The following is a 72,089-nucleotide window of genomic DNA, read 5'->3' as shown; positions in this document are numbered from 1 at the left end:
AATGTAAAGTTGCCGTGTGTGTGTGTGTGTCAAATTTAATCAAATCAAATAAACTTTTATTTGTCTCATGCTTCATAAACAAACAGGTGTAGACTAACAGTGAAATGTGTACTTACGGGTCCTTCCCAACGATGCAGAGAGAAAAATGTAGAAACAGTAGAAAAATAATAACACAATAAATAAATACACAATGAGTAATTATAACTAGGCTAAATACACGGGGTATCAGTACAGAGTCGCTGTGTGTGTGTGTGTGTGTGTGTGTGTGTGTGTGTGTGTGTGTGTGTGTGTGTATGAACTGACAAAGATCAGTCAGTGGCAGCTCGCGTCTCCGAACGTCTCTTTGACTGGAGCAGACGTCTGTCAGTGTGCATTGTGTCACTCGGGCCAGGGCCAAGGCTGTCTACAGAAAATCCATTGTAGTGAGGGACACTAGTAGGAAGTGATGGATAGTAGATGGCTTTTCCCCCTTCTTTTCGTCATTTAGGCATGGATGAATCAAGACAGCAGACGCATGCCATTAGGCTGCCAATGGGACAAACCCCAATATGTAATTGGAGCAAATGAGACTAAAAGATTCATATACAATATCGAAAAAGAAACGCCACCATCACAACTACACTGTTACACTGACTGAGAAGGGATGAGGAAGACCAATTTTAAGGATTATTTTAACCGAATCCTACAGTTTGAATCTTAAAACTCTGTGACTCCTCTATAAATAGTCAGAGCTCTGTGTCTGTCTGTCGCTCTCTATCTCTCTGAGTTTGGTTCCACAGGAGCGTTCTAATTGCCTATTGTTCTGTAGCTGTACTGTCTGGATGATGCGTACTGACAACCAGTCAACCAACATCCTCAAGTGATGTGTATCCTACTTCAGAGGTTCCACAGGGAACTCAGCCATTTTACAGTTTTCCATTTTACATTTTACTCTCTCTCTCTCTCTCTCTCTCTCTCTCTCTCTCTCTCTCTCTCTCTCTCTCTCTCTCTCTCTCTCTCTCTCTCTCTCAAGAGTATATGTCTAGATGTAATGTCCGTATGTGGCAGTGTAATTATAAAGTTCTGTAATTTGTCAATCAGTGTCCTCATCTCATCCTCTCATCCACATGAGTTGCCTCAAATCATAAGCCAGACTGAATATCAAGATATTATGTTCATAGTCAACATGGACAATGAGCAATTTAAAGAAAAAAAATCTCTCCCTACCTGCTCTTACAACATGTCCACCCCCCAGAGATATAAAGAGGGGGTCAGGATTTAACCTACTTCGCACAGGCAGCTAGCTAGTAGCGTGAGCATGCATCCCAAATTGCACCCTATTCCCTATATAGTGCACTACTTCTGACCAGAGCTGTATGGCCATTTGGGAAAGAGTCCCAGAGAGAGAGAAGAAGTATTACAACCACAATTCAGTTCCCCTGGTTCTGAGAATCAAGCAGACCGAAAAGACTACAGTGAAGCTCAGCTCATTCATTAAATTAGACTAATCAGTGAACCTCTCAGAGTGCTGTTTCTGAAAGATCTGTCATGTCCCCATCTTTTTTATTGTTTTATTGTCATAGTTTTTTAAAATGTAACCTTTATTTAACCAGGCAAGTCAGTTAAGAACAAATGTTTATTTACAATGATTGGCTACCCCGGCCAAACCCGGACGACGCTGGGACAATTGTGCCCCACCATATGGGACTCCCAATCACGGCTGAATGTGATACAGCCTGGATTCAAACCAGGGACTGTAGTGACGCCTCTTGCACTGAGATGCAGTGCCTTAGACCACTGTGCCACTCAGGAGCCCTACTCCCTGCCACTCCCACAACACAGCCCTCATCAGAGCTCTCAGTCATCCTGACTGTCCATCACCAGGGTCGTGTTCAATAGAGCAACCCGTAAAAAAAAAAAAATTAATATCTGTGTTCTTTTTGGACAAGTTGAGGTAGTAGTACCTCTCCGTTTCAAAATGTTTCAAAACATTTTCTCCTCGCTGAACATGACCCAGGTTCAACTCCTACACTGATGGAGTGTGCTTCAGTAATGTATTAAATTAGTTGAGAGGGTCCCTGCTGGAGGACTGATTAGTATTCCAATGCAGCATGTCAAGGAGACCCGCTGTCCCACAAACATCCCACAAGTGTTGCTTTAAAAGTGGCAAGCACTCTGATGCCAGACACTAAACGATATCTGTTTGATTTACTTGATCTCATCCAGCGCGCACGCACACACACTCTTTAAACAAAGCTCCCTGTGAGGGATGCAGGATTGGATTAAGACGGTGGGTGGTGTGGTGTTAATCCCACCACAGTGTCCGATTTCAAATAGTCTTTACAGCAAAAGCACCACACGATTATGTTAGGTCACCACCAACTCACAGAAAAATTCTACAATTTTTCCAGCCAAAGAGAGGCGTCACAAAAAGCACAAATAGAGATAAAATTAATCACTGACCTTTGGTGATCTTCATCAGATGACACTCATAGGACTTCATGTTACACAATATATGTATGTTTTGTTTGATAAAGTTCATATTTATATAAAAGGATCTCAGTATACATTGGCGCTTTACGTTCACTAGTTCCAAAAACATCTGGTGATATTGCAGAGAGCCACATCATTTTACAGAAATACTCATTACAAACGTCGATAAATACAATTGTTAGACATGCAAATGCAACCGCTGTGTCAGATTACAAAATAACTTTACGGAAAAAGCAAACCATGCAATAATCTGAGACGGCGCTCAGAAAATAAATAAAATTATATGCCATGTTGGGGTCAACAGAAATCAGAAATCACATTATAAATATTCCCTTAGGTACTTTGGTGCGAAAAGTGCAAATCAATCCCAGAACAACAGCAAAAGACCTTGTGAAGATGCTGGAGGAAACAGGTACAAAAGTATCTATATCCACAGAAAAACAAGTCCTATATTGACATAACCTGAAAGGCCACTCAGCAAGGGAGAAGCCACTGCTCCAAAACTGCCACAAAAAAGACAGATTATGGTTTGCAACTACACATGGGGACAAATATCGTACTTTTAGGGGAAATGTCCTCTGGTCTGATGAAACAAAAATAGAACTGTTTGGACATAATGCCCATCATTATGTTTGGAAGAAAAAGGGGGAGGCTTGCAAGCCGAAGAACACCATCCCAACCGTGAAGCACAGGGGTTGCAGCATCATGTTGTGGTGGTACTTTGCTGCAGGAGGGACTGGTGCACTTCACAAAATAGATGGCATCATGAGGACAGAAAATTATGTGGATATATTGAAGCAACATCTCAAGACATCAGTCATGAAGTTAAAACCTGGTCGCAAATGGGTCTTCCAAATGGACAATGACCCCAAGCTTACTTTCACGTTTGTGTCAAAATGGCGGTAACAATGTCAAGGTATTGGAGTGGCCATCCCAAAGCCCTGACCTAAATCCCATAGAACATTTGTGGGCAGAACTGAAAAAGTGTGTGCGAGCAAGGAGGCCTACAAACCTGACTCCGTTACACCAGGTCTGTCACGATGGGCCACTTATTGTGAGAAGTTTATGCAAGGCTACACGCAATGTTTGACCCAAGATAACTGGGAATGTGATGAAAGAAATAAAAGCTGAAATAAATCATTCTCTCTACTATTATTCTGACATTTCACATTCTTAAAATAAAGTGGTGATCCTAACTGACCTAAGACAGGGCATTTTTACTTAGACTAAATGTGGTGTATGTAAACTTCCGACTTCAACTGTAAATATATTTATCGAAAAAGTGAATCACAGTTTTATTTGGCATACCCGACGGCATTTCAGTTTCCCCAGTTTGGGAATACCTGGTGTAGATGAATAGGAGGAGACTAATTTTTAAGCCTTGAGGCAATTGAAACCTGAATTGTGTGTGTGTCATTGAGGGTGAATGGGCAAGACAAAATATTTAAGTGCCTTTGAACGGGGTATGGTAGTAGGTGCCAGGTGCACATATTTGAGTGTTTCACCCTCAACAGTTTCCTGTGTGTATCATTAATGGTCCACCACCCAAAAGACAAATTGGCACTGTGAATGCTTTCGACACCTTGTAGAGTCCAAGCCCACAATGGATTGAGGCTGTTCTGAGGGCAAAAGGGGGTGCAACTCAAAATTAGGAAAGTGTTCCTGATGTGTTGTACCCTCAGTGTATAGGACAGTGTGTGGCGTTCCGTTTTTCAGCGTTGATTCCAATATTTAATCTGTACTAAATGTTTTGTTCCTAAAATAAGTTGTTAAAATAAGTTATTTTAATTGTATTTGTTATATTTTGGCCACTTTGAATACCACTGATATACTGTAGGGGATAGGGTGCCATTTACAATGCACACTAGGGACATTCTCACAAAATGACTATGATATTACAGTTTGACAAATGTGCTTTTCAAGTGTGACTTACATGGAACTCAACATTACAGCGCAATAAGACAGATAACCATGAATGAAAATGGGTGAAATTTCTATCTATAACAGTCGTAGGCCAAATGGCACCCTATTCTTTGGGCCCTAACCAAAAGTAGTGCACTAAATATGGAATTGGCCGGTGTGAGGGCCACGAAGGAAAAAGAGGAAGAGTGAGAGATTTACAGAGAGAGAGAGAGAGATGGAAAGAGAAAAAGAGAAAGAATCCTCAGAATGCCAACTAAGCCTGCAATGGCTAGATAATTGTCACGATCTTGGACTGGGCTGGAGACTGGCATGTCAGACTATCTGACTGGAATGTCACAGTGCATGTGGTTGTTTTAATTCACCACCATCGGCACAACTAGAGCATGCGTCCTAAATGGCACCATATTCCCTATGTAGTGCACTACTTTTTACCAGGGCCCAAAGTGCAATATACAGAGAATAGGGTGCCATTTAGGATGCAAACAAGGATGGGGTTGTGTGGATGAACCTGAACACATTTGTGGTTGCTTGCATCTCAACGTTGTTGTGTTATTTTGTGGTACAGACAGGGGAGACAAAGGAAGAGAGATTGGAATAAAGAATTGCTTCAGTGCTTTCAGTTATTTGTGGAAAAATTAAGTTGATTTAACTAGATGGGTGCCACGAGTCTCTGTAGCGAAATTTGAGTGTAAAAGATGGAACTGAATTGTGAAAATTACTGCTAGCACATATAGATTTGAGTCATTTAACAGACACTCTTATCCAGAGTGACATACAGTTAGTGCATTAATCTTAAGAAAGATAGGTGGGACATTCACATATCTCAGTTATAAACCACGTTTTCATCCACAGTTTTTATGCGAGTAAAGTCATACCATATAAAAACAAATCACGATAGCCGTGATGGAAACGGGACGTTTCGGTACAATTGTATAAATGCCGACAGATAATTTGTTCGTTTGACATGGTGGGATCGTTTTGTTTTGAAAAAATGTATTACATGAGAAATGATGGTGGAAATAAATAAAGGTGCTATCAGAAAAATCTGAGCTAGTAAAGGGGGAGAAAAAGTAAAGTGCGAGTGTTAGTTCACGAAAGGCATTCACGAAACACACACACACCAGTAGTGGTCAGTGCCATTTAAGATGAGGGAGGATAATAAAAAAATGCTTTGAGCATGGCCTTATTTCTATTACAGCATATTGGATGACTTTCTTTCATATCCCATTCACCTAGGTCAATGAATTATCGATAGGTTTAATTTTCCCTGTACCCGTCATGAGGTTGCTACAACCTAGCCTATGAATGAAAGTTTACAAGAAAACATTTTTTGTAATCAAGGTGAAAGACAGTGACACATTCAATATTGCCTTGCACACTCTTGCATGAATCTAGCTGATGTAGGGTGTAATTATTAGTCCAACAGTTGCAAATGTGAGTTTCTATTGGATAAATTCAGGTATTTTTATCCAGGTTTAGTTCTGTTTGCTTGCGTTTAAGAAACTTTTTTCTACAGAATCGGTGGAATGAATACACCCCTGATCACATGCAAACAGATCACTTTCATAGCAGCCACATAAAAACAGCATGATCAAATCAAATCAAATTTATTTATATAGCCCTTCTTACATCAGCTGATATCTCAAAGTGCTGTACAGAAACCCAGCCTAAAACCCCAAACATCAAGCAATGCAGGTGTAGAAACACAGTGGCTAGGAAAAACTCCCTAGAAAGGCCAAAACCTAGGAAGAAACCTAGAGAGGAACCAGGCTATGAGGGGTGGCCAGTCCTCTTCTGGCTGTGCCGGGTGGAGATTATAACAGAACGTGGCCAAGATGTTCAAATGTTTATAAATGACCAGCATGTTCAAATAATAATAATCACAGTAGTTGTCGAGGTTGCAGCAAGTCAGCACCTCAGGAGCAAATGTGAGGAGTATCTCTACCGCTACTGCTGTCTCTAGAGAGTTGAAACCAGCAGGTCTGGAAAAGGTAGCACGTCCGGTGAACAGGTCAGGGTTCCATAGCCGCAGGCAGAACAGTTGAAACTGGAGCAGCAGCACGACCAGGTGGACTGGGGACAGCAAGGAGTCATCATGCCAGGTAGTCCTGAGGCATGGTCCTAGGGCTCAGGTCCTCCAAGAGAGAGAAAGAAAGAGAATTAGAGAGAGCATACTGAAATTCACACAGGACAAGACAGGAGAAGTACTCCAGATATACCAAACTGACCCTAGCCCCCCGAACACATAAACTACTGCAGCATAAATACTGGAGGCTGAGACAGGAGGGGTCAGGAGACACTGTGGCCCCATCCAATGATACCCCCGGACAGGGCCAAACAGGAAGGATATAACACCACCCACTTTGCCAAAGCACAGCCCCCACACCACTAGAGGGATATCTTCAACCACCAACTTACTATCCTGAGACAAGGCCGAGTATGGCCCACAAAGATCTGCGCCACGGCACAACCCAGACAGGAAAATCACGTCACGGCATGAAAGAGCACCAGTAAGTGAGGTGACTCAGCCCCTGTAATAGGGTTAGAGGCAGATAATCCCAGTGGAGAGAGGGGAACCGGCCAGGCAGAGACAGCAAGGGTGGTTCGTTGCACCAGAGCCTTTCCGTTCACCTTCACACTCCTGGGTCAGACTACACACAATCATATGACCCACTGAAGAGATGAGTCTTCAGTAAAGACTTAAAAGTTGAGACCGAGTCTGCGTCTCTCACATGGGTAGGCAGACCATTCCATAAAAATGGAGCTGTATATGAGAAAGCCCTGCCTCCAGCTGTTTGCTTAGAAATTCTAGGGACAATTAGGAGGCCTGCATATAGTGACCGTAGCGTACGTGTAGGTATGTACGGCAGGACCAAATCAGAAAGATAGGTAGGAGCAAGCCCATTTAAGGCTTTGTATGTTAGCAGTAAAACCTTGAAATCAGCCCTTGCCTTAACAGGAAGCCAGTGTAGGGAGGCTAGCACTGTAGTAATATGATCCATATATTTAGTTATAGTCAGGATTCTAGCAGCCATATTTAGCACTAACTAAAGTTTATTTAGTGCTTTATCCGGGTAGCAGGAAAGTAAATCATTGCATAGTCTAACCTAAAAGTAAGAAAAGCATGGATTAATTTTTCTGCATCATTTTTGGACAGAAAGTTTCTGATTTCTGCAATGTTACATAGATAGAAAAAAGCTGTCCTTGAAACAGTCTTGATTTGTTTGTCAAAAGAGAGAATAGGGGGCAGACTAACGCCGAGAGGTCCTTCACAGTTTTATTTGAGACGACTATACAACCATCAAGATTAATTGTCAGATTCAACTGAAGATCTCTTTGTTTCTTGGGACCTAAAACAAGCATCTCTGTTTTGATCGAGTTTAAAAGTAGAACGTTTGCAGCCATCCACTTCCTTATGTCTGAACCACAGGCTTCTAGCGAGGGCAATTTTTGTGCTTCACCATGTTTAATTGAAATGTACAGCTGTGTGTCATCCGCATACCAGTGAAAGTTAACATTATGTTTTCGAATGACATCCCCAAGAGGTAAAATATATAGTGAAAACAATAGTGGTCGTCAAACGTAACCTTGAGGAACACCGACATTTACAGTTGATTTGTCAGAGGACAAACCATTCACAGAGAAAAACTGATATCTTTCCGACAGATAAGATCTAAACCAGGCCGCGACTTGTCCGTGTAGACCAATTTGGGTTTCCAATCACTCCAAAATAATGTGGTGATCGATGGTATCAAAAGCAGCACTACGGTCTAGGAGTACGAGGACAGACGCAGAGCCTCGGTCTGACGCCATTAAAAGGTAATTTACCACCTTCACAAGTGCAGTCTCAGACTGAAGCATTTTGTATACATTGTTTGTCTTCAGGAAGGCAGTAAGTTGCTGGACAACAGCTTTTTCTAACATTTTTGAGAGGAATGAAAGATTCGATATAGTCCGATAGTTCTTTATATTTTCTGGGTCAAGGTTTGGCTTTTTCAAGAGAGGCTTTATAACTGCCTCTTTTAGTCAGTTTGGTACAGATCCGGTGGATAGAGAGCCGTTTATTATGTTCAACATAAGAGGGCCAAGCACAGGAAGCAACTCTTTCAGTAGTTGAGTTTGAATAGGGTCCAGTATGCAGCTTGAAGGTTTAGAGGCCATGATTATTTTCATCATTGTATCAAGAGATATAGTACTAAAACACTTGCGTGTCTCTCTTGATCCCAGGTCCAGGCAGAGTTGTGCAGCCTCAGGACAACTGAGCTTTGGAGGAATACGAAGATTTAAAGAGGAGTCCGTAATTTGCTTTCTAATGATCATGATCTTTTCCTCAAAGAAGTTCATGAATGTATTACTGCTGAAGTGAAAGCCATCCTCACTTAGGGAATGCTGCTTTTTAGTTAGCTTTGCGACAGTATCAAAAATAATTTCCAATTCGGTTGGAAAAATAGGATGATCGAGCAGCAGTGAGGGCTCTTCGATACTGCACGGTACTGTCTTTCCAAGCTAGTCGGAAGACTTCCAGTTTGGTGTGGCGCCATTTCCGTTCCAATTTTCTGGAAGCTTGCTTCAGAGCTCGGGTATTTTCTGTATACCAGGGAGATAGTGTCTTGTGACAAATGTTTTTCGTTTTTAGGGGTGCAACTGCATCTAGGGTATTGTGCAAGGTTAAATTGCGTTCCTCAGTAAGGTGGTTAACTGATTTTTGTCCTCTGACGTCCTTGGGCAGGCAGAGGGAGTCTGGAAGGGCATCAAGGAATCTTTGTGTTGTCTGAGAATTTATAGAACGACTTTTGATGCTCCTTGGCCAGATGACCAGATTATTTGTTGCGATTGCAAATGTAATAAAATGGTGGTCCGATAGTCCAGGATTATGAGGAAAAACATTGAGATCCACAACATTTATTCCATGGGACAAAACTAGGTCCAGAGTAGGACTGTGACAGTGAGTAGGTCCAGAGACATGTTGGACAAAACCCACTGAGTCGATGATGGCTCCGAAAGCCTTTTGGAGTGGGTCTGTGGACTTTTCCATGTGAATATTAAAATCACCAAATATTCAAATATTACCTGCTATGACTACAGGGTCAGATAGGAATTCAGGGATCTCAGTAAGGAACGCTGTATATGGCCCAGCAGGTCTGTAAACAGTAGCTATAAAAAGTTATTGAGTAGGCTGCATAGATTTCATGACTGGAAGCTCAAAAGACGAAAACGTTTTTTTTTTTTTTTTTGTAAATTGAAATTTGCTATTGTAAATGTTAGCAACACCTCCGCCTTTGCGGGATGCACGAGGGATATGGTCACTAGTGTAACCAGGAGGTGAGGCCTAATTTAACATAGTAAATTCATCAGGCTTAAGCCATGTTTCAGTCAGGCCAATCACATCAAGATTAGGATCAGTGATTAGTTCATTGTCTATAACTGCCTTTGAAGTGAGAGATCTAACATTAAGTAGCCCTATTTTGAGATGTGAGGTATCACGATCTCTTTCAATAATGGCAGGAATGGAGGAGGTCTTTATCCTAGTGAGATTGCTAAGGCGAACACCGCCATGTTTAGTTTTGCCCAACCTAGGTCGAGGCACAGACACGGTCTCAATGGGGATAGCTGAGCTGACTACACTGACTGTGCTAGTGGCAGACTCCACTAAGGTGGCAGGCTGGCTAACAGCCTGCTGCCTGGCCTGCACCCCATTTCATTGTGGAGCAAGAGGAGTTAGAGCCCTGTCTATGTTGGTAGATAAGATGAGAGCACCCCTCCAGCTAGGATGGATGATCACTTTGCTCATTGTATATGTAATTGCTTCTTGCAACTATCTACTCACTCTCCTCCTCTCACCTTTTCCCTTCGCTTGTGGACTTCAGTGCACAACACATCACCTGTCTGTGACCAGGCAAAAATCCTTTCCAAGCCAAACCTTCATATCATGACGATAACTGCTACACACAGCCTACATTGCGGACTCGTCATAGTCAACATAGCTACTAGAATTAACACGTTAGTAAACCCACTACAATCATCCAGTACAGTGTACAGTCAGAAAGCAGTTTAGCAGTTAAACCAAAAGGTTACCTTGATTTGGAAGAGTGTTAGATAGCCATAGATAGTTAGCTAACTTTGCATCCCTCTCTGTTTGACCTGGGTGTTTGAGTAGGCTAAACTAGCTAGCACATTCACTAGCTAAGTGAAAGTGAAAGTAAAAAAATATATACAACCAAATATATCTCTTCCTTTTTGAATAAATTAACTATTGCCTTTCTTTCTCTTTCAGCAAACTTCTCACCACATTTTATACACTGCAGTGCTAGCTAGCTGTAGCTTACGCTTTCAGTACTAAAATCATTCTCTGATCTTTTGATTGGGTGGACAACATGTCAGTTCATTCTGCAAAAGCTCTGACAGGCTGGAGGACGTCCTCCGAAAGTTGTCGTAATTACTTTGTACAGTGCCTTGCGAAAGTATTCGGCCCCCTTGAACTTTGCGACCTTTTGCCACATTTCAGGCTTCAAACATAAAGATATAAAACTGTATTTTTTTGTGAAGAATCAACAACAAGTGGGACACAATCATGAAGTGGAACGACATTTATTGGATATTTCAAACTTTTGCGCAGAGAGCATAAAGCGCAGAGAGCATCATGAAGAACAAGGAACACACCAGGCAGGTCCGAGATGCTGTTGTGAAGAAGTTTAAAGCCGGATTTGGATACAAAAAGATTTCCCAAGCTTTAAACATCCCAAGGAGCACTGTGCAAGCGATAATATTGAAATGGAAGGAGTATCAGACCACTGCAAATCTACCAAGACCTGGCCGTCCCTCTAAACTTTCAGCTCATACAAGGAGAAGACTGATCAGAGATGCAGCCAAGAGGCCCATGATCACTCTGGATGAACTGCAGAGATCTACAGCTGAGGTGGGAGACTCTGTCCATAGGACAACAATCAGTCGTATATTGCACAAATCTGGCCTTTATGGAAGAGTGGCAAGAAAAAAGCCATTTCTTAAAGATATCCATAAAAAGTGTCGTTTAAAGTTTGCCACAAGCCACCGGGGAGACACACCAAACATGTGGAAGAAGGTGCTCTGGTCAGATGATACCAAAATTGAACTTTTTGACAACAATGCAAAACGTTATGTTTGGCGTAAAAGCAACACAGCTGAACACACCATCCCCACTGTCAAACATGGTGGTGGCAGCATCATGGTTTGGGCCTGCTTTTCTTCAGCAGGGACAGGGAAGATGGTTAAAATTGATGGGAAGATGGATGGAGCCAAATACAGGACCATTCTGGAAGAAAACCTGATGGAGTCTGCAAAAGACCTGAGACTGGGACGGAGATTTGTCTTCCAACAAGACAATGATCCAAAACATAAAGCAAAATCTACAATGGAATGGTTCAAAAATAAACATATCCAGGTGTTAGAATGGCCAAGTCAAAGTCCAGACCTGAATCCAATCGAGAATCTGTGGAAAGAACTGAAAACTGCTGTTCACAAATGCTCTCCATCCAACCTCACTGAGCTCGAGCTGTTTTGCAAGGAGGAATGGGAAAAAATTTCAGTCTCTCGATGTGCAAAACTGATAGAGACATACCCCAAGCGACTTACAGCTGTAATCGCAGCAAAAGGTGGCGCTACAAAGTATTAACTTAAGGGGGCTGAATAATTTTGCACGCCCAATTTTTCAGTTTTTGATATGTTAAAAAAGTTTGAAATATCCAATAAATGTCGTTCCACTTCATGATTGTGTCCCACTTGTTGTTGATTCTTCACAAAAAAATACAGTTTTATATCTTTATGTTTGAAGCCTGAAATGTGGCAAAAGGTTGCAAAGTTCAAGGGGGCCGAATACTTTCGCAAGGCACTGTAAGTCTGTGGAAAGGGTTGAGAACCATGAGCCTCCTAAGTTTTGTATTAAAGTCAATGTACCCAGAGGAGAACAGAAGGTAGCTGTCCTCTGGCTACACCATTGTGCTACCCTACAGAGTGCTGCTGAAGCTACTGTAGACCTTCATTGCAAAACATTATGTTTTAATCAAACGTGAATTTTTTTGTATAGTTTTATCTAAAAATTATAACTTTTTTAATTCACTGAGGAGGATGGTCCTCCCCTTCCACAACTGAGGATCCTCCACTGACACACACACACACCTTCTCAAGCCCTATCCAAGCCAAGTATGTAATCTAGTGAACCACTGCTGCTAGGTATCCCTATGGAGCCACTAAATTTGAGTAACAAAGTCAATATTATCATTTCAGAGCACTATCCATTTTCATTCACTCAATCTTCCATAAGCGTCGCATCCCAAATGGTACCCTATTTCCTTTATAGTGCACTAATTTTAACCAGGGCCCATTGGACTGAAAATAATGTACTAAATAAGGCATAAGATACCATTTGGGACACAAGCCAACCTTCCATTATATGTCCCAAACTCCCTTAGCCCCTTCAACAACATCACTCATTTACAGGCTCCAGGGTAGATGGCCATTACATAGCCTTGATTGATGCACAATGCATTAAAATTGTATTATCCTTCATCATTTTAAGCAAATACATCAAACAACAGCTTTCCACTGCAGGGTTAAGAACAGAAAAGTCCAGAGGAAGTGATGTCATGGGTTCAGCAGTGGACCTCACAGAGATGTTTGTTGGTTAATTTCCCAGACACATCAGGCATTCATTCCCACAGCTGTAATGTTTTTTTTATTAACAATGAATACCAATTAAAACCATTTTCCCCACTCAACCCAGAGTAACAGTGTTTTACTACTAGGAATGTAATGTATGCCTATGCAGGATATATAACATAAACTCTGACTAAACCATTGTCTCACTTAGATGAAGGTCTTATTATAATTTTAAAATAAAAAAGTGAAGTCAAGAATAAAGAAATGAATTGTAAACAAGAAACTGACAAATGGCAAGAATAAAGGACCAGAGCAAAGGACCACCAACCTACCTTGTGTCACACAAGGTGGCTCTCGCTACACACCGGAAGTGCTGAACTAAAATTTTATTTTTTCACATTATCTAAGAATTAAACAGAACGGTATTGGTCATAAAGTAGATCGAGTAGCAGTAATTGGCTATCAGAGGGCGTAACAAACTTTCAGAAGATTGATCGATCGATTAAAATTGAGAATAGCGCGGTGGAAGGGTCTGCATTTGGTTTAGTAGGATGACTACGGTCACATTGTTCCCAGCTAGCATATAACGTTCTGATAACCATATGTTTCTTAGAGCTTGGTGAGAGCGTGGTTGACCTATGGTTATTTTACATCAGTGGAAGCTGGTGGGAGGTGCTACAGGAGGATGGGCTTATTGTAATTGCTGGAATGGAATTAATGGAATGTTTGACTCTGTTCCATTTATTACAGCCTGTCCTCTTATAGCTCCTCCACACCAGCAGCCACTGTTTTGCATACAACCTTCCTACTGCATTCTGGGAATGGTGCAGGATAGTTGCTTGGCTTTGGAACATTCTCAGCACATTTAAGGAATTTTAAATATTTCTTTGTATTTCATTACTTTCACATAACGTTTCCTACAAGTTCAAACAAGGATACATGTATTTTACATTTGGTAATGATCTAGGAACGTTTTGCATCTGGTTTGACATTGGGAATGGTCTCAAGTTCAGAGAACATTAGGAAACAACGTTCTTCTGTGGGAATTTCAGTAGGGTACTTTCGCATACCATTTCCCATACCTTTTCTTCATGGTTCTGTTTAAAGTCATGTTCTCAAATTGCTCCAAGAACATTAGGAAACAATGTTCTTCTGTGGGAATTTCAGTACTTTAGCAAAACGTTTCCTACATGTTCCCTCATGCTTCTATATAAAATCAAGTCCTCAACCTGTTCTGAGGAAGTTAAGAAAAGTTTCTATAAAAACCACAAGAAAAATTTAGTAATGTTCAAAGAATATTCTAAAAATGTTATTTAAAAACATACATTCTGTTCTCAGTATGAACAAAACTCTCTCTGTCATCTATTTTGTTGTGTGTTCAGGTATGTTTGCCACGCCCACTAATTGGCCACACCCGAGTGCATGTTTCCTCTGAAATGGGGTCTGTTTGAATAGACTAAACTTACATGGCATGCTAGCTCCATCCTGGTGGATCAGTGGACTAATTCCATGGCTAGAAAACAGAAGATTATAGGTTTGAATCTCACAGATACCGTGTCAAAACAAATATGTTAGGCATTATTAATGCCTAAGAAAATTAAATTGCATGTGTTCAATCTGTGCGTGAAGTTAAAAAGAGTTAACTCAAAATAAGCTAGCAGTGTTTTTCAAAGTTTTTTTGAAACATTCAATGAAAGTTTTATGGAAGTTATTTAAACAACTTCCAAATAGCTTATAATTTCCATTCTCAAACCTCCCAGCAAAACGCTCAAGGAACTACCCTGTAACCTAAAAAGAAACATTCCCAGAAAAGGTGAATTTTTCACTTCTGATCCCAGAACATAAAAAAATTACAAGTTAAAAAAAATATTAAGTTTTACCGGTCAGGAAACATATGGCTTCGTTCCCACAAACAATGTAAGACCAAAAACATACGTTCCCACAATTTCTGAAGAACCAAATATGCTAGCTGGGTAACCACATACTAAACGGTCTTTGCTGTCACCACTCCGTGAAGTCGCCTAGTCCACCTTGATCAGGGAGGAACGCGGAGCCAGAATTTCGCAATCGCTGCCAGTCCAGTCTAGTCTATGCTCGTTCGGAGGAGACAGAGCCCAGGTACAGACAGAAAAAACTATCAAACAGACACTTGAAGCCGAATGTGGATTGCTGCTGTAGGCTACTAAATGCATACATGACAAACAGCGGATATTAAAGGTGAGATTGAGATTATATTGTTGTCGTGGAAATTGTAATGTATGGTAGGCTATATTGATTCTGTAAACAATATAAATTTATTTATCGGATATGTCTACAAATGTTGCAATGCGTAGGCTGTCAACATTAGGCTAGGTGAGACAATGTTATGAAGAAATATCATACGCTCTGTCTCGAGCCTGCAGCGCTCTGTTGGCTTGGTGCGTTGTCCTTTCTCCGATAATCATGTTAAAGGAAATGTTAACCATGCGTTATCAGACCGATTGCGAAAATAAAACATTGATTGCTCTTTGATGGACAGACATCTTTATTTTTTACACACATAACTTAGCCTAGACTTCAAACTTTACGTGTTTTTGCGTAGATTTCAATTTTGTTTACAAATACATTTATAATGCAATGCATTGATAGGTGAGGTCAAAATGAAACTAAATCAATAGTTTTTTTTTAGAACGCTAACAACTAATTCGAATGTTCTACCCTGTTCATAATTTGATGTAATAATTGTGTTATGCAGTTGATTTACAGTCTTTTTGTAGTTGCGTGTAGGCTATTTGACTTCAGAGCCCACTCCGCTCTATATCCTCATTTCGCAGAAAGAGAGAAAAGAGAAAGAATGTTGTCCCTTGCAATGTGTAGGCAGGCCTATGTGTTTCTAACTTTGTAGGGCAAAGAGCTTACACTCCTTTCTTTACACACACAGACACACTAATGGTGCGCGGGTCAGCTGTTTGTTCACCCTCACCCACCCGCAATTGCTAATAACCCATCTGCAACCGCCTGACTAGGCCTATTCAGTGTATTTGAAAAGTATTCATAACCCAGTGACTTCCACATATTGTTATGTTTCAGCCTTCTTCTAAAATGTATTAAATCATTTTTTTCTCATCAATCTACACACAATACCCATAATACCAAAGCGAAAGCAGGTTTTTTAGAAATGTTGAAATGCAAACTGAAAATAAACATTTACATAAGTATACAGTTCCCTTTACTCAGTACTTCTTAAAGCACTGTTGGGAGCGATTACAGCCTTGAGTCTTCTTGAGTATGACCCTACAAGCTTGGCACACCTGTATTTGGGGAGTTTCTCCCATTCTTCTCTGCAGATCCTCTCAAGCTCTGCCAGGTTGGATGGGGAGTGTCGCTGCACAGCTATGTTCAGGTCTCTACAGAAATGTTAGATCGGGTCCAAGTCCGGGCTCTGGTTGGGCCACTCAAAGACATTCAGAGACTTGTCCCAAAGCCACTCATGCGTGTGTGGCCGTGTGCTTAGGGTCATTGTTCTGTTGGAAGGTGAACCTTCGCCCCAGTCTGAGGTCCTGAGTGCTCAGGAGCAGGTTTTCATCAAGGAACTCTCTGTACTTTGCTCTGTTCATCTGTCCCCTGATCCTAACTTGTCTCCCAATCCCTGCCACTGAAAAACATCCCCACAGCATGATGTTGCGACCACCGTGCTTCACAATAGGGATGGTGCCAGGTTTCCTCCAGATATGACGCTTGGCATTCAGGCTAAAGAGTTAAATCTTGGTTTCATCAGACCAGAGAATCTTGTTTATCATGGTCTGAGAGTCCTTTCGGTGCCTTTTGGCAAACTCCAAGCGGGCTGTCATGTGCCTTTTACTGAGGAGTGGCTTCCGTCTGCCCACTCTACTATAAAGGCCTGATTGGTGGAGTGCTGCAGAGATGGTTGTCCTTCTGGAAGGTTCTCCCATCTCCACGGATTAACTCTGGAGCTCTGTTAGAGTGACCATTGGGTTTTTGTTCCCCTCCCTGACAAAGGCCCTCCTCCCCCGATTGCTCAGTTTGGCCAGGTGGCCAGCTCTAGGAAGAGTCTTGGTGGTTCCAAACTTCTTCAATTTAAGAATTATGGAGGCCACTGTGTTCTTGGGGACCTTCAATGCTGCATAACATTTTTAGTACCCTACATTTCTAATACCCTCGACACAAGCCTGTCTCCGAGCTCTACGGACAATTCCTTTGACGTCATATGCCTTGGTTTTTGCTATGACATGCACTGTCAACTGTTAGCCCTTATATATGCATACACATGTGTGCCTTTCCAAATCATGTCCAATCAATTGAATTTAACACAGATGGACTCCATTCAAGTTGTAGAAACATCTCAAGGATGTTCAATGGAAACGGGTAACTGCGCTCAGTTTCGAGTCTCATAGCAAAGTGTTTGAATACTATTTCTGGTATTTCTGTGTTTTTTCTTTTTAATAAATGTGCTAAAATGTCTAAAAACCTGTTTTTGATTTGTCATTATGGGGTCTTGTGTGTAGATTGATTATATATATTTTTTGTTAATACATTTTAGAGTAAGGCTGCATCGTAACAAAATGTGGAAAAAGTCAAGGGGTCTGAATACTTTCTGAATGCACTGTATGTGATAAAGTGAAAATCGGAGTATTTTCCCTAATTTAGATGTTTCTGCTTATAATCTCTGACATTTTTGGAGGCTATTTGTTAGTCAACTTGTCTACAATTAGATACATACAGGTTCTCTTCTGTCATATGTTGCCATAGAAAACTAAATGAACCCTTATTCACCAGAATAATGTCATAAATTATAGAATTAATGCTTCAATTTAGTTGACATCAGTTAAGTTTTCTCTGTGGTCTGCTTATTTCGGGGAGCAAAGACGTTTAGGGATTCGAGAGAAAATGCAATAGGTTATAGACCTACAGTCAGTTTCCATTTAACCCATCTGAACAGTAGGCTACAGTTCACTTGACATGCCATAGGCCTATTTGAAGTCCTGTCTTGTGACTGTCTAATTTGCATAATGCCTCACAATCATCACACATAACATACACTCTTAGAATTTGTATGACATTTTTCAACACAATTTGTGTCAATTCCTGCAAATAATGTGTTAAAAGCTGAAAAACATACAACACACCCTAGATGTTATGTTATTGACCAATCGAATTGTGGATCCGAAGTCATCATGCATCTACGCTGTGGCCTCACACCCTGGCCTTCACACATCTTGAAAAGGGAAGTGACAACTGACAACCTGCCGTGAGCCTCAGCCAGCCAGCAGAAGGAATATGAAACAAGGTAAATGTACTCTTTATCTGAATAAGGTGTACATTTGAGGCTAATGCAGAGCGGACACGGCAACTTTTTAGCCTTGATTTATAAAAATGGCTCAGATGAGTTTTCAAGAAGTTAGGACATTTAGGCAAATTTCTACCATAACCGTTATCATTATCATATTTCCCAGCATGTTCTACTGCAGGTTGATTTAGAAAAATAGTTTTTTATATCTGTGCTTTTGCATGTACATTGTTTGCGTCATTAATCGTATGCTACACTAAGATAAATAAAATACATTTTTCTAAACTAATCCAATCAGTTAGTTTTTGCATTTGTTACTGAAATCATTGTTAGAGTCTAAATGGAATGCGTAGTCTCCTCCCAATGTTCCTAACCCTGGCAGTCATTCTGAATGCAGGTTGCAGGGGAATAAAAATCCCAACTGTTGGCTGTTCTAATGCTGGCTGGATTCCAATAGGAATTACACATCACTTTGCATAATGTGACTTGCAGGCAGGTTTTCAAAAAAGCTGGTCATGTTCCCAAAGTTCCCAGGACTTTCAGATATCCCACTTGAAAGCTTCATGGAAACTGGAGGGAATATTCAGGAAGCCTAAACTCACTCCTTTAACCACATTTCCCAGGAAAGATACTAGAATTTTCCAATGCTACTTGCAGACCAGATGTGGCCTGTAAAACCAATAGTTTCAGGCTACTATATAAACAAATCATGTTTTCAAAGTAAGGCCTTACAAGATTTGAATGAAACCACTCACCTAGAATCTCAATTGGTGATAACCACAGGCTTGATCAGAAACAAATTCAATAACCATGTCTGTATCACTAACAAATACAGTCATGGGTGGTAATACTACAATTCCCTTGAAAAGGCAAGGCACACTGGGAAATTATATTGGAGGCATGGCTTAGTGGGGGCTTGGCTTTCAGTTATCGCCTCTTGGCCACATTTGAGTACCAGTTTAACTGGTATATGGAGGTTTATTCAATTGGAGGTGTGGCTTAGTGGTGGCATGGCTTTCAGTTAGATATTTTTGGCCACCTGTCAGTGGAAGTGTTTTACCATTTTACCTGGTGTATGACAGATTTTTTATGTTTACCTCCTGACAAAGAATAAATGGCTACCTTATTGAGTCTGTTCTCCTGTATCTCCTGTATCTCATCATCATATCTGTTTTGTTATCCTTTTGGAGACAGACATTTATTCCCATTAAAAATCCTATTTACCCTAACCCTTAACCTAACCTTAACTCCAAAGCCCTAATGCTAGTTGTAACCACTTCTTTAGGACCTCTGGTACCCGCAAGGATAGTAAAACCACACCCGCACACACAGAGTTTTTATTTTCCTATCATTTATTGATGAGTGATATGTGCATTTTGAGGTAAAAGATACTTTAACATTATATTGTAAATAGCAGGAATACTGTGGTTTGGGATTGGTTGTATTCTAGCCTTCTGTATGGACCAGAGGGAATGTCCCATTCCCTATTTAGGCAGCCTTGAGCTTGGCTTTCATGGCTTTTAGTCTGAACTGCTTCAAAAAAAAATTAATTACTGAATAATTGAAAGCCTGTTTAAGCTAGAGATATCTGTATTTTTGTATGGGCTCAATCCACCCCATCCGCCTATGTCGGCCTTCCACATCTGCGGTGGAAAGTGGCAGAGCTACAGGGCTGTTAGTCAGACCAGGAGACATCCTGAAAATCTGTCTTTTAACGAAAACGTCTGTAGCGTCCGAACTAATATGACCCCTCTATGGAAAGATGAGACTCACACGAACACGATGGTGTTCTTCGTTTTGTTCTACGACTTGTCTGAAGGTACCTCAGTACAGGTTAAAAAAATGAATGGAAGTCTTTTTGTGCCCCCCCAAAAAGGGGGTTAAATATGTGTAATATCTCCTGGATATAGGACAGACACTTCAAAACCTTATTCCTTATGTGTTTCTGCCATTTATGAACGTGCTATTCAATGTGTTTCTATATTTCATCAAATAATTTTTTAATATATTTTTTTGATACCTAAAAGGGTTCTAAAATGGAGGTTAAACAGTAAAGGATACTCCTACAAACTGTATATAAGAGCCATGGAGGGAATTGACTTGTAAGCATAATCAGAAGTGACAGGGACAGCAGAACAAGAGGTGGTTTTCAAAACCAGATGTCTTAGAGACCCATACATGGCAGAGAGAGGCCACATGTTTGTGGAGAATTTCAGTTTCAACATTTATTTAGCCCCAACCCTCGGCTATTTATCAAAACAAGGGGTGTGATGACCATTTTGTTGTATTTCGAATCGCAGATTGCCCCTCTAAAGATCCACTCCAGTTAGGTATTAGGTGAAGATACAGTATATGTTTCTTTAAGTCTCTCCCTTTCATGTAAACCACAGTTTTCTGTGAATGATCACCCAGTAGCTTGGTTAAGCTTCAACAAATGTAGCTATATAGTTGTGTTTATGTTGTGTTTTATTTCATCTGATTTGTCAATGTTATACTATTTTAAGTAAGGTTTTGTGTCACTTTCGGAGAATGATTCTGGGGATAGCAGCAAAGTAAATACAGCCTTGAAGTTGAGAGAGAGAGAGAGGAAGGGAAAATAAGAAGAGAGACAGAGGACAAGAGAGGAGAGCTTTTGACCGATCTGAGGCTTTGAAAATAGTCATTTGGAGTTTAATGCTTTGTGGCAGGTTATTTTGGGGAGGCTTTCTACCTGCTTTTAAGGTGAGTGGGAGAGACATTTAAATCAGTCTGAGAGCTGTGATTGTGGCGTCAGGAAAGGTTCAAGCTTTCCTCTAGAGGTGACTGAAGCTGGATCCACCTGACAGGTGTTTGAGGATCCAGTTCTGGAGGTGTCGCTGAAAACACAAGGATGTGGAATTTTAGTTCAACCTACTTTCTTTAGGTAAACCATGAATAGGCATGCATCTTTCTTAACTGTGTTTGCAAGTATTTTCCAATTAAACATTTCAAGGCTGTGAGGCAAGAGGAATGCTGGTCTGTGTTTGTGTATGTTCACAAAAGTGGACATGGCAATTTGGTCAATGTTTTTGCCTAGTGGCTTTTCTAAAGGCAAGATGCAGCTGTACGTTTTGCGTGAAAACATGACAATACATAGTAGCTGAGGCAGTGAGAGTACTTTTTTGTATTTTTCTCCACTATAAATGATTGATCAGTGATTGACACCCACACTAATTTAATCAATGGGTTGGAAGGAGGAAATATGACAATTATAGAATACTAACTACATATGGGTTTCAAAATGAATACGCCTCTGTTGATTTTACAGTTGGATAATCTTATGAATAAATAGAGAAAGATTCAATGCCGGGAGTTATTACAATCATACATCCTTCTACATTCACACCCTTCAGGTGTGTGTTTGTCTAAGATCTCCTGGGATCCATCCATCCTCACTTTCTCTCCTCCTCTTGCTTCTCCTCTCCTGTCTTCAATACAACACTTTCACCTCTCTTTCTCATCACCCACCTCTCTCGCTCTCTCGCTCTATTTCTCTTTGTTACGTTTTCCAAAACTGCTCCTCCACCTCTGCTGTCCCCCTAATTAATTTCTACTTTCCCAAGATGGCAGGTCCTCTCTTTCCTCCTCCCTTCATCCCCTCCCCCCTCTATTAATTTGCATCCTGGCTCTACGCTCCATGTGGCTGGCTGCCCAAGTATTTCTCCTGGAGTCAGCTGGCTAATTGGGTCCCATCTGTTGGGAGAGAGAGAGAGGTCTGTGCCGAATCCAGGCTAATTTGTGTCTGGATTTTTACCATATTGACTGAGTTCTGCTGGGCCAATGGCACCATGTTCACTGTTTCGGTGGTCTTAGACTCACAGAAACACCAATTTTTTATTTTTTTGTAGTTGCTCATGGACTCTGCCATATACTGACTGGGCATAAATGTTCAGAATAATGCTCCGTCCATCTCCCATTCTGTACGCTAATATTTTGAAGGTGTAACGACGAGTGGTGTTGGTAACCTAAACCTGGGTAAGACGTTGTCAAGAGGGGGGTGATGTGTGTTTGCGAGGCAGAAGACACAAGATCAATCCCAATAGTGTGTTTGTGAAGCTATACTGTTATTTTAAACAAGCAACATGAGCCACGTTACATAAGGACTAGGCTGAGGCGCATACAGATATAGGTTTCATCACGGCTGTGTTCTTGCTAAGTTATTGTTCCTGTTCTGTTCTGACCAAGTAAAAACCAAACATACAGTACTTCCTCCCACATGCTCTCTGCACTGCCTTTAATCTCACACTGATTGCATCAAGCCTCAGCAGCTCAGAAGCAGGATGCAAACTACCCGCAGTACTGAGGAAGTGGTAAGGTCTTCAGCTTGATCTGATGATGATGATCTGCAGTTGGCGTGCTAGCACCCTTAAAAACAAGAACTTAAAGAGGAACCCAAAAGACACAACACAAAGGTGCCTGTTCACAAGAGCATGAGAGAAATGCCTGTCTCTTTTAACCGAAGAGTTAACACTTCTAACAGGTAAAATAGAGGGGATAGCCTGTGTCCAAAAGGGCCCTGGTCAAAAGTAGTGTACTATAAAGGGAATAGGGTGACATTTGGGATGCAGTAAAGTTGGTGCTACAGGCTACCTACCTACTGGTATTATATTGGTAGTTTACTCAGTGCAGAGGCAGGCTATTGGATCTTCGCCACTGTGCACAACTTATCACACTGCAACGCTTTAATGTTCAATAAGACCATGTGCTGTGTTTGGCTTTCATTTATGTTCTGTTCTTATTAATGCATATTATGACTCCCTCGGGTTCTCTTGTAAAATCAAACAAATGCAACCTGTTTGAAAATGTGTTTGTACCAGTCATCTGTGAATCTGCAAGATAGATAGTTTGTGTGTTCTGCTTTTTTCATGCTATAATTGTATTTAGCCTGGGATACTATGGACCGTTACCAGTCTAGATGTTGGAGGTGACACATAAACCCTGTCACTTTATCTTCCACATCATGCAGACCCATCTCTCTCTCATCTCTCTCTCTATCTTGCTCTCCCTCTCTTTTCATTCTCTCTCCCCCCCTCCTTCTCTCTTTCTCTCTCTATACCTGATGACTTTGATTCATCATGTTTCTCATTTCCTTCCCCTCTGTGGGAGCTGTTTGTAATAAATGTGTTTTATGCATAAAAAAAAAAAATCTGACAATTGATGGGGTGCCAGCAATGACCTTCTATAATGATGGAACGTCTTTGTATCTTCCCTCTGAAAAATGAGTGAAATGTATTTTGCCGAGGTAGGGTGAACAGGCGGAATGAAACAGGGTGTAAGATATTTGGCCCTGTTATGTTACATCTCCTTTCTCAGCACAAAATTATTAAAGAGAGAAGTGAAGATTTCAATTGTGATATCGAGATGGAGAGAATGAGGGAGAACTTTCAAAGTAAGAGACCACAAGTTTACCCGCCCGGTTTTGAGAATCGAGACACAAATTGAGGCTGAATGGCCCAGGGGACTGTACTGGTGTCGTTTGATGTTTTCCTTCGTGTACTTTTTGGCACTTATTTGAATTTAGGTGATATTGAGGAATTTAGGCACCTTTTTAGAAGTGATAGTCCAAGTCCACAACCTGTTAGTGAGCAGATATTGATGTGTATGTGTTTGATTCTTTGGGTCTCTCCCCGACATTCATTTTGTTTTCCCGCCCAATCTAAAATGAGCTTTCCATGCATACAAACACACAGGCATATTGCTATACTGGTTTGCATCCCAAATGGCACCCTATTCCCTATATAGTGCACTACTTTTAATCAGATCCCAGGCTCTAGTCACATACACCAGATAAGTGCAGTGAAATGTGTTGTAGTACGGCACACTTGGAACAAATTAGGGTTAAGTGCCTGGCTCAAGGGCACATTGATAGATTTTTTTCCCGAATCAGCAACCCTTCAGTTACTAGCATTTACCCACTGACTTGGCCATCTATCCTTAATGACAGTTTTTAATACGTTTCCGAGGCCTTCCTTGATCTCCAGTATTTAATTGCTGTTTTTCTTTCGTTCCCCTACTAGTTTTGCTGCAATGTCTTCAAATTAGATCACTCACCATCTTCCAGGTATTCTTGTTTTAGACATCTCTTCCTGTTGATAAATTATGTTATTTCTAGCTTCCTGGATGTATTCTAAATTGGGGCTGTGTTTGAAATGTATTCCCTACATGGTGCACTACTTTTGTCTAGAACCCTATGTGAACCCTATGGGACCTGATCAAATGCAGTGCACTACATTGGGAATATGGTGCAATTTGGGATGTAGACAGTGTCTAATGGCGACGGTGAATGCATCCTTTTTTGTCAGATGAAAGTGATTTACTATGCTTCAAACCAGCCATTAAAGTTACACTATGCAGAAATGGCTCCGCCATTTCCTGGTTGCTAAAACGCTAATAGTTTGCCTAATTTCAGTTTACGTGACAAAATAAGCAAGTATAGTGTAGAGAATCATTGTACCATCTAATCCGCTGTGAAATATTTTTTCCATTACCAAAAATATTGTTGTTTCAGCTGTTTGAAGCTGGTGTAACAAAAACGAAGGTAAAAGATGAAAAATCAAAACTTGAGAACGTGAAGCATAGAAATAGCGCACATAGAACAGATCTACCAATTCTTAGACTTGCTTTCAAGTAGAATGATAGATCTATAACTCACATATCTAGGAGAATTTGTTACATATTGCCACTTTAAGACAACGAGAGAAGGTAGATGTAGCATCGTCAGGGGTGGCAGTGATGATTTTAGCATTTAGCTGCAGCTAACCCATCACAACATTGAAAGGTGAAAGAACGCATAACCACACTCACGGTTGTTTTCATAGAAAAGTTTCAGCACAGAGCACAGCATGGCTTCACAGCACTGTTACATTTTGGTTTGTATTGAACAGACCTTGTTGTTTTCAGAGTGTGTATGACCCCCCAGAATCAAGCCACCTAAAAGACCTGTGAAGAAGAGATCATCTTCGACCTTGAGGGATTGCTGATGAGTGGGTAGTTAGCCAGTGTGTGTGAGAAAATGCGGTGGCAGTTGTGGCTGGTGAATGAATGGAATGGTTTGATAGCGTTCCATTAATTTCACTTCAGCCACTACTAGGGGCCATCTCCCCCTTACCAGCCTCTACTGTGTGTTTGGTAGATTAATGGTGATCCCCAAATGAGTGTGTAGAGGGTACAGAGGTGAACAGTGTGTGTGGTGAAATGAGTGGTTCCCTGGAGCTCTCCAGACTCTTTCAGGGGTGACTTATTTTCCTCCTTCGTTAGACCAGTCAGTCAGGCAGTCAGTCAGTCTGGCCACTGACACAGCTCATCGTTCTTATCAATACTAAACGCCTCAGGATGGTGTTTCCTGCTTGTTTTATCACATACTCAGAAAAGTCCCGATAACTCTCAGGGCAGACAGTGGTAGAAATCAATGCTGTCCTGTCATCCACCTCTGTATTTGGGCCATATGGGAAAATCTGTGTGTACCATCATGCCAACCCATTGTCACTTATTTTCATGCCAAACAATGGAGTTGGCAAGAGAACAAACATATCTGGGACCAGGTTAGGAAACCAGTATAAAGGACTCAAAATGGAAGGACTTTAGCGTTGATTGGGTTGCTCTAATGATCATCATCATTACCTAGAAGGAAGAGGCTTTTATTTTTATGTGGGAAACATTATTTTTCAAATGATCCAGTAATGATTGATGGATGGAGTGTATGATGTAAGGAGGACGGTTAACATACAACGGTTGGAGAAACAGACCTTGAAGCTAGTACATAGCTGTCAATGAGGAATTTGTCATATGATAATTGAATGTTCATGTTGACTGGAAAATATTTCACTTCTGAAGGGTCACTGTTGATAACAGTATATGCCAAAGAGAAACTGAAAAGTAAGAAGAGATATTTGAAGCACAGAGAGAGAGAGAGAGATGAGAGAGAGAAACGAGAAAGACAGAGAGAGGGTGATAAATGCCTGTCAGAGTAAGATTGATGGTTACAGTGTAATATATCTAGAGCATCAAACTATAGAATGATGTTGTGACAGAGAAGAGAGATATGACCCCTCAGAGTGCATAATTTATTGCTTCCCAAATGGCACCCTAATTCCATTATAGGTCACTATTTTTTACCAGGATTCATAGGGCTCTGGTCAAAACTAGTGCATTATAAAGGTAATAGGATGGCATTTGGCACTCATGCAGTGTCGTTTACTAGGTACAGTCTTTAATGTGACACTGCACATGTCGACCCATGACCTTTTTATTGACCAGATGATGAACTGCAGCCAATAGACTCATCAACCATAGTTCACAATGGCTTATTTTTTTCACCCTTGCTCTCTCTCCTTCTTTCTTTCTCTCTTTCTAGTGCACTAGGTAGGGAGTAGGGTGCCATTTTGGATGCAAGCTCAGTCTGCCTGACAGGCACTCACTCTCACATCAAATAAAATGTTATTTGTCACTTGCTTCATAGCAGTGGTGTGTTTGAGACCACCTAAACCAAGACAGATTCAAGACCAAGACAGGAACATATCGAGTCAAGACCGAGACCTGGATGGGGGACAAGGGGTCCGAGACAGAGTCAAGACCGATACCAGAAAAATGCGAGTCCAATTCAAGACATGACAAGGGCTAAGGAATTATATCAATTATGATTATATTCTTATTTCATTTTAAATGATGTTCTGATTTAATCTCTTCAGTTTTTGTTGGAAAGGGTTAACACAAAATATAAAAATAGTAACCAATCAGGATTTTTCATTGCTGGTCTCAGGGTAGATAAATCTGTCTAGCAATGTCAGCCATTGGCTAGGCCATCAGATGCCAGATAAAGGCATCTGCCATTCAACTGTATTAGGGCAACATTTTGGGAGCGACAGTGGAATCAACCAATCACATTTTGACTTAATGAGTGGGACCATTTTAACAAAATTCTGCCTTTTTGAAGGCCAACAGGTCACTGAGCAAGAGCGAGCCGTAGTTTTCCCACGGTCTAACTAGCTAGCTTTTGTTGTCGGCTAGTTTGCAGTTTGAACCTTTACACCGGGGTTCCTCAAAAGCCTTTTCTGAGGGTTTACTCAAGGATCCTTTTCAATTGGAAAGGTTATGCCGGTGTGGCAACCCAAAAGGTTATTCCAGGCACCTTTACTTCTAAGAGTGCACAGTACATTTAGCATATAATCTCCTGGAGGTTAGGGGCCCTTCCAAAAATGCACACTATTCCTTATTAAGTGCTCTGCTTTTAACCAGAGCGAGTGCACTGCTTTTGACCAAAGAAAACAAATAGGAAATAGGGTGCCAGTTGGGATGTCAACAAACTTATGCATGAAGGAGGGATTTATAAATTGGTATGTAAGTGGGGTCCTGTTTTGTTTCTCCCTCCTGCCCTCTGTTCGCTGGCCAGGTAGCTAGATATTTTATTCTCCCTCTCTTTCATCCTCTGCCTGCCTAGCCATAGGCATCTCATTTTACTTTCAGATTTGACTCGGGAATGAATCTGAAAGTTATTTCCCCTACCGAAGAATTGTCTTGCTGTGGTGGTGGCATGGTTGAGCTGGAGTCAAACAGGGTAGGGTTTCTTGCTGGGTAGGACTGACTGAGTCTGTGAGGCTAGAAACAAGGGATGGGGTTAGGGGAGTTGTGAACAGGTTGTTATCCCGAGAGGGAAGTGTGTGCCTGTGTGTGTATGCATGCATGTGTACATGTGTCCAAACTTTTGAGTGGTACTGTACACCTACTCAATCAAAGGGTTTTTCTTTATTATTTATTTTCTACATTGTAAAATAATTGTGAAGACATCAACCGTATGAAATAGCACATATGGAATCATGTAGTAACCCAACTCAGAAAGATTTTAGATTTTTCAAAGTAGCCACCCTTTGCCTTGATGACAGCTTTGCACACCCTTGGTATTCTCTGTGTCCAAACTTTTGACTGATACTGTATTTGAATTTGTCCCAATACTGGTGCTCCCCTAAAATGGGGGGATTATATATAAAAAAAGTGTTGTAATTTCTAAACGGTTAACCTGATATGGATGAAAATACCCTCATTAAAGCTGACAATCTGCTCTTAAACCTCATAGTCATTCTTGAATTTAAAATCCAAACTTTTGGAGTATAGAGTCAAAAGAAGAAAAAATGAGGGCACTGTATTTTGAGCACACAAAGGCTTCATAATTCCTAAAGGATGTTAACTGACGGATAATATCTCAAAGAATAAAACATATGAGATATCCCAAGCCTGTGTCAACCTCAGACCTTATTTTCCATATATATCTCAAAACCCAATTATTTTCCCCATTTAATTTCTCCAATAGGAATGTTTTATCATCATTTAACTAGACAAGTCAGTTAAGAACAAATTCTTATTTTCAATGTCAGTCTGGAAACCACCTGATCAGGGGCAGAACGACAGATTTGTACCTTGTCAGTTCAGGGATTTGAACTTGCAACCTTCCGGTTACTAGTCCAACGCTCTAACCGCTAGGCTACCCTGCCGCCCCATGGCCAACATAGGCAGGTAAACACGCCAAAATGAATACAGCATGTACACAGCATACATTGATTTCAAGAAATGTTGCATCATTTTTTTACGTTGTTGCGTCATATTTCTGTGCATACTTTTCGTTGAAGCTTGCTTTAAAATATTTACAAACGGAGTACGCATTCGAGAAGTGCACTCTGTGCTCAGTTTTGCAGACTTTGATCAGGACTCATACCCCGACCCTCCTGGGCTCCATTTTCGTGTCTTCGGAGTACGATAGTATGCATTTTGAGAAACACCCAGTGTTTTTCACTTCCATCAACAAAACACAAGTTATGACATTTTTGGTGGAAGAATGGTGTCAAATACTTTTAATAAAGTTCCAGACACTTGTAGAATATTTTCCAAGCTACATTGAAGCTGCTCTGGCAACTCATGGTGGCCCAACGCTCTATGAAGAGACAGGTTAGCGTTTTTCGTCATAAATCTTGTTCTGGAGGCAGCTCGGCACAGTGGTCACTCTCTGGCACGGCCACAAAGTCCTAAAATTAGATTTTTAAACCTAACCCTAACCTTAACCTTAAACTAAGCCACACTTCTAGTCGTAATGCCTTACTCTAACCTTCAATAAAGACCAAAAAGTACATTTTTGTTTTCATGAATTTCACAATATAGCTAATTTTGACTTTGCAGCCAGCCTATCTAGCGGAAATCACTCAGTTCTGCCTCCAGACAAAGACTCATGACAATAAAAGTTGGCATTTTGATTGTTTTTAGTTTCTTTGGGCAGTTACCTGTACGTCGTTCATTTTTATGTAAGGCTTGTGAGCCATGTACAAATGCATTTAGAATTATTTGGACTGGAATCTAATACCTACCACAGTGTATTTTAGAGTTTTCCAGCACCATCATCAAAATACCAAATTATGAAATATCTGGTAGAAGAATGATGTCACATCCTTCCAATAGTATTCCAGACACATGTACAATGCCTGTGGAAAGTATTCAGACCACTTGACTTTTTCCAAATTATGGTAGGTTACAGCCTTATTCTAAAATGTAATTAAAAAATGTTTCCCTCATCAATCTACACACAAGACCCCATAATGACAAAGCAAAAACAGGTAAAAGATTTACGGAAATATAGCATTTACAGTTGAAGTTGGAAGTTTACATACTCTTAGGTTGGAGTCATAAAAACTTTTTTCAACCACTCCACAAATGTGTTCATGTTAACTCTTGATACTACCCATCCCGGATCCGGGAGTGTAATCATCGCCTGAAACTAATTAGCATAACGCAGCGGACATAAATATCCCTAGAAAATGTTCCTATTCATGAAAATCACAAATAAAATATATTGAGACACAGCTTAGCCTTTTGTTAATCACACTGTCATCTCAGATTTTCAAAATATGCTTTACAGCCAACGCTAGACAAGCATTTGTGTAAGTTTATCATAGCCTAGCATAGCATTATGCCTTGTTAGCAGCAGGCAACATTTTCACGAAAATAAGAAAAGCAATCAAATTAAATCATTTACCTTTGAAGACCTTCGGATGTTTTCACTCACGAGACTCCCAGTTAGATAGCAAATGTTCCTTTTTTCCGAAAATATTATTTTTGTAGGCGAAATCGCTCCGTTTGTTCTTCACGTTTGGATGAGAAATCGACCGGAAAATGAGGTCACTACAACGCCAACTTGTTTCCAAATTAGCTCCATAATATCGACAGAAACATGGCAAACGTTGTTTAGAGTCAATCCTCAAGGTGTTTTTCACATATCTATTCGATAATATATCCACCGGGACAATTGGTTTCTCAATAGAAGCGATTGGAAAAATGCTTACCTCTGTACTTTACACAAGATTTTCTGCGGGAGCCATCTTGTGACCACTTGCTCAATGTGGTCCCTTACGGCTATTCTTCAACATAATTGCGTAAATATACGCCACAATGCTGTAGACACCTTGGGGAATACGTAGAAAGTGTAAGCTCATTCGTAGCCCATTCACAGCCATATAAGGAGTCATTGGCATGCAGCGCTTTCAAAATATGGGGCACTTCCTGATTGGATTTTCATCTGGGTTTCGCCTGTAACATCAGTTCTGTTGCACTCACAGACAGACAATATCTTTGCAGTTTTGGAAACGTCAGAGTGTTTTCTATCCAAAGCTGTCAATTATATGCATAGTCGAGCATCTTGTCGTGACAAAATATCCCGTTTAAAACGGGAACGTTTTTTATCCAAAAATTAAACACCGCCCCCCTAGTTTTGGTTCAGTTAGGACATCTACTTTGTGCAAGTAATTTTTCCAACAACTGTTTACAGACAGAATATTTCACTTATAATTCACTGTATCCAGTGGGTCAGAAGTTTACATACACTAAGAGGGACTGTGCCTTTAAACAGCTTGGAAAATTCCAGAAAATGATGTCATGGCTTTAGAAGCTTCTGATAGGCTAATGGACATCATTTGAGTCAATTGGAGTTGAACCTGTGGATGTATTTCAGGGCCTACCTTCAAACTAAGTGCCTCTTTGCTTGACATCATGGGAAAATCAAAAGAAATCAGCCAAGACCTCAGAAAACAAATGGTAGACCTCCACAAATCTGGTTCATCCTTGGGAGCAATTTCCAAATGCCTGAAAGTACCACGTTCATCTGTACAAACAATAGTACACAAGTATAAACACCATGGGACCACGCAGCCGCCATACTGCTCAGGAAGGAGACGCGTTCAATCTCCTAGAGATTAACGTACTTTGGTGTGAAAAGTGCAAATCAATCCCAGAACAACAGCAAAGGAACATGTGAAGATGCTGGAGAAAACAGGTACAAAAGTATCTATATCCACAGTAAAACGAGTCCTATAGCGACATAACCTGAAAGGCTGCTCAGCAAGGAAGAAGCCACTGCTCCAAAACCGTCATAAAAAAGACAGACTACGGTTTGCAACTGCACATGGAGACAAAGATCGTACTTTTTGGAGAAATCACAGATGAAACAAAAATAGAAATGTTTGGACATAATGACCATCATTATGTTTGGAGGGAAAAGGGGGAGGCTTTCAAGCCAAATAACATCATCCTAACCGTGAAGCACTGTGGTGGCAGCATCATATTGTGGGGGTGCTTCGCTGCAGGAGAGACTGTTGCACTTCACAAAATAGATGGCATCATGAGCCCTGACCTCGATCCTATAGAACATTTGTGGGCAGAACTGAAAAAGCGTGTGTAAGCAAGGAGTCCTACACCAGCACTGTCAGGAGGAATGTTGTGGGGGTGCTTTGCTGCAGGAGGGTCTGGTGCACTTCACAAAATTGATGGCATCATTGATGTGGATATATTGAAGTAACATCTCAAGCCATCAGTCAGGAAGTTCAAGCTTGGTAGCAAATGTTTTTTCCAAATGGACAATGACCCCAAGCATTCTTCCATAGTTGTGGCAAAATGGCTTAAGGACAACAAAGTCAAGGTTTTGGAGTGGCCATCACAAAGCCCTGACCTCAACCCTATGGAAAATATGTGGGCAGAACTGAAAAAGCATGAGCGAGCAAAGAGCAAACCTGACTCAGTTACTCCAACTCTGTCATGAGGAATGGGCCAAAATTCACCCAAATTATTGTGGGAAGCTTGTGGAAGGCTACCCGAAATGTTTGACCCAAGTTAAACAATTTAAAGGCAATGCTACCAAATACGAATTGATTGTATGTAACCTTCTGACCCACTGGGAATGTGAAATAAAAGCTGAAATAAATCATTCTCTCTCCAATAATGTGACATTTCACATTCTTAAAATAAATTGTTGATCCTAACTGACCTAAAACAGGGATTTTTTACTAAGATTAAATGTCAGGAATGATGAAAAACTGAGTTTAAATCTTTTTAAGGTGTATGCAAACTTCCGACTTCAACTGTGCATAAGCATTCAGACACTTCCTTTGTTGAAGCACCTTTGGCAGAGATTACAGCCTCGTCTTCTGCTTGGCACACCTGTATTCTTCTCTGCAGATCCTCTTAAGCTCTGTCAGGTTAGATGGGCAGTGTCGCTGCACAGCTATTTTCAGGTCTCTCCAGAGATGTTCAATTGGGTTCAAGTCCGGGCTTTGGCTAGACCACTCAAGGACATTTAGAGACTTGTCCCAAAGCCACTGCATTGTCTTGGTGTGTTTAAGATCGTTGTCCTGTTGGAAGGTGATTCTTCTTCACAGTCTGAGGTCCTGAGCACTCTAGAGCAAGTATTCATCAAGGATCTCTCGCTGTACTCTGTTCATCTTTCCTTCGATCCTAACTAGTTTCCCAGTCCCTGCCGCTGAAAAAAATCCCCACAGCATGATGCTGCCACCACCATGCTTCACCATAGGGATGGTGCCAGGTTTTATCCAGAAGTGACGCTTGGCATTCAGGCCAAAGAGTTCAATCTCGGTTTCATTAGACCAGAGAATCTTGTTTATCATGGTCAGAGTCCTTTAGTTGCCTTTTGGCAAACTCCAAGCGGGCTGTCATCTGCCTTTTACTGAGTAGTGGCTTCCATCTGGCCATTCTACCATAAAGGCCTGATTTGTGAATTGCAGCAGGGATGGTTGTCCTTCTGGAAGATTCTCCCATCTCAACACAGCAATTCTGGAGAGTCTTAGAAGTTACATACTTCTTCCATTTAATCAATGGAGGTCACTGTGTTCTTTGGGATCTTAAATGCTGCCGAAATGTTTTGGTACCCTTCCCAGATCTGTGACTCGTCACAATCGTGTCTCAAAGCTCTACAGACAATTCCTTTGACCTCATGGCTTGGTTTTTGCTCTGACATGCAAAGTCATCTGTGGGACCTTGTATAGAGGGGTGTGTGCCTTTCCAAATAATGTACAGTCAATAGAATTTACCACAGGTGGATGCAATCATGTTGTAGAAACATCTCAAGCATGGTCAATGGAAACAGGATGCACCTCAGCTCAATTTTGAGTCTCATAGCAAAGGTTCTGAATACATATGTAAATAAGGTTTTTCTGTTTTTTTTAATACATTTGCAAAAAAAATGGCCTCATTATTATGAGGTATTGTGTGTAGATTGATTAGGAAAACTTTTAATATAATATATTTTAGGATAAGTCTGTAACGTAACAAAATGTGGGAAAAGTCGAGGGGTCTGAATACTTTCCCAATACGCTGTATAATCTATGCCAAGGCACATTGAAGCTATTCTGTTCTGTTGGCTCGTGGTGGACCAACGCCTGGTAGACCAAAGCCCTTTAAGATACTTTATGGTGTTGTTTCCTTTATTTGTATGTACACTCTTGGAAACATATTGCCATCTAAAACCTAAAAGGGTTCTCCGGCTATCCTCTTAGGAGAAGCCTTTGAAGATACCTTTATTGGCTTGAGGTAGAACCCTTTTGGGTTCTTTGGAAAAAATCTTTCCCCAGAGGGTTCTACATGGAACCCAAAAGAGTTCTATCTGGAACCAAAAAGGAACCCTTTTGGAAACCCTTTTCTAAGAGCGTGCAGTAAAGCTTGTGAGCCATGCACACACGCAATTAGAATTAAGTGGACTGTAATCTAATACCTAACACATATCTCTATCCCAAATGGCACTACATTCCCTATATTCTGCAGTATATAGTGAGTAGGGTGTCATTTGAGACACAACCCCTGTCATTCTGGCTACAGCTGCATATAAATTTATATAGCAGTTTAATCTGAATACTAAATGTTATTATTAAAAGCTTTTCCTTCCCTCCCTGGTACAGGACAGGGACTGTGTCCCAAATGGCACCTTATTCTCTACATAGTGCCCTACTTTTGACCATAGTACTATGGGCCCCGGTGAAAAATAATGCACTACATAGGAAATAGGGTGCCATTTGGGACACATCCTGGGAAAGTGTATACCTGGTAATGAGGAGAGCACCCCAGGGCCTATTGCATTCATTGTGCAGCAGGCAGCAACTAGAGTGGTATAATTCAGTAATGAATTGCTTTAGTGCCTGGACAGCACTGTAATGGTTTTGGAGATTAACAATTAGGCTTACCTGTATGTACAAGGTGTGTGTGCTGTGTCCTTTTTCTATCTCTCTCTGTCTCTCTTTTTTTTTCTCAATTTATCTACCCCCCCTTCTCTATTTACCTACCTCCAGAGAGACGATCAGTAGGGGATGACAAAATTCAAAAATTCCAACTGCACTTCACTGAAGCTTTGTTGAAATCGTTGAGCTCTAGGTAGCAAGAGCCGGCAAATGTTAGATTGAGGCTAGCCAGACCTGTCTGGCTGTGTCTAGACTTGACAGTTCATGAAGCTTTAGTAATCTGATCATGGAATTCTGAATGCGTCATGCATCTACATCTCCACCTACAGTTGAAGTCGGAAGTTTACATACACTTAGGTTGTAGTCATTAAAACTCGTTTTCAACCACTCCACAAATATCTTGTTAACAAACTATAGTTTTAGCAAGTCGGTTAGGACATCTACTTAGACACAAGTAATTTTCCAACAATTGTTTACAGACAGATTATTTCAGTTATCATTCATTGTATCACAATTCCAGTGGGTCAGAAGTTTACGTACACTTAGTTGACTGTGCATTGACACAGCTTGGAAAATCCTAGAAAATGATGTCATGTCTTTAGAAGCTTCTGAGGCTAATTGACATCATCTGAGGTGCACCTGTTGATGTATTTCAAGGCCTACCTTCAGAATCAGTGCCTCTTTGCTTGACATCATGGGAAAATCAAAAGAAATCAGCAAGACCTCAGAAAACAATTGTAGACTTCCACAAGTCTGGTTCATCCTTGGGAGCAATTTCCAAATGCCTTAAGGTACCACATTCATCTGTACAAACAATAGTACTCAAGTATAAACACCATGGGTCCACGCAGCCATCATACCGCTCAGGAAGAAGACGCGTTCTGTCTCCTAGAGATGAACGTACTTTGGTGTGAAAAGTGCAAATAAATCCAAGAACAACAGCAAAGGACCTTGTGAAGATGCTGGAGGAAACAGATACAAAAGTGCCTATATCCACAGTAAAACGAGACCTATATCAACATAACCTGAAAGGCTGCTCAGCAAGGAAGAAGCTCCTGCTCCAAAACCGCCATAAAAAAGGCCAGACTACGGTTTGCAACTGCACATGGGTACAGTGATTGTACTATTTGGAGAAATGTCCTCTGGTCTGGTGAAACAAAAAATAGAACTGTTTGGCCATAATGACCATCGTTAGGTTCGGAGGAAAAAGGGGGAGGCTTGCAAGCCGAAGAACACCATCCCATCCGTGAAGCACGGGGGTGGCAGCATCATGTTGTGGGGGTGCTTTGCTGCAGGAGGGTCTGTTGCGCTTCACAAAATAGAGGGCATCATGAGGAAGGAAATTCATGTAGATATATTGAAGCAACATCTCAAGACATCAGTCAGGAAGTTAAAGCTTGGTAGCAAATGAGTCTTCCAAATGGACAATGACCCCAAGCATACTTCCAAAGTTGGAGCAAAATGGCTTAAGGAAAACAAAGTCAAAGTATTGGAATGGCCATCACAATGCCCTGACCTCAATCCTATAGACATTTCGTGGACAGAACTGAAAAAGCGTGTGCGAGCCAGGAGGCCTGCAAACTTGACTCCGTTACACCAGGTCTGTCAGGGGGAATGAGCCACAATTCACCCAACTTATTGTGGGAAGCTTGTGGAAGGCTACCCAAAATGTTTGACCCAAGTTAAACAATTTAAAAGCAATGCTACCAAATACTAATTGAGTGTATGTAAACTTCTGACCCACTGGGAATGTGATGAAAGAAATAAAAGCTGAAATAAATCATTCTCTCTACTATTATTCTGATATTTCACATTCTTAAAATAAATTGTTGATCCTAACTGACCTAAGACAAGGATTTTTTACTATGATTAAATGTCAGGAATTGTGAAAAACTGAGTTTAAATGCATTTGGCTAAGTTGTATGTAAACTTCCGACTTCCGACTTCAACTGTACATTTAAATGTGTCTACCGTGTCCACAGTGTGTCCGGATTCCCTTTTCCCGTGTTGTATTCAAATGCCAGTATGCATTCTACAAACGGTGGAAAGAGGTAAAATATGATAATAACACAACAACAATTGATGGCAGTAGCTAACTGCTGTAGCTTACAAGCCAGCAAACGTCTGTAGCTTGCCAGCAAGCTAACAAGCAACGCTAAAGGGATTGCAAACGGGTTAGCATAACTCTAGCCAATCCACAAATTATTTTTCTAAATATTAGCTAGCTGGCTAGAGTTGGAGGCCAGCAAACATGTTCCTCACACACTAGGATTGTATTACCTCCAACGTTATAATGAAAAGGTGCCTCTCAGTCCCAAAACACAAGTTTTCTGGAGACTGAAGATGTCGTCCACTGTATGATCTTTCGGTAGCCTGTTAGCATCCAGACTGAGGAGAAATCCTCACACACAGCACCCCCAAACATGTCCTGAAGAGGTCAGCCAGATCTGAACGCAATCAGACCACAAACGGACTGTTGTGCATCGAGACCCATCTTTTCAATGTGATCTTCTGATTCTGATAGTAGATGTCGCATGTTAGTGTCAAGTGTCGACACGACCTATGTGGGTCAGCTAACTCTTCTGGTGTTGATTGTCATTCCGAACATGTAGCCAGAAAGACCAGGACGATTGAGGAGTTGGCTGGGGCACAAATAGGCCTAGATCTAGCAGGATAGGGAAATCAAATGTACCTTCGTTGTGTGATAGAATTCCTTCCCACAGATCCCAAGTCCAACAGTCATTCTGCTACAGGGTCTCTTTCTCTGTCTTCTCACCCTCCCCTCGCCATTCCCTCTAATCACTACAGACAGCTGGGCTGTAGAACCAAAGCCTATTAGACAATGCAGATGACAAGAAAGAGATGGAGCAAGAGAGAGAGAGGAAATGAATGAAAGAGAAAGAGAGCAGCAGAAAGGGAGAGCTGAGAGAAAGGGAGAAAATTAGCTGTGGAAAGGAAAAGGCCAGGGACGTAGAATAAGCCATGTCTGGCTTGTCTTAACATATCTGTGTCCCAAATGACACCCCATTCCCTACATACACTGTAAAAGATTTCCTGTAATTTTTACAGTAAATTACTGGCAGCACAGTAGCCAGTAGGTTATTGTAAATTTACAGTAAAATACTTGCAGCACAGAAGCCAGTACATTTCTGTAGATTTACAGGACCTTTACTGAAACACAAATTTACAGCATATTACTGTAATGCCTGACTGATGCAACATACTGTATATCTAGAATTTACAGTGCATTACTGGAAGCACAGTGGTCAATATACTGTTTCAGATTTACATTGCAGGCAGCTAATGCCAACGATGGGCAGTATTTCTGTTACATATATTTGATATAGGTATTTCAATAGTTTCAATACCTATTTTTTAAATTGTAATTCACTGGCCTGAAGCACAAATCATCTATTTTGTAAATGTTTTATTAGAATACATTTATTTTTTATTTTCTAAGTAGCCCGCTTAACAACACTAACATTCTTGGTAACAGTAATATGATCTTTTTACTTGCTATGACTATTATATGTTCTTGTTTATATACCTTAGTTCAATTCACTGACTGTAAGTTCCTTTGAATATGAGCGTCTGCCGAAACAAGGCCAAATTTGATCAAAATACAAGTCATTTGAGGATGGGGCTCACTAGAATAATACCCAGCAGTGTGCTTCTCAAGTGTTCATGTTCACATTTATATTTTGGACATTTAGCAAAATGTACATTTTGTCCAGAGCTATTTACAGTCAGCATTAATCTAAGGTTGATAAAAAAAAAACATATCTCACAGTCTCTCTAACCGTTACTGAGGATGTTGTTGTAGTTAAAGCAGGAATCCACAGGTTGTTTGCAGCCCTATGTTGCCATACTTTTTCTGTAGGGTTTTCTAGTGATGGGGAAATGAAGCTTCCTGAAGCATTGAGGCTTTCCAGACAATTGTCTTGAAAATTGGTTCATTACTCATGACTTCAATCAACACAGTATACACTAGTGGCACCTGCTGGTCAAAATCATTTTGAGAAGCCAACTTATTATTGATGATGTCCCACATGCTGTAGCGTGTGCGCGGAGTAGCCTTTTTTTCCTCTACTAAACCAATACCAAACCAATCAGTTGGTTATTCAACAAAACAAAGCTTCAAACGTCATTGTTAAAGTGATACAGGAATCGTCACACTTCTTCAAAGGAATCTGCTTAGCGACTTCGACGCATGCCTCAGAGCTCTGGTATCAAGCGTAACATCACTAGTGTTTTCACTTTGAAGGAAAACAAGGGGGTTGAGCCCCTAGCCACCTTGAGCTGACCTCCTGGGCAATGTTTGTCTTTGCGTTAAATCCCACCTAATCGAATGACCCTGCTGCACCGGAGCTGGAGAGGAAGTGAAAGTCACTTTTATGCTAACATTATAGCTGCCATTAACAAAAACAGAGGAGCCGAAGCCAAAAAGCTAGCTGACTTGTTTGCAAATAAACTGCTGGGTAAAAAAATGCTGGGTTAAAAACCCAATTTGAGTAAATATTGGACAGAACACACATTGGGTTATTTTGACCCAGCCAGTTGGGTCACAGCAACCCATTGTTTTCTTTAAATTGGGTTGTTGATGCTGGGTTATTGAGCTATGATCCCCAGGTCAGATCAGAATACTTAGTAGGGGTGTGGCTTTCAGACAGTTATTTTTTTGGCCAACCATGAGAGTAAATGTCATTCTGGTTAATCTGTTCTCTTGTCAACCCACTTCTTTGTAGTGTAAATGAATCTTACACAAGTGTCTAGGCATGTGTTTAAGGACCTGGGCGCGGGCAATATGTTGATCATATTCCAAAAGCTCAGCAGTATCAATGCCATCATGTTCTATGCTGAGAATATCTTTTAGGAAGCACATTTTAAGAACAGCAACGTTGCTATGGTGGTAGTAGCAGCAATCCAGGTAGTGGTCACTGCTGTAGCAGCATTGGTCATGGACTGCGCTGGAAGAAAGCTTCTCATCCTCTCAGGAGTTTCTATGTGCCTAAGCACTGCTGCATTTGCTGTCTACTTCAAGTTGTCCGGTGAAACCCATGGTAACTCCTCAGGACTTTGCCTAGTAGAGTCCCCTAGCAGAGGACCTTGCGTGGCTCGCACTGGTCGGCGTGGGCTTCTTCATCACAAAAAAAAATTGCTCGAGTAGTTCAGTTCACACATCACACTTGAAGATTCACAAAATATGTGTGCACCAGAGATATTTGTCAATTTGACCTACAATGCTTGCATTTCATTATGTTTATGTATTTTTTTGTTTGTTTACAGTACAAGAACAGTTTACAACATTTTAAAATGTGAGAGAACAATTAAGGCTATGTATGTGCATGTAAGTAAGAATTTGGCCCATAATGACAATTAGATAGTTTACTGATTTAATGTTCTCTTTGTACCATGAGGGTATACATTTGTGAGTGTGCACAAATGTCCTGATGGACTTATTTGTCATGTTTTTCTTCTGAAATAACTCAATGTTTTTACTAAAACATTTTAGAAAGGTGGAGAAAAGTAAGAATGGCTGTGTGAATACACATGCAGTATCTATGCACAGTGTAATATAATGTGGTACACTATTACTGGTGCCAAAACATTCAAACTGAATGTGCAACAGTAGTGAATGGTCATATCATGCTAATAAAAGACTTATCTATTTAAAAAAAAAAATGTCTTGGCATAGCCCAATGTTGGGATAGTTTTAATATTTAAGTGTTATTCATTTTGTGTTAAGAAATTTAATGTGCAGAACTTTTGAAGGAAAATTAAGAGTTGTAGTGAACCAACTTAACATGATGAATATGAATAACATTTACTCTCACGTTTGGCCAAAAATTAACTATATGAAAGCCACGCCCCCTACAGGTCACGCATTTGGATTATCCAAACAAATCGGTTTTTATTCACTTTCATGCTGGGTTGACCCAGCATATGGGTCTTTTTTTATATAATCCATAGGTTACTTTCAGGAGGTGTGGTCTATTGGGGGTGTGGCTTTCAGATTGGTCTTTATGGACACATTCTTTGCAGTATTACTTTATTGCCTTGTTGCAAACAGGATGCATGTTTTGGAATATGTTTTATTCTGTAAAGGCTTCCTTCTTTTCACTCTGTCAATTAGGTTAGTATTGTGGAGTGACTATAATATTGTGAGTCCGTCCTCAGTTTTCTCCTATCACAGCCTTTATACTTTGTAACTGTTTTAAAGTCACCATTGGTTTTACGTTGAAATCCCTGAAGAGTTTCCTTCCACTCCGGCAACAGAATTACCAATCTACCAATAGGTGCCCTTCTTTGCGAGGCATTGGAAAAACTCCTTAGTCTTTTTTGGTTGAATCTGTGTTTGACGTTACCTGCTCGACTGAGGAGACCATATAGAATCTTTGGGACCTTACAGGGTCATTCTAAAATCATGTTAAACACTATTATTGCACACAGAGTCCATGCATGTGACTTGTTAAGCAGGTTTGTATTCCTGAATTTATTTAGGCTTGCCAAAAAAAGGGCTTGAATACAAATAGACGCAAGACATTTCAGCTTTTGTAAACATTTGTCAAACATAATACTGCTTGACATTATGGGGTATGGTGTGTAGGCCAGTGACAAAACATCTCTATTTAATCAATTTTAAATTCCGGCTATAACACACCAAAGTGTGGAAAAAGTCAGGGTGTGAATACATTCTGAAGGCATTGTGCAAGGCACCAGGGATAGTATAGATCAGGATTTATAGACAGAGAAAGAGAGAAAGAGAGAAAAAGACAGAGGGAGGGGGAGAATGAAGGGGTGGGAGGGGGAGGTGTAGGGAAAGAAAGAGAGAGAGATAGAGAGAGAGAGAGAGCTTGGGGGACAGAGAAAGGAGAGTGAGAGAGAGAATTGAATTGTACATTGAATTGAGAGAGAGAATGAGAGAGTGAGAGAGAAAGAGAGAGAGAGGGTGTTTTTTTTTATCTCTCTATTCCTCCTTCCCGTCCACCAAAGCACTAACCACCATCGTCTCATCGCCTCATATCATACAGCTACAGATGCACCGCTGTCTCACAAAGGATAGCATATCTATCCGGGTGTTCCTTCTTATCATCTTCCTATGTGAGTATATATTTCTATTACCAATTGCGTTCGAATAAATAGTAAACCAATGTGAGTGAGTCCAATAAGGTTTGTTTGAACAGCTGCTCCATCTGTGGTGGTAGCTGACCACCCAAAGAATCTGCAGATAACCATCAGCTCTCTATCCAAGTTCGAAAACCCTGTTTGTAACACATACAGAATTTACAACAAAAAAACATTGGAGTACATGGGGCTTTTACTAATGAGGATATACCTACTTTATTTTGGTTAATAAGTCATAGAATTGATCAATCCTATTTTTTTTTTGGGGGGGGGGGGGGTCTTGTTACCATGACAACGACTGCTCCAAATGACAGGAGAAATTGGGGTTATCTGGAGTCCTCTGACCCCAGGTTCAGTTTTCAGATTCAACCTTCGATTTTAACATATATCTCCTGTGTTATATCCCCAAGAGAGACATAGCTAGGATATAATTAGGAGTGTTTCTATTGTGACAGACAGCAGCTGGACTGGGATGTATGACGTTTGTGTGTGTGTGTGTGTCGGTACCTGACTGACATAGTATGACTTCCCCCTCTCTGATTATGTGTGTGCCGCTGCTCCACATTGATTGGCTTTGCTGACTGTGCATTCTATAGGTCCTCTATGTGTCTTTCATTGACTGTGTGTAGGCTGCGGTGTGTGTTTTATTGACTCCTCTCTTAATGTGTTTTTGCCTGGCTCTTTAAAGACCAGCTCATAGTGTGTCATTCCCACTGATTAGTTCACTAAATGCTTTTGTTACTATGCTGATTTCTGACTCTCACACTGCGGAAGTGTGTGTGTGTGTGTGAATGAAGGGTAGCGTACAGTGGAAACAGAACATTAGCCGTTAGCACTTTACATTCATTAGGGTACATTCAGACTGATGCTGCTGTGGTTGCTTTCAAAATGGCACTATATTCTCTATAGAGTGCACTGCTTTTGAGCAGGGTCCATAGGGGTCTGTGTAAGGCAGGTATTCCCAAACTGGGGTATGCGCAATGCTGTCGGGGGTACGTCAAATAAAAATGTGATTCACATGTTTTTTTTGTTGTTTAAAAAAAAGATTATTCACATTTTCAAACATTCCATATATGTTTTCCAACAGGGCTAACCGTTTGGGGGAAGTTTTTTTCTCGCCTGAGTAGCCTTGTTTTACTACCAATAAAAAAATGAAACCATATAGTGTTCAGCAAAATAACAATACAATGTAAATACAGGTAGCCTAGTCGAATAATTAACATCCAATCACATTAACCGTTACTCTCTCGCGGGAATTACACCACCGGTCCATATGTAGCCAGACGTAGCTGCTGCTCTTTCCGTTTGCTCGAAGATGGATTAATGGTTAAAAAAAGTAAGGCCCGCGTCCATAGACACATAACAGCTCTACTGGTAGTACTGCTACTACCAGCAGCGCTACACCTGCACCTGTCGACGACACAAGTTGTTCTGCTTCCACAAGCACATCCAATGCTAGCATCAGTAATTTTACATTTGTTGTTAGCCCAGCTGGCATGGACACTGACAGTTGTGAATCTGATGCAGCAGAAGAGCTATTGCCCCCTTACCTGGGAAAGCACCGAACAACAGACAGGGATGTTGGACCATCAAAGTGGCACAAATATGATTAGAACTACATTGATTTGGGGTTAACTTATATTGGGAGTAGTGCCTTTCCTTAGCCATAGTGTGTTATATGTGCAAAAGTACTATCTCACAACTCGATGAAAACTTCACACTTGCGCAGACATTTAGAAACAATGTATAGAAACAAAAATAAGCCGCTGGAGTTTTTTGAGTGAGAATTAAGACGACTTTCGAGTAGTAAGACATGTATAAAAGCAACAGATACCATTAAAAAGAAGGGTCAAGAAGCATCTGATATGGTGAGCTACCGAGTGGCTAAGACAGGCAAACCCCATACTATTGTGGAGGACTTAATTATTTCTGCTGCCGCAGATATGGCTGGGACAATGCAGGGGGAAAAGGCCCAAAAAACTATACAGACAATGCCTTCATCAAACAACACTGTTTCATGACGCATCATTGACATAGCAGGATATGTTTTGAAACAATTAATGCTTCACATACAAGCCAGTGAATTCTATGTGTTACAGCTGGATGAGTCAACAGGCGTGGTGGGCACAGCTCCTGGTATATGTCCGTTACGTTTATGGGAGGTCAATTAAGGAAGACATCCTCTTCTGCAAACTCACTGGAAACCAGGACAACATGAGAGGATATTTTTAAAGTACTGGACAGCTTTGTGACATCAAATTGAATTTGGTGGTCAAGATGTGTTGGTATCTGTACTGATGGCCATGACATGCAGACATAGTGGAGTGGTAACGCGCATGCAAGCAGTTGCTCCCGAAGCTCTTGGTGCTAAGGGAATGCCTGACTTTTTGGACACTACAGTGAAAATTGTTAATTTTGTTAAAGCATGGCCCTTGAACTCTCGTGTATTTTCTGCGCTATGCAATGATATGGGCAGCGACTATATGTACCTCTTTTACAACATACAGAAGTGTGCTGGTTATCAAGGTGCAAAGTATTGATACGTTTTTTTGAATTGAGAGACGAGCTTAAAGTTTTCTTGACTGACGATCATTTTCACTCGTCTGACCGCTTGCATGATGCCCGAGTTTCTCACGTGACTTGCCTATCTGGGTGATCTTTTTTCTCGCCAGATGACTCTCCGCAACTATGTTCAATGTGCTGGAAATAATTAAGGCTGTGATTAAGAAGTTGGAGCTGTTCTCTGTCTGCATTAACAAGGACAACAGACAGGTCTTTACATCATTGTATGATTTGTTGTGTGCAAATGAACTCAGGCTTACGGACAATGTCAAATGTGCTATAGCGAAGCACCTGAGTGAGATGGCTGCTCAATCACTTAGGTACTTTCCCAAAACGAATGACACAAACAACTGGATTCCAGTCAACTTACTGATATCTGAACAAGAGCCTCATGAAAATTACACTAAGCGTTTCTTTGAAAAAAAAAACATTTTCATCACAAGCCACTGCCAGATTTCTGTATTGGGCTGCGCTCAGAGTATCCTGCCTTGGCAAATTATGCTGTTAAGACACTGATGCCCTTTGCAACCATGTACCTACTGTTGAAGTCAGAAGTTTACATACACTTAGGTTGGAGTCATTAAAACTCATTTTTCAACCACTCCACAAATTTCTTGTTAACAAACTATCGTTTTGGCAAGTCGGTTAGGACATCTACTTTGTGCATGACACAAGTCATTTTTCCAACAATTGAATAGCTTTAGAAGCTTCTGATAGGCTAATTGACATAATTTGAATCAATTGAAGGTGCACCTGTGGATGTATTTCAAGGACTACCTCCAAACTCAGTGCCTCTTTGCTTGACATCATGGGAAAATCAAAAGAAATCAGCCAATACCTCAGAAAAAAATTGTAGATCCTTGAAAGTCTGATTCATACTTGGGAGCAATTTCAAAGTGCATGAAGGTACCATGTTCATCTGTACAAACAATAGTACGCAAGTATAAACACCATGGGACCACGTGGCTGTCATACAGCTCAGGAAGGAGACACGTTCTGTCTCCTAGAGATGAACATATTTTGGTGCAAAAAGTGCAAATCAATCCCAGAACAACAGCAAAGGAACATGTGATTTATGCTGGAGGAAACAGATACAAAAGTATCTATATCCACAGTAAAAAGAGTCCTATATAGACATAACCTGAAAGGCCACTCAGCAAGGAAGAAGCCAGTGCTCCAAAACCGTCATAAAAAAGCCAGACTACGGTTTGCCACGGCACATGGGGACAAAGATCATACTAACGAATGTCCTCTGGTCTGATGAAACAAAAATAGAACTGTTTGGCCATAATGACCATCGTTAGGTTTGGAGGAAAAAGGGGAAGCCTGCCAGCTGAAGAACACCATCCCAACCGTGAAGCACAGGGGTGGCAGCATCATGTTGTGGGGGTGCTTTGCTACAGGAGAGACTGGTGCACTTCACAAAATAGATGGCATCATAAGGATGGAAAATTATGTGGTTATATTGAAGCAACATCTCAAGACATCAGTTAAAGTTAAAGTTTGGTCGTGAATGTGTCTTCCAAATGGACTATAACCCCAAGCATACTTACAAAGTTGTGGCAAAATGGCTTAAGAACAACAAAGGCAAGGTATTGGAGTGGCCATCACGAAGCCGTAACGTCAATCCCGTAGAAAATATGTGGGTAGATCTGTTAAAGCGTGTGTGAGCAAGGAGTTCTACAAACCTGATTCAGTTACATCAACTCTGTCAGGAGCTTACTGTGGGAAGCTTGTGGAAGGCTACCCAAGTTAAGCAATTTAAAGGCAATGCTAGCAAATACTAATTGAGTGTAAACTTCTGACCCACTGGGAATGTGATGAAATAAATATTTCTTAATAAAAAGTGGTAATCCTAACTGACCTAAAACAGGGATTGTTTACTAGGATTAAATGTCAAGATTTGTGAAAAACTGAGTTTAAATATATTTGGCTAGGGTGTATGTAAACTTCTGACTTCAACTGTAGCTGTACCATGATATTTGCATTGTTACTAAATAAACCTCCAATTGTTCTCCACCATTCCACCCTCTAAAACCTACACCTATCCCAAGTTGGTTTGTCGTCCCAGTGACCGGCAGACCACCCCGGTCCCCCCCGGATCACAGGGACCCCAAGAGACCTGGAACCTATCCTTCAAAAATAGCACAGTGCCACCCACATAACAGAAGCACATTAACTGCCAAAAGCATTTCCAACAGCCTCACCTCAATTGTCTTATATACAGTTATTTAAAACATACTGTATACTCCACCGGTCAAACATTTTATAACAACTACTCATTCAAGGGTTTTTCTTTATTTTTACTATTTTCTACATTGTCGAATAATTGTGAAGACATCAAAACTATGAAATAACACATATGGAATCATAACCCAAAAAGTGTTAAACAAATCAATATATATTTTATATTCTTCAAATTGCCACCCTTTGCCTTGATGACAGCTTTCCACACTCTTGGCATTCTCTCAACCAGCTTCATGAGGTAGTCACCTGGAATGCATTTCAATTAACAGGTGTGCCTTCCTAAAAGTTCATTTGTGGAGTTTATTTCCTTCTTTATGCATTTGAGCCAATCAGTTGTGTTTTGAAAAGGTAGGATACAGAAGATACCACTATTTGGTAAAAGACCAAGTCTATTTTATGGCAAGAACAGCTCAAATAAGCAAAGAGAAACAACAGTCCATCATTACTTTAAGTCGTGAAGGTCAGTCAATACGGAAAATTTCAAGAACTTTGGAAGTTTCTTCAAGTGCAGTCACAAAAACCATCCAGCGCTATGATGAAACTGGCTCTCATGAGGAACGCCACAGGAATGTAAGACCCAAAGTTACCTCTGCTGCAGAAGATAGTTCATTAGAATTACCAGCCTCAGAAATTGCAGGCTAAATAAATGCTTCACAGAGTTCAATTAACAGACATCTCACATCAACCATTCAGAGGACAAAGTGTGAATCAGGCCTTCATGGTTGAATTGCTGCAAAGAAACCACAACTAAAGGACACCAATAATAAGAAGAGACTTGCTTTATTTTTATTTTATTGAATCTTTATCTAACTTGGCAATGGAGTGCTGTATCAGATGACCTGGCATCCACAATCCCCCGACCTCAACCAAATTGAGATTTGGGATGAGTCGGACAGCAGAGTGAAGGAAAAGCAGCCAACAAGTGCTGAGCATATGTGGGAACTCCTTCAAGACTATAGGAAAAGCGTTCCAGGTGAAGCTGGTTGAAAGAATGCAAAGTGTGTGCAAAGCTGTCATCAAGGCAATGTCACACCCTGGTCAAAGTATTTTGTGTTTATCTTTATTTATTTGGTCAGGCCAGGGTGTGGCATGGGTTTTTGTATGTGGTGTGTATGTATGGGGATTGTAGCTAGTGGGGTGTTCTAGCTAAGTCTATGGCTGTCTGAAGTGGTTCTCAATCAGAGGCAGGTGTTTATCGTTGTCTCTGATTGGGAACCATATTTAGGCAGCCATATTCTTTGAGTTTGTCGTGGGTGATTGTCCTTAGTGTCCTGATGTCATTGTTCTGTGTTAGGTTACACAAGTATAGGCTGTTTCGGTTTTCGTTAAGTTTATTGTTTTGATAGTGTTTGTGTTTAGTGTGTTACTTCATTAAACATGGATTGCAATAGAAACGCCGCATTTTGGTCCGACTCTCCTTCTCATCAAGAAAACCGTTACAGAATCACCCACCACAAAAGGACCAAGCAGCGTGTCAACAGGCAGGAGCAGCGCGAGGAGATGCGCAATAAGGATTTCTGGACATGGGAGGAAATCCTCGACGGGAGAGGACCCTGGGCTAAACCAGGGGAGTGTAGCCGCACCAAGGTGCAGCAGGAGAAGGAACAGAGGCAGCAGCAGCAGGAGCAGCAGCAGCTGCAGTGGGAGAGGCTGCACCACCTGGAGAAATGGACATGGGAGGAAGAACTGGACGGTAAAGGACCCTGGGCTCAGCCTGGAGAATATTGCCGCCCCAAGGAAGAACTGGAGGCTGCGAAAGCTGAGAGGCGCAGATATGAGGAGGCAGCTCGACGTAGCGGATGGAAGCCTGAGAGGCAGCCCCAAAAATTTATTGGGGGGGGGGCTAACAGGGAGTATGGCTACGCCAGGTAGAAGACCTGCGCAAACTCCCTGTGCTTACCGGGGGGCTAGAGAGACCGGACAGGCACCGTGTTATGCAGTGGTGCGCACGGTGTCTCCAGTGCGGGTGCATAGCCCTGTGCGGTATATTCCAGCTCTGCGTGTCGGCCGGGCTAGATTGAGCGTCGAGCCTAAAGCCATGAAGCCGGCTCTAGCAGCTGGTCCCCAGTGCGTCTCCTTGGGCCGGCTTACATGGCACCAGCCTTGCGCACGGTGTCTCCGGTTCGCCTGCATAGCCCAGTGCGGGCTATTCCACCTCGCCGCACTGGCAGGGCGACCGTGAGCATTCAACCAGGTAAGGTTGGGCAGGCTCGGTGCTCAAGAGCTCCAGTGCGCCTGCACGGTCCGGTTTTTCCAGTACCACCTCCACACCCCAGCCCTCCGGTAGCAGCTCCCCGCACCAGGCTTCCTGTGCGTGTCCTCGGCCCAGTACCACCAGTGCCAGCACCACGCATCAGGCCTACAGTGCGCCTCGCCTGTCCAGCGCTGTCGGAGCCCTCCTCTCCAGCGCTGTCGGAGTCTCCCGCCTGTTTAGCGCTGTTAGAGCCTTCCTTCTCTACAGCGCTGCCGGAGTCTCCCGCCTGTTCAGAACTGCCAGTTAGCATAGAGCTGCCAGTTAGCATAGAGCTGCCAGTTAGCATAGAGCTGTCAGTCTGTAAGGAGCTGTCAGTCTGTAAGGAGCTGCCAGTCTGCAAGGAGCTGCCAGTCTGCAAGGAGCTGCCAGTCTGCATGGAGCTGCCAGTCTGCATGGAGCTGCCAGTCTGCAAGGAGCCGCCAGAGCTGCCAGTCTGCAAGGAGCCGCCAAAGCTGCCAGTCTGCAAGGAGCCGCCAGAGCTGCCAGTTAGCATGGAGCAGCCAGGGCCGCCAGTCAGCGTGGAGCAGCCAGGGCCGCCAGTCAGCATGGAGCAGCCAGGGCCGCCAGTCAGCATGGAGCAGCCAGGGCCGCCAGTCAGCATGGAGCAGCCAGTCAGCATGGAGCAGCCAGTCAGCATGGAGCAGCCAGTCAGCATGGAGCAGCCAGAGCAGCCAGTCAGCATGGAGCAGCCAGAGCTGCCAGTCAGCATGGAGCAGCCAGTCAGCATGGAGCAGCCAGAGCTGCCAGTCAGCATGGAGCAGCCAGTCAGCATGGAGCAGCCAGAGCTGCCAGTCATCATGGAGCTGCCAGTCATCATGGAGCTGCCAGTCATCATGGAGCTGCCAGTCATCATGGAGCAGCCAGTCAGCATGGAGCAGCCAGAGCTGCCAGTCGACCAGACTCTTCCAGATCTGCCAGTCGACCAGACTCTTCCAGATCTGCCAGTCGACCAGACTCTTCCAGATCTGCCAGTCGACCAGACTCTTCCAGATCTGCCAGTCGACCAGACTCTTCCAGATCTGCCAGTCGACCAGACTCTTCCAGATCTGCCGAAACCACCAGCCAGCCAGGATCTGGTAGATTCATCAACCTGCCTGAGCTTCCTCTCACTCCTGAGCTTCCTCTCACTCCTGAGCTTCCCCTCAGTCCCGAGCTGCCTCAGTCCCGAGCTGCCCCTCAGTCCCGATCTGCTCCTCAGTCCAGTGGGGTTCTGGGTGAGGACTACTAGGCCATGGTCGGCGGCGAGGGTGGACTATCCAGGGACGCGAGGAGAAGGGACTAAGACATTGATTGAGTGGGGTCCACGTCCCGCGCCGGAGCCGCCACCATGGACAGACGCCCACCCGGACCCTCCCTATTGTTTTGAGGTGCGTTCGGGAGTCCGCACCTTAGGGGGGGGGGGTTCTGTCACACCCTGGTCAAAGTATTTTGTGTTTATCTTTATTTATTTGGTCAGGCCAGGGTGTGGCATGGGTTTTTGTATGTGGTGTGTATGTATGGGGATTGTAGCTAGTGGGGTGTTCTAGCTAAGTCTATGGCTGTCTGAAGTGGTTCTCAATCAGAGGCAGGTGTTTATCGTTGTCTCTGATTGGGAACCATATTTAGGCAGACATATTCTTTGAGTTTGTCGTGGGTGATTGTCCTTAGTGTCCTTATTGTCCTTAGTGTCCTGATGTCATTGTTCTGTGTTAGGTTACACAAGTATAGGCTGTTTCGGTTTTCGTTAAGTTTATTGTTTTGATAGTGTTTGTGTTTAGTGTGTTACTTCATTAAACATGGATTGCAATAGACACGCCGCATTTTGGTCCGACTCTCCTTCTCATCAAGAAAACCGTTACAGGCAAAGGGTGTCTACTTTGAAGAATCTCAAGTATAAAATATATTTTGATTTGTTTAACACTTTTTTGGTTACTACATGATTCCATATGTGATATTTCATAGTTTTGATGTCTTCAATATTATTCTACAATTTAGAAAATAGTACAAATAAAGAAAAACCCTTGAATGAGTAGGTGCTCTTAAAACGTTTGACTGCTAGTGTACATAAAACAAATCTTGCTATTCTTAATTCCCACAATTAATGAACAATATGCATAATAATGCAAAGGATTGTTACCTACAACCAGGATTGTCATTACAAAAATTACATTTTTGGCAAGCAATTCATATTTTCGAAAACAATTATTGTGATTCATCCTATATTGTCCCTAACATATTTACCCCATAGCAACAGGTGTGGGATACACACACACACACACACTCATACACACTCCCCACCCTTCCTCCACAAACAACCACAAGCTCAGATGTTCAACAGTTGTTCTAACCCCGAGCCTGTAGGACTTGATGTGCGAATGCCTATTCAGTTGTAGCTGTTTGAGAAGGCATGCAAAATTGAGCAAGAATGGGGAGATTTGATTAACCAATGTCCTATCTGATGGAGCTCCGATACATCCCTTTCCCCTGAAACACGCACACGCTGGTCCCCTGTTGTGACCATTTTCCCAAGCATCTCTGTGCAGTCAGACCTTTAATTATGTTGTGCCACCAGGGCCACAATAATTTGCCCCCTTGTCAGAGTGTGACCCCCTTCCCATGGGTTAGTGCAGCTAGTGTTGCCAGCACTGCCACTACCTGGGTTGGGGCACCCCACTGGAATCCCCACCGGCTAGGTTTAAGGTAGTCAAGGTTCTCATTAGCAGCTTTGAGAAATTCCTTGTATATTATGCTCACCCATCTGGGGGCTTTGGCTCTGTTAGAACCAACTCTGCCAGGCAGGCTCAAAATCTTGAGGGTGCGGTGCTGCTTTAGTGGGTCTCTGACCGCATTTATCTTTCTGTCCTGGCTGCGTATAGAATACTTCATCTAACAATGAACTTAGCCTTATTATGCTTTTGGGAAACTGGGCCCTGAACTCTTTCCCTGAGGGGAGTTTTTGGAAGAGGGGGATGAAGGGGTCAGCAATGATCTTTCCTGTACGCTGCCTTTCCCTGGAGTCGTGCAGGACCTCGATGGAGGGCAGGTGGCGGCTGATGAACCTCTTAGCAGAGAGGACAATCTGCTGCAGTTTGCCCTTAGAGCGGGCCTACTCATTCCCTAACGAGGAGGTGAGGATGGACTTGATGATGTTTGTGTAGAACCGAATCACTATTGTTCACGAGAGTTCGAATTTCTTACCTGTTTGGGTTGGTAATTTCTTCAGTTTTGCTGGGATATCTGTCAGGATGCTCATTACTTTGACGTTGTTGCTTTGTGCCCGTTGTCGTGCAGTTTGGAGAAATCACGTACATCACAAAGGCCACCTCATCTGTCAGACGAGAAGAATAGACAGAGCTCATTTTTCAGCGTTTGAGTTTGCCAGAAACGAGGGGGGATACGAGATGAGATGAGGGGGTAGAGGAATATTAAAGGCTGTTGATTTGCCAACATCTGGGAACGTTTTCAGTGGGAATGAAAAGGAAGAAAAACACTTGATAGCTGACTGTCCTCAAAAAGGAATTAATAGCTGCAGGGTCCCAGAGGGTGGAGGATTTAAAGCACTAGCAAAGCTAATTTATTGTCACTATATATCAATGTTAGCCTTTTTCTAAGTTTTTCCATTTCACTTACAGAGGACGTTCCCTCTGGAAAGATAGAAGTGGTTTTAGTAGCTTTCATCACTGTATTTTCATGTGTGTACTAGGGTGGATAGAATGTGTACCCAAGGATCTAGGAGGGTGTTAAATAGCATGTGTGTGTTTGATAGTGTTTGTGTGAGTTGGCCTACATAATGGTCTTGTGTGAAGTTGATTGAGATGAGATGGGGGGGGGGGCATGAGTGTGTGTTTGCATCCCAAATGGCACCCTATTCCCAAAGGGCTCTGGTCACAAGTAGTGCACTACATAGGGAATATGATGCCATTTGGGACGAAGGTTGAGTGTCTGGGCTGCCCAAGGGCCGGGATTGTCGTGTGGTGCCAATCATCTCATCGATCTGTTTGTGTTTTCACCAGCCAGAGCTGTCCACCGCTGCACGCCAACCAGTCAGATGAAATATCTCTCTCCTTTCTTCACCTCAATGAGAGAGAGAGAGAGAGAGAGAGAGAGAGAGAGAGAGAGAGAGAGAGACAACAGAACAGTAATCCCTCAAATTCAGTCCCAGGGCAGCAGGAGTCATGACGGCCTACTGGGATTGAGAATCTGACCCATTCCTCAGATCAGGTTTATAATTTGTCACACACTGATTTTGTTCCAATTGGGGACAACTACCTCACAGCTATCTAGTCAAAACTATGATCCACTCATAATTTCATACTGGACATGAATAGATCTATGAGCAGAGAGTTACTGTTATCCAAGCTATTCCATAAACAGTAGCAGTGCTCTTTAAATCTATTTTTGTGGGAGCAAGTAAATGCATGTGCGAAAGCTGAATGTTGTTAGCTCATGATTTGATTCATGTTTGTCAAGATAGCCTTACTGAGAAAATTACCCTGTTGAATTAGGGTTTATAATTGGTTTATACTCAAAGAATTATCAGCTATTTTAACTTAGAATAACAAATATACTATATTATAGACACATTGTTTCCCTTGAAATTAAGGACTGTTTTAGAATTGATTTGTCTGTATGCACACACACAGGGACAAGCTGGGATATTTTCCTACTGAAATAGCCATTTATAATCCACTCAGTGAGCTAACAATCCGGTCGCATTGACTGATTAATGAACAATCAATGCTGCTATTCCGTTGATCCCCATTGGTGTAGCCGGGTCCTAAATGGCGCCCTATTCCCTTTATAGTGTAGTACATCTGGTCAGGGCTTAATTTGATCACCCTCTTGCAAGAGAACTCTTGCAGGAAATGTAAAACTCGTAGTGTATTTAATGTTTAAAAAGGCTTCTGATGTTTGTTATTTCCGCTTTGAAAAGTCACACTTGATTTTCTATTACAAAAAATGTATCAACCCCTACAAAAATTGCCATTTGGAACGCAGGTGTAAGTCTTTAAAGCCCACGGTAAGGCCCTGCCTTAGTAACTAACGACAGGGGATATAGCTGTAGCCTACAATTGTGTTTGCCTCTGAGCTAAGATAAGCCTTTGTCTGCATCCCAAATTTACTGCGACACTATCTATGCTCTATGTAGTACACTACTTTTGACCAGAGCCCTATGGGGCTCTATGAATATAGGGTGCCATTTGGGACATAACCTTTGACTATATTATCTCTGGGTGGTTGGCTGTTGATTGGTTAGTAAACTGGCTAGTTGTTAAGTAAATAATGTCTATGGGTGGCTCCCTTTACATGATAGGAGGCTCAGTATTCGGTACACAGAGCATGGATTTTTATCTCTAGTAGCTAGCTACCTCTGCATCAGTTTCACAACACAAGGATCTATGGTGCTTTAGCTGTCGCTGTGCTACAGTAAAGAGAGAGAGAGTATTAGCACAGTAGATAGTACAGTGTACATATATAATACAGTATCAGCACTGCATATAGCGGTATTCAGGGTATACACAGTACAGTGTATAGTGGTAGTAGTCAGGGTCTACATGATACAGTTATATAACTGTAGTCAGCGTATGCATGATGCTGTTTAAACCAGCTCTACAGCCCTGGGGAAGAGCTAAGCGGCTCAGGTAAGGTTCTAATATGAGATTATACTAAAACTCTCAGGCCTGCCTAGGTTTGTCTGTTTTTCTTTTCCACTGCCTGGCAACAGAGACGTGTGTGTGTGCGTGTGCGTGTGTGTGTGCGTGTGCATGTGCGCGCGATAGAGAGACCTGAAGGGAAATATACGTATTTGATGTGATTGTTTAAGCGGACGCCCTCTACTTTCACCATACATGTCCCTTGACAACATGTATAATCTTGAAATCTCTGGCAGTGTTATTTCAAAGATAATCTAACTATGGTATGATCTTGAAATATCCCTGTGGGCAAAACTGTTTGAAATGGCACCGTTTCAGCTTCAGAACCTGGTTGAAATGATATCTTCCAACCAGTTCTGCCCACTATGATAGTTTGACACTGACGAGGGACTTGAAGGGTTAAGGGTTGTAGTATGTGTTACTGTTACTATGATTATAATGACAAAGTGACAATGTAGCTGGTGTTGATCTTGATAAGGTGACAAGAAACAGTTTCAGGGCAGGCAACTCTAAAAATGTGCTACAATATCCATTCTCTCTCTTGATAATATATCTTCACTCCTTTCCAAGAACCGCCAGCAACATTACACTCAAGTAATGTGACAGTTCTTGTCTTTGAGCAATGAGTTAGATCTCCGCTCGCTTCCCTCTGTTTCTAGATATCATCTGTTTGACTGACTTGCTGAGGAAAGTTTTGCCTCTCGGGATGTTATTGAACACTAGAATAGATGATGTGTTAAGTAAACAAGTTTTGAAGGGGGTGTGTGTTTGAAGACTAAAGTTTGTGTGTGTGTTAAAAGCGGTGTGTGTTTGAGGACTGTCTGATAGCGGAGTGCGTCAGAAAGACATTGAGAGATCAAGCATTAGTAGAACATCAAGTGTATGTAGTCTTCTCACGCTGTAGTGCTGTGCTTGGGGTAAGAAGCTCAAGCCGTCTCTTTCAGAGTTTGTAAGCTTGCATGTGCGCACACGCACAGGCACATACACCTGATTCAGAGGGGTTGGGTTAAATGCGGAAGACATATTTTGGTTGAATGCATTCAGTTGTGCAACTGACTAGGTATCCCCTTCCTGTTCCCATTCACATACACTATTGCTGCGTTGCCTGCCGATGTGTGAATGATGTCATTCCCAGTCCTAAGTGAAGTGAAGTGAAGTGAAGTGAAGTGAAGTGAAGTGAAGTGAAGTGAAGTGTGTGTGTGTGTGGAATACCCGCTGGTTAGCAGCAGAATGTATGCACTTTGTTAAAAATGGTGGTGTACACACGAGGAAACTACAACCCTTATTCACATTTTTAACAGATATGATTAATACTTAACGGTCAGCTAAATTTGAGTCAAAAACTGTGAGTTAATTTCTAATAGGATCAACTTTTTCCAAGCTGTCTGGTTCAGTTGTGGTTTCCTTCACATCTCCACAATCAGTAAATATGTCTGGCAGATAGTAGATAGAGTCACCCATCCTCTCCTTTCAACTGTTCCTTTAATCACATAGATAGTAGTCCTACTATCTCTACTTCTCATCAGTGCTGTCTGAACTCGCCTTTCATCATCAGACAAAGGGATTGCAATGCTGTTGATAATTAGGATGCTTTGCGCTGTAATTTCATCATAGAACAGGTGGCTGCCATTGCGTGTAGAAGACAGAAACATTGTATCATCCGTTGGATCTGGTTAGATATTACTAGGATATTTATTATTTCAGTTTCAGAGATATACAAAAAATGGCAATCTTGATTGCTTGTAAGCCATGACTGACATCAAGGAAAGGATACTAAACCTGGATGTATTTCACGGAGTTCACAACATTAAGGCTGGGATTCAATCCGGATATGCTTTGTCAGCTATGCACCTGTCACAGGCATTGTTCCCACGTTCGTGAAGACCTCATTCACAGTGAATGTTGCATATCTTGGAAATTACCTTTAAATTTCAAACCTGCTATAACGCGGATCTACCACTGATCGGATTTAATCCTGACCTGAGAGACCTTGAGAAGAAAGATTAGTATTTATTTTATTTGGAGATTTAGACTCCAGCTTGCCTTGTTTTGCTTCTCTGCACAACACACAACCCAGCTCACTGTCATGACTGAAAGCATTTTCAACAGGCAGCAGGCTACAATTCTGAGTAGACATGAATAGACATAATACCATAAAGGGCTTTGAATTGGTCTGATTTAACAAAACATAAAGATATTTGTTTGGACAGCAGAGTTGATAACATTTATTATGCTCTTGGATGCATAGACAACACAGAAAGACCCTTCTCTCAATTGATTGATGTCACTTCATCAGTATTTCTTCCTGTCATGATATCTGTATCGACATTTAGTGTACAAAACAGTAGGAACACCTGGTCTTTCCATGACAGACTGACCAGGTGAATCCAAGTGAAAGCGATAATCCCTTATTGATGTCACGTGTTATATCCACTTCATTCAGTGTAGATCAGTAGGGGCTTCTGAGGGCAGGAATGGATAAAATGGCTGGCAACCATGTGTTTGATGTATTTGATACCATTCTACTGATTCCGCTCCAAATAGTCTGGGTAGCCATTTGACTAGAAGTTCAGGAGTCTTATGGCTTGGGGGTAGAAGCTGTATAGAAACATCTTGGACCTAGACTTGGCGCTCCGGTACCGCTTGCCGTGTGGTAGCAGAGACAACCGTCTATGACACGGGTGGCTGGAGTCTTCGAGGGCCTTCCTCTGACACCGCCTGGTATAGAGGTCCTGAATGGCAGGAAGCTTGGCCCCAGTGATGTACTGGGCCGTTTGCACTACCTTCTGTAGTGCCTTGTGGTCGGAGGCCGAGCAGTTGCCTTACCAGGCAGTGATGCAACAAGTGCTCTCGATGGTGCAGCTGTAGAACCTTTTGAGGATCTGAGGATCCATGCCAAATATTTTCAGTCTCCTGAGGGGGAATAGGTTTTGTCGTGCCCTCTTCATGACTGTCTTGGTGTGCTTGGACCATGTTAGTTTGTTGGTGATGTGGATACCAAGGAACTTGAAGTTCTCAACCTGCTCCACTGCAGCCCTTCGATGAGAATGGGGGTGTGCTCGGTCCTCCTTTTCCTGTAGACCACAATCATCTCCATTATCTTAATCACATTGAGGGAGAAGATGTTCTCTTGGCACCACACGGCCAGGTCTCTGACCTCCTCCCTATAGGCTGTCTTGTCATTGTCGGTGATCAGGCCTACCACTGTTGTGTCATCGGCAAATTGAATGATGGCCGTGAGGTCATGAGTGAACAGGGAGTACAGGAGGGGACTGAGCACGCACCCCTGAGGGGCCCCTGTGTAGAGGATCAGCGTGGCGAATGTGGTGTTACCTACCCTTACCATCTGGGGTCGGCTCATCAGGAAGTCCAGGATCCAGTTGCAGCGGGAGGTGTTCAGTCCTAGGGACCTTAGCTTATTGATGAGCTTTTAGGGCTCATATATGGTAAAATGGATTTAAGTTTCCCTGCATTAAAGTCCCCAGCTACTAGGAGTGCCTCCTCTGGGTGAGCGTTTTCTTGTTTGCTTATGGCGGAATACAGCTCATTCAATGCTGTCTTAGTGCCAGTCTCTAACTGTGGTGGTATGTAAATAGCTACAAAGAATACAGATGAAAGGTCTCTCGGTAGGTAGTGTGGTCTACAGCTTATCATGAGATACTCTACCTCAGGCGAGCAATAGTTCCTTAGATATCGTGCACCAGCTGTTGTTTACAAAAATACATAGACCGCTGCCCCTTGTCTTACCAGACGCCACTGTTCTATCCTGCCGGTACATTGTACAACCCGACAGTTGTATGTTAATGTTGTCGTCGTTCAGCCACGACTGATGAAGGGGACGAGAAAGGTTACACCCTTAGAGCCGATGTCCGCGCCCCTGTTGAAATCAAATTAGCATAATAAAGGAATCCCCATGAAATCCGTCAGGTTAAAGAAGGATTTTTAAGCCTTGAGACAATTGCAACATGGATTGTGTATGTGTGCCATTCAGAGGGTGAGTGGGCAAGTAAAAATATGTATGTGCCTTTCAACAGGGTATGATAGTAGGTGCCAGGTGCGCCAGTTTAACTGCAATGCTGCTGGGTTTTTCACACTCAACAGTTTCCCGTGTGTATCAAGAATGGTCCACCACCCAAAGAACATCCAGCCCACTTGACACAACTGTGGGAAGCATCGGAGTCAACATGGGCCAGCCTTCCTGTGGAATGCTTTTAACAGTACAAGCCCTGACACATTTAGGCTGTTCTGAGGGCAGAAGGGGTTGCAACTCAATATTAGCAAGGTGTTCCTAATGTTGTGTGCACTCAGTGTATATCCCAAATCAAATTAAATTGTATTTGTCACATGCACCCGAATACAACAGGTGTAGTCCTTACAGTGAAATGCTTCCTTACAGGTCCTAACCAGCAATGCAGTTTAAAAAAATAAGAGGCTGCCAAATAAAGGAACACTTGAGTAAATGAGGGCTACAAAGTATATTGAAAGCTGATGCCTCCACACGGGTGTGGTTCATGAGTTAATTAAGCAATTAACATTCCATCATGCTTAGGGTCATGTATAAAAATGCCCAGTTGCCCATTATTTTGGCTACCATGGCTAGCAGAGATCTCAGAGTCTTTGATAGAGGGGTCTCAAAGGAGCGTAGAGGGATGAGCTGTCATCAAGGCAAAGGGTGTCTACTTTGAAGAATCTCAAATAGAAAATATATTTTGATTTGTTTAACACTTTTTTGGTTACTTACATGATTCCATATGTGTTATTTCAGAGTTTTGATGTCTTCACTGTTATTCTACAGTGTAGAAAATAGTATAAATAAAGAACAACCCTTGAAGGAGTAGGCGTGTCCGAACTTTTGACTGGTACTGTACATCAAACATAATGATCCTCCACTTTGACAATAGATATGATTTTTTATGAGATGGAAATGTGAAGTGCACATTTGGACTGGATGTTTGGCTTCCCTATATGACATCAACGCGGTATTTACTATAATCCTCTATGTCTCATCTTTCAAAATACATGTACAGCATTTCTCTCACTCAAGACAACAAAAACATTTGCAAAAGTTGCACATTTAGCTGAATGCATGGGGGATCTTCTTGTTCCCCCATCCCTCCTTCTTGTCAAACCCATACAGACAGAGCCTGAGGTCTAGTATAGCATGTTACTATACAGCCACTGCGTTCCAATTTATGCACTTATCATTGCCCAAATCGACCATTTTCAACCTGTATACAGGTACAAGTGTAAAGGGCTACAACACTTTATGTTTGTGTTTCCTTTATTTTGGCAGTTACCTGTATCTCTGATAATGTAGCCAGCTGCTAGATAGACATTGATTAAGACAGAACAATGTGAGGTGTCTGTGTTTCAGGATCAGGGAAATTCAATCAGTAAGTCTGGTCCTAGTGTTGTATCTATTCTCTCCAGTTTTCCACTAGGGTTTGTTGATAAGAAAGGAAAGGTAGCCAAGGACGTGGTCAAATATTGGCTTTGGAGAATGAGATGCAAGCTCCTCAAGAGATGTATGATCGCCTCCCTCTCCAGGTCACACACATGGACACACATACTCACACACCTCCCCCTCAGCTGTGTTACTGATGTATCCGAGAGGTAGTGGATTGTGTGTTTGTTGGTCACACTCATGTGGGTGTGTGGGCCAGAGTTTATAGTACTGCTGCCTGGCAGGCACGTCTGTGGATGGGGACTGTGTGTGTGTGTGTGTGTGTGTGTGTGTGTGTGTGTGTGTGTGTGTGTGTGTGTGTGTGCTGATAGGGGCTAGGTCCTTAGGATGGAAATTGCCATAATGTGTCCTGCAGCAGTCTACTGCACAGGCCTCTGGACACACATGGCAAACACACACACACACACATTTTTCATCATCGAGATACACCTTTCTCAAGGGCAAATGTGGTCTTCTCTGTTCGCTTGTGTGCTTCACTTGCGATGTATAATACATTTTTTGTCTTATTGAGATTAATTGTTGAGTGGAGGATTAACTAGAAGTGAGTGTGGAGCGTAAAAGTACTTGGCAACTTAGTCAAGGGTTTGTCCTAGACCTAGCCTCATGCCATGTAATGTCAATTAACCTCTAGTTTCAATTTACAGAGTAACTGTTTCTGACTGTGCCAGAGTTTTTAGTCTTAGTACTGGTAAGTGGCCACCCGTGTAAGTGGTGTAATATCAATGCCTTTTCATGCATACATGTACATAGTAATGACTTTTTGTGAAAGTGTATGTTAATTTGTAGGAGGCCAGCCTTTCCCAAATGACACCCTATTTCCTATTTAGTGCACTACTTTTGACTGGAGCATATAAGGAAATAGGGTGCCATTTGGGATTTTATTTATTTAACTAGGAAAGTTAGTTTAGAACAAATTCTTATTTACAATGACAGGTGTTAACCTGTGTTTCTGTGCCCTTTCTCTCCTCTCCTCCTTTGTCTTCCAAATCCCCTGCTACTTGTTACCCCCCTCCCTGACTTGCTCCAACCAGTTTATCATTTTTGGGAGTGTGTGTGTGTCCTTTCCTTGGTTATTTTTAGCCGCTGTCTTTAAGGAGGAGTGAGCTTTTTCCTTCGGCTGATTGTGTGTGCTGTGGAGCGAGGCAGGGGAGACTGGAGGGACAGAGTGTTTGTGTGTGTGTGCGTGTGTGTTCCAGTTATGCTCAGCGAAGGGAGTGTATCTGTCCTTTTGGATGGTCCCAGGGGTCCAAAGGGGCTCTGGACAGGGATAGGGGTTCCAGTAGGGAACTCACCATCATTACTTAATATTAACTTCATATTTCCTTCCTACAGTCATATGATATGACGGACCAAACCTTGTCTTAAGACTTTTTTGAATTCATTCACAGTTGCTTTTAAGTGTTTTACAGAGGATGTTCAGAAATTAGATTTGCCGTACCTCCTATAGTTATGCTCAGTGACAGTGAGGTGTGTTTTCTCTCCCACACTAGGTGAAATGTGAAAATGGGTCACAAAACTATAATGTGAAAGAGCGAGAGAGAGAGAGGAGTAACCTAAAGAAAGGTAGACAGACTAACAGTCGAGAAATGTATTTAGAGAGAGTAAATAACAGAGGATGGAGGGGAAGAGAGTAAATTATGAAGGAGGGAAGGAGAGGAGCATGAAATAATGAGTGTATGGGAATATTGAGCCACAAAGCATTTTTGTCAGATCAAAGCTAATCCTTATCTTATGAAGGGTTTTTACTAATACCCCTGGTTGTCTTACCCATCAGGCAGGTCTCTCTCTCGCTCTCTTTTTCTCTCTTCATCTGCCTCCCTTCCTTTCTCTCCTTCTTTCTCTCTCCCTCTGTATCTTCCCCCCTCTCTCTCTCTCTTCCCCGTAACTAAAATTACTGCATTTTCTGCATTTTACTTGACTTTGAAAGGGTGGTAGAGAATGCAGAAGGGTTTAGAGAAACTAGGTCAAGCGGAGAGTGAGGAGTGAAGGGGGTATCACATCAGAACCAAAACAGAAAGATACATTTTGCCCGGGGAGGGATAGAGGGAGAGGAAAAGAGGGGAAGGGAGGAAGTGGGTGAGGTTCGGATGGGTGTGGTGGAGACGCTAACCGCTGCAAATGTGTTGCATTTACAGTGGATTTAGAAACCTAACACAAGAAATAGATGTTTCAGTCCCAAAAGGTGGAGGGACAGTGACATGGTACCCTGTTCCCTAAGTAGTGCAGTACTTTTGGCCAAGACCCATAGATAATAGGGAGCCATTTGGGACACAACCCGCTATGTCACATGGATGTCTTCTCTATGGCTATAATTCCATTACAACGTGTGAGCAAACAGCTGTTAGAGCTGAGGAGTTTAATTGACATGGTATAATTTGACAATACTGTTGACATCAATAGTATCTATGGTCACCTTGAAATGAAAAGGTTTCACGGTTGTTCCATGTCACTGTCCCTCTGTCAGTCAGTTACTAAGACATGTGCCTACTACCGTACAAGCTACAGTGTCCCTATAGGGCTTAGAGATGGAAGAGGAAAGAAAAGCCTTGCCTTGCTTTGAGTCCGATCCTCCATTTCACACTCCCAGCTCACAGGAAAATAAAGAGTAGGAAAAAACCCTCTTCGGCATTTTAACAGCAATATTTTGACAGAACGTAATCATCTGTAAATGTGAGTGTCATAACAGAGATTCTACATGGATTAATGTCAATTCCACGTTAACGGAATGACGCTAATACTTTTTATTTTACTTTAAAATGAATGCCAAACAAAAACCATTGATTTTAAAATTGAACAAACCATAGAACTCTCTGCACAATGACTACTTAGAAGAAGGAGTAAATAGTAAATAAACAAATAAATCTGGAAAAAGTTGCAACGTTTGGCAACAGAATTACGGTAACATCTTGTTAAAGTAGTCCTTGTGCATAGAGATGTGTGGTTTGTTAAGCTTAGACATTAGTGTTTTTTGTTTGGTTTACATTTGAAGTGAAAAATGTTGAGTCTGGGCGTAATTCTGTTACCATTGGAATTGCCTTAACTAACATGGCTGATATGATTATGTAAGAAGAAGAGTGGGAGAACAAACTTTCACAGAGCCTGTGGCTAACTAATACGTATGTTGATTTTGATGTATTCTGTGTAGTGTGATGACCAAATTAATTTCCTGCTGTGGCTGAAGATAAAAAAAAGTAATTAGCAATATTATGAAAAATGCTTATATCCCACCCACTATCAGATCTCCTCTGCTGCCATTAGTGCCCTGAGTTACCCTATTGTATCTGATGTGGATATGTCACGGATGATAATGTCACTTTCCATCACGTGTGGTTGTGGCATGACGACCTCCTTCCCTTCTCTTTGCTCTGTATGATGTGGCATGTATGAGCTTCCTCACACGTTTCTGTAATGTTAGTTATTTCTCTGTCGTGTGTCTGATGAGAGCTAAGAGATTCACGGAGCAGAGAGAGAGAGAGAGAGAGAGAGAGAGTGTGTGTGTGTGTGTGTGTGTGTGGTTCCTTTTGATGTTAAAGCCAGGCAGAGAGGCAGAGCGTTGATAGGGGCAGGGCAGCTAACTGATTTATCTGTGTGAAAATGAATGCGAGAGATCCAGGCTGATGAGCCAGCCCCAGGGGGATTGAGGGGGACACAGGCTACACCCTAATCCCCATAGGGCTCTGGTCAAAAGAAGTGCACTGTATAGGGAATGGGGTGCCATTCGGGACACACAAAGCCTAGATGCCTGGCTGCCCGCTACACTGCCCATGCCATGCCTGTGATCCTATTTCTGCTCCACAATCAGTGTTCTATACACACACACACACACACACACACACACACACACACACACACACACACACACACATACTCTCTCTCTCTCTGCTCCGTGAATCTCTTCAGCCCGTTAACACTGCGGTCTTCTCTCTTGTTTCACAGATGAACCATCGTGTGACCTCAATCATCCTGTGACATCACACCGACACTGAGACGGTCAGGTGGGTGGAAGGACACCGAGCAGGGGCTATGAACTCAAACAGCACAGCTTTGCTCTGAGGAGGAATCAAGTGCCTTGTAGATGATCTGGATTTCATTTAGCTTCCTGCTACTACAGTCAAATAATAAGAGGCATTCTTCTTTGTCATCCTGGTTTGTGTTGCAGTACACAAAAACAGCCAGTTACATCAAAGGGTTACAAGCACCGTTTCACTTGTTTATGCAATAGGATAATAATTGAGCACGTTCTCTCCCTTCTTCTGAAACTATAAGCACCTAGCCTTGTGAAACCAGCCTATTCTCGTGATTGCTCGTGATTGCTACTATAAAGGACCCATAATAACAATCCATAACAAAATGGAGACTCGGTCTCTCTCGCAGGACTCCATCTTGGAGTGTCAGATCTGTTTTAACTACTACAGCCCGCGAAGGAGGCCCAAGCTGCTGGACTGCAGACACACGTGCTGCTCTGTGTGCCTGACCCAGATGCGGTCCAGCCAGAAAGAGATCCGCTGCCCCTGGTGCCGTGGCGTCACCAAACTCCCCGCCGGCCTCTCCGTCTCCCAGCTCCCCGATGACCCTGACATCATTACAGTCATCGCCATCCCGCATGCCTCCGAGCACACGCCCGTCTTCATCCGCCTGCCTAGCAATGGCTGCTACATGCTGCCCCTGCCCGCTGCTAAGGAGAGGGCGCTGTTGCCTGGCGAACTTGGCTGCCGGTTCCTGCCAGGTGGCAGCGGGCAGCAGAAGGTGGATGTGGCGGTGGTGGCCATGCCTGAGCTGCAGCCCCTGGGGATGAGTCTCGACGGCCTGGAGGAGGCAGAGAGGAGGGGAGCCGGGGGAGGAGGTGGTGGAGGGGGGAAGGGCTCCACGTGGTCCGGGGTGTGTACAGTGATCCTGGTAGCCTGTGTCCTGCTCTTTCTCCTGGGTATCGTGCTCCACAACATGTCCTGCATCTCCAAACGTTTTACTGTCATCTCCTGTGGCTGAGGGGAGGGGCCAGACATCATGTCACTCACCATGTTCCCTCCCACTCCCCCTTGCTGTAGCTCCACCACCCTCCTCAGCCTGGATTATGATGAGGATAAAGGATTTTATACCTATCATAGATGGTCAAGAAAACAACAAACAGACCGAGACAGAGAGAGAGGGGGTTGCTACAAATAAACTGGGGACTGAAACTCATTTTCTCCTATTATTGATTTGGAGATATTCTGAAGACACAAAACACACACCCCTTTCCGTCAACTTGATGCACCCCTCTACTCCCCAAACCCCCCCCCCCCCCATCAGAAGGAGGGCCTCAGCCTCATGGAATTCTCGTGGAAATTTGAGGTATCCTTGTGGACCTATCGACCCGGGGACCTAATTTGGGGACCCCTGGGGACTGGTGGTGTCAGTACTGAGCACATACAGTGTCTCCAGCTGGAGCTGCAATATAGTCTTTGGACCTCTTGGTAGACCTGGGATCAAATACAAAAATGTGAATCTTTTCAAATACTTTGAGTGTTTGGTTAAGTCTGCCTGGCATGCCAGATGGGTGGGGTATGACGTTTTGGGACTTTTCTATTGGTTTATTATGTCAGGCAATTTTAAACAGATAGGTATTTCAATTGATTTTCCAAGTATTTGAAACCCAGGTCTGCTTTCTTTATTTCTATCCTCAGTACTGAGGCGAAACAGACAGTGAATCCAGTAATTACTGTATGTGGAATCCACTAAACCACCTCTAGCCAAGGGTTGTTCCTAGAGGGACTGATCAATCAATACTGGTGGTGGTTGTTTGCTGTGGTTGTGTCCCAAATGGCACCCTATTTATTATATAGTGCACTATGTAGGAATAGGGTGACATTTTGGGGAAGCGCTTGCTGTGTTTCAAATTTTGTCAGAATCTCTCTAATGGTCTAAAAACAGAATGCTTACTTACTGTTGCTCCAATATATAATGCAGTACTGTATGTATGTGGTGGTATTTTGATCAATGATGTTTTAAAAACAAAAACAGGGAAATATGTGATCTCTGTGTTGTATTATATACTTATAAACCAGCCTATATTTGATAGAAAGCACATACTACATGTCTTCAGTAGCCAGCCAGCCTAAAGTAATAATGATTGATGTAGTGTTGCAATGATTTGTCTATCCCCAATGCCCTTCACTGAGAACAGATGGTCATTGCTTTTAATATTGAGGTCTCTGGTCAGTATTAACATGAAGAGAGATCAGTGCGAGAGAGAGAGCACGTGGCGTGTGCATCCGTGATAACCAGGTCTCAAGTCATAGGCAAGTCAAGTCACATTCTCTCTCTCTCACACTGATCTCCCTTCATGCTAATACTGTCTTTGATCTTCATGTGAGGCTGTGGGGTCACAGTAAGGTGCTGGGTGGGGTTAAGAGTGGGCGGGCTTGAGGGTCCAAGTCTTAATGCTAATCGCATTGATTTATGAAGAGTTATAAATATTTTCTTCTTCTTCATGTTTGTGTCCCAAATGGCACATTATTACCTGTCTAGTGCACTGCTTTTGACCAGGGCCCGTAGTGACCTGGTCAAACGTAGTGCACAATATAGAGAGTAGGGTGCAATGTGGGACACAATATCCTTGTTGTTGTTGACAAAATTATTATGATCCGGTATCTACTGTATTAAAGCAATTGAGTGTAATCACAAACAAACAGTGTGAACTGTTTTGTATAGCAGCCATGTACAGACATGTACAGAATGATTGTATTTTTCCTTGTTGTCCTTCTTTCTATTTGTGTTTACATGTTTACTTCAGTCTGTCTGTAATAGTAGCCTGGTCTAGAATCAGTTCTTATTGCAGCAAGTTAGAAACCTTGGTGGACAGTGTGAAGATTCATTCGGACTGGTCTAGGATCAGTGCTCAAGACAGTGGGTTTGTTAGGCTCTTTGTTACGGTTGCAGAATTCTGTACATTTTTCCAATATTCCCCAAAATTTCCAGGAATCCTGGTTGGAACCAATCACAGCCAGAGAGGAGGAGGTTGTAGAAATGAGAGATTCCAGGTTTTGTGGGGATTGGCTGATCAGCGCTTACCTACAGATAATTGTACTGGGTCTGGCTGCTATCAATCTGGTGCTGGAACCACCAACGGCCAAGATGGAACCTCTGCCCAAGAATTCTGTATGCATCCCAATAGTACACGATATAGAAAATAGGGTGCCATTGGTCACAGGCTGTCTCTATCCCCACTACCCTGTAAAACAATCGAACAGACCTGCTGGGCTGCCACTGTGATTGGCCCCAATGTAACTCAATATTGGACTCCTTAAAAAGGCAGTCAGTGAGTGAGAAATCTCAGTTTGATAGCCACCATCCTTAGGTAAGAGCTAAACAACCAATCCCCAGGACAACTGGAGTGTCTCATTTCTACAACCTTTTCCTCTCTGGCTGTGAATGGTTCCAACCAGGATTTCTTGAAAACCAGGGAATGATCTAAAAGTATATATGCCACGCTGTGTATTGTTATCTTAGACAAATACTGAAGATTTCATTTTAAAAAATGATGTAAATTTATGGTGCCATTAAACCAGACTAGTCTAGTTACATTGTCTGTAGATAGATACCACAGTAAACAACAATAACAGTAGTTAATAGGGATGCAACCCAAAATGTCACCCTATTCCCTATAATGTTATAGTGCACTACCTTTGACCAGAATCCTATGGGCCCTGGTCAAAAGTAGTGCACTATTTACAAAATAGGGTGCCATTTGGGAAGCAGGTGTCTGGCCCTAAAGGGTTTCTTTAGGTCAGTGGTAGGTGGTGAGGGGAGGACGGCTCATACACTGGAAAGGAATTTATTAGAACGGTATGTGTATGATGCCGTTCAATTTATTCCATTCCAGCCATTACAATGAGCCCATCCTCCGGTTTAAAGTGGCACCAGCCACCACTGCTTTAGGTCAGTGTTATTTTATGTATTAATACATGCAGCCAGTAAAATGATTTGAACCGATGGACTCAATGTGTTTGAAACCCCTGTTGTACTGCCGATAGATCCATTGTTAAAAGATGCATGATGTGATTTTGCTTGGATGGAGTCAGTAGAGGATATGGTTTTATATGCAAATGAAGGTACAGAGGAATGTCAAATAGTATAGTTTAAAAGGTGTCTGTGCACAATGAAGCCATGAGACATTAGAATGGGGATTTGGGGATTTTTGGACTGCGTCCCTGGGTAGATCTATCGTGTTTCCCAAATTGACCCCTATTCCGTATTTCGTGCAATACTTTTGACCAGGGCCCATAGGAATAGCGGGTGCTATTAAGTACAGCACCAAGATGTTTCTTTCCATGCTACAGTAAAGCCTGTTTTTAAAACTGGAATCATTTTCAGAGGACACTGTTTACTTTCAACAACAGTCCATGTACAAAGCCAAGGACTACATCCTGTAGCCTTAACCTTTTACTGCAGTGGGCTAAATCAGGGTCACACCGAGTGTTTCTTCGTAGTCTTAAACAAGTCTACTTTGAAACAAAAGTATACACCTCACACACATGGTTCTGGGCTTAAACAAGAAGACATCGGTACCATGTCAGATATAGAGTTTAAATGTATTACATTTTGAGTTTGCATCACAAAATTACACTTTATATACATCACAGAAGACTGAAAAATACATATTTTTCAACGTTTGACATAGAAACATTGGATTTTTGGAGTTAAAAAAAATCTTTGTTTATTAATTATGAAATTATAAAAAATATTAATAACATTCCACCCATGAGGCCACTAACTAATTTGACTGCAGGAAAGGGCTATGCTGCGATTCAATCCAATCATGCTTTTTCGGCAATGCACATTTTTAAGGCAATGTTCCCCGATCGTGGACACCACATTCACGGTAAACACTGCATATGTCGGCTCAATCAGAAATGACGTATAAATTGTCGCATTGACCAAATTAGAAATCGGCTTGAATACCAGCGTAACGTTGGATAGAATACTTTTTTCATTCCAGTGTTTATTTCATGGCTCTGATCATTTGAAGCGCCCACCAAGTGGCATTTGAATATGGGTAATTTGGTAAGAAGACTAAAAGGGAATGTTTTTGTTCCCATCCAGTCATGCCTGCTGCTCCTATGTCAGAAACGCAAAGTGCGTCCCAAATGGCACCCTATTCCCTATATAGCTCACTATATAGAAAATACAGTGCCATTTGCAACACATTCACCTTTCTATCTCTAGAACACACGTTATGAATGAGTGTGTATGACACAGAGAGAAGAAGACCAAGGGTTGTCAAGTCTGTGCCTGTGTGTTTGTCAGTTAGTGATGTAAAGTTCCAGTAGTAGTTTCTGTTTGTGTCAGGTTCGACAGACACACACAGCTGTTTCAGTGATCTATTAAATAAACTGTCTGAAATTCACCTGCAGTCTTTTTGAGTGATTTATTTTTTCAACAAATAGTTGTTATTTCAAACCAAATAACACTCTTGTTAAGAATAACGGACGCAGCAACCTAGTTAGTTGGGTTTCGGAGCATACAGTTGGGGAGCATACAGTTGGAGAGCATACAGTTGGGGAGCATACAGTTGGGGAGCATACAGTTGGGGAGCATACAGTTGGGGAGCATACAGTTGGGGAGCATACAGTTGGGGAGCATACAGTTGGGGAGCATACAGTTGGGGAGCATACAGATGGGGAGCATACAGTTGGGGAGCATACAGTTGGGGAGCATACAGATGGGGAGCATACAGATGGGGAGCATACAGATGGAGTAGCGTGAAAAAGAAAAGTGATGACGGAAAAAGGGTTGTAAGTTAAAAACAAAATGTATTGACAAATACATCTATTTACAAAAAAGATACAACATACTACTGTAGCAAGATAACGGATACAAAGTTAAAACGCCCAAACACTGCAAAAAACTGCAGAAAGACTCAAGTCTAATACCTGAAAGCTAAAGCAACAGCAGCACGTTGTCTAAATACGTCCAGCCCTCTCGACCAACCAGAATCAAATGGGTCAAATTGCCTGAAACTGGAAATGGTTACGTAGGCCTACCAATGGCAGGGCTGTTGAGTACAGAAAAAGTGTGCAACATTCAATTCTGTTCTGAACAACCAGTTGAAAAACGGGGAGGGGTTGGGTTGTGTGTTCAAAATGCACCTTTGCCCTTTTTTTAACCTTTATTTAACTAGGCAAGTCAGTTAAGAACAAATTCTTATTTTCAATGACGGCCTAGGAACAGTGGGTTAACTGCCTGTTCAGAGGCAGAAGGACAGATTTGTACCTTGTCAGCTTGGGGATTTGAACTTGCAACCTTTCAGTTACTAGTCCAACACTCTAACCACTAGGCTACCCTGCCGCACCGCCCCTGGTGCTTTAAATATGTCACTCATTGCTTCAAGCCACACTCAACAAATAGAGCAAACATACCTCAAAGTCTGTTCAAGAACTTTGAAAAACGTTTTGGGGGAACGTGTCATTCAGTACATACAGTCAAGCCACTTAGCAAACATGGAACTGAACGTACCCCAATTGGATCCACACATGAAACAAATGCACCTCAAAGCTAGATAAAATAAACATTTATTTCAAGTCAACAAACATAATAGTCATTGAAAATAGTGTCATGAATTTTAATGATCACAAAATGTAATATTATGTCACTGACATTTTAGAATGGATTATCCCAAACAATCTCCACACTTTTTTCAAACAGGACATTTATTTTCCAACGGGGTTATACATTTGGGTGAGGTTTTTTTCTTGGCTGAGTAGCCACGTTTCACTGCCCAATTTTCTTTTTAACCATCTAGTGTTCAGCGAAATAACAACACAATGTCAAATACAGGTAGCCTAGTCAAATAATTAACATCCAATCACATTAACCGTTACTCTCTCTTGGGAAACCTTCACTCTTGCACAGACATTTAGAAACGAAACATGACAATTTGAAAAATAAGCCACAGGAGTTTTATGAGCAAGAATAAAGACGACTTTCGAGTAGTAAGACATGTATAAAAGCAACAGATAACATTAATAAGAAGGTGCTAGAAGCATCTTATATGGTGAGCTACCGAGTGGCTAGGACAGGCAAGCCCCATACTATTGTGGAGGACTTAATTCTTCCTGCTGCCACGGATATGGCTGGGGGAATGCTGGGGGAAAAGGCCAAAATAACTTTAGAGACAATGGCTTCATCAAACAACACTGTTTACGACACATGAGAGACATGGCAGGATATGTTTTGAAACAATAACTGCTTCGCATACAAGCCAGTGAATTATATGCCTTACAGCTGGATGAGTCAACTGATGTGGCGGGCCTGGCACAGCTCCTGGTATATGTCCGTTACGTTTATGAGGGGCCAATTAAGGAAGACATCCTCTTCTGCAAACCACTGGAAACCAGGACAACATGAGAGGATATTTTTAAAGTCCTGGACAGCTTTGTGACATCAAATGGACTTTGGTGGTCAATATGTGTTGGTATCTGTACTGATGGCGCTAAAACCATGACAGGGAGACATAGTGGAGTTGGAACGCACGTGCAAGCAGTTGCTCCCGACGCCACTTGGGTACACTGCAGCATCCCCCGAGATGCTCCTGCTGCCAAGGGAATGCCTGACAGCTTGAAAGGCATTTTGAACACTACAGTGAAAATGGTTAATTTTGTATTGCATATTTTCTGCATTATGCAATGATATGGCTAGTGACCATGTAACGCTTTTACAACATACAGAAGTGCACTGGTTATCAAGGGATAGTATTGACACGTTGTGTTTAAAAAAAATTGAGAGACAAGATTAAAGTTTTCATTACTGACCATCATTTTCACTTGTCTGACCGCTTGCATGAAAAGAGTTTCTCACACGACTGGCCTGTCTGGGTGATGTTTTTTCTTGCCTGAATGATCTGAATCTAGGATTACAGCGACTCTCTTATAATATTTATTAATTATTATAATGTTATTATTTGTTCCCTGGTCCTATAGGGCTAGGCATCCCGTCAGCG

The 72,089-nt window shown here is 42.0% G+C and overlaps 1 protein-coding gene across 4 annotated transcripts; it reads left to right on the top strand.

Annotated features, from left to right (window-relative positions):
• Positions 1 to 15,029: 15,029 nt before the first annotated feature.
• LOC110535571 (E3 ubiquitin-protein ligase RNF152) lies at positions 15,030 to 69,497 on the top strand. 4 transcript variants are annotated; one of them, XM_021620640.2, is made up of 3 exons: positions 15,030 to 15,246; positions 18,199 to 18,316; positions 64,049 to 69,497. In XM_021620640.2, the coding sequence occupies exon 3, from the start codon at positions 64,463 to 64,465 to the stop codon at positions 65,096 to 65,098; it is 636 nt and encodes a 211-aa protein (XP_021476315.1). In that variant the 5' UTR covers positions 15,030 to 15,246; positions 18,199 to 18,316; positions 64,049 to 64,462; the 3' UTR covers positions 65,099 to 69,497. The 4 variants fall into 4 exon arrangements, with proteins under 4 accessions (XP_021476315.1, XP_021476314.1, XP_021476317.1 ...); XM_021620639.2 differs by lacking the exon at positions 18,199 to 18,316; XM_021620642.2 differs by lacking the exons at positions 15,030 to 15,246; positions 18,199 to 18,316 and adding an exon at positions 41,729 to 41,928.
• Positions 69,498 to 72,089: the final 2,592 nt, after the last annotated feature.

Source organism: Oncorhynchus mykiss, chromosome 11, assembly GCF_013265735.2.
Source record: "Oncorhynchus mykiss isolate Arlee chromosome 11, USDA_OmykA_1.1, whole genome shotgun sequence".
In the NCBI taxonomy this organism is placed as follows: domain Eukaryota; kingdom Metazoa; phylum Chordata; class Actinopteri; order Salmoniformes; family Salmonidae; genus Oncorhynchus; species Oncorhynchus mykiss.
The sequence above is the reverse complement of the archived record's forward strand: the minus strand, read 5'-3'. Positions and strand labels throughout refer to the sequence as shown.

Excerpts from the sequence above, each read along its gene's own strand:
- LOC110535571 (XM_021620639.2), top strand. The coding sequence starts at position 64,463 with ATGGAGACTCGGTCTCTCTCGCAGGACTCCATCTTGGAGTGTCAGATC.